The sequence below is a fragment of the Miscanthus floridulus genome, chromosome 3 (genome assembly GCF_019320115.1).
Source record: "Miscanthus floridulus cultivar M001 chromosome 3, ASM1932011v1, whole genome shotgun sequence".
Taxonomy (NCBI): Eukaryota; Viridiplantae; Streptophyta; class Magnoliopsida; order Poales; family Poaceae; genus Miscanthus; species Miscanthus floridulus.
This window is the reverse complement of record NC_089582.1, coordinates 123522361-123594449: the sequence shown is the minus strand read 5'-3', so window position 1 is coordinate 123594449 and position 72089 is coordinate 123522361. Positions and strand designations below refer to the sequence as shown.

Below are 72089 nucleotides of genomic sequence, written 5' to 3'. Positions count from 1 at the left end.
ACCACATTTCATGCAAGTAGCAAGGGCCCAGCGCCTGTATCTGATGAACCATGTGAATCATGAGATGTGGCATTATATAAAAAAACAGGAGGTAAACACATCTCCAGTTGGTTTTGTGTCTCCACCACAAATTCATGTAAGTCACTTAGCTCTTGCTTGCCAATCGTCTTTTGTGAGATCTTCGAAAAGAAGTAGCACATGCGGGTGATGGCCATTTTCAAGAACTTTGGCTTTATAACCCTGATTGCAATAGGTAGAAACACTGTTAGCATCATATGGCAATCGTGAGCCTTGTAGTGTGTTATTGACAAGTCCTTCATCGACACTAGCTTCTTCACATTTGCTGAAAACCCAGTCAGGACTTTGACCCCCTTAGGAAAGTGCATATAGCTCTCTTCTCGTCTGGTGTTAGGTTGAAGCACGCCACGGGCAGAGTGTATTTTCCATTAGCCTCAGGTATCGGGTAAAGCTGTGGCATCACGTTTAGCTGCACCATGTCTTTCCATGCTTTCAGACCATCATTTGACTTGCCTGTGTCCATCAAGGTAGCAATGAGACTCTCAAAGACATTCTTCTGCACGTGCATAGCATCAATGGCATGGAGGACCTCCAAGTCTGGCCAATAAGGCAGATACTAAAAGAAGATCGATTGTTTCTTGAAAGATACGCCTTCGATAAGATGTGTGCTTCTATCTCTATTCGTCCCATCTAGATTCTTCTTTCCATAGACGATGCGTATGTTTTTCACCATTTTGTACATGTATTCTCCGTTATGACGTCTCTCCGGAGGGGGTTCAATCTCCGGGGCGTTGTCATAAAATCTAAAGAACAATTTGCTATGGTACTTGTGACTTGTCTTTAAGAAGCGTCAGTTCCTTAGGTAAACTATCTTCTTGGATGCATCCAGATACACCCATGTAGTACCATCCAAGCAAACCAACCATCTCATCTTCCCTTTGATCTGACCAGACAAAGCAAATAGCGCGGGGTAATCATTAGTAGTAACAAATATTATTGCTCTACATATGAAGTCCTCCTTTCAGAACGCATCGTACATCTGCTCCTCATGCCTCCATAGCCTCTCCATTTCTTGCATCAAAGGCTCGAGGAACATGTCTATATCAATGCCTAGTTGTTTAGGGCCAGAAATAAGAATAGTGAGGAGAATGTACTTTCTCTTCTGACACAACCATGTTGGGATGTTGTACATGGTCAAGATCACTGGCCATGTGTTGTGGTCGCTCATCCTCTCATTGAAGGGATTCATTCCATCGGTGCTCAAGCCAAACCGTACATTCCTTGGGTCATCGTTGAATTCTTTGTGCTTCTCATCAAACCTTTGCCACTGACTACAATCAGTCGGGTGTGCAATCTTATCATCATCCACCTTGCGCTCATCATCCCACCATGTCATGAGTGCGGCTTCTTTAGGGTTTAGGAAGATACGTCTCAAGCGGTCGGTCACTGGCAGGTACCACATTACCAAGGCAAGAATTCTTCTCTGCTTTGCATCGTTGCCTAATAGAGTGTCCTCTAGGGGCTAAGATTCTTGTACCACCTTTTTTGCACCCTTCTTATTCCTCTTTTTCCCCGTGGAGGCTTCGTCCCCACCATAAAGGTCATTGTTCTTGTACCGGCTAGCCCCACACCGAGGACATTTATCCAATGACTTGAACGTTTCGCCATGAAAAAGTATACAGTGGTTGGGGCATGCATGGATTTTTTCAACCCCCATTGTCAATGGACTTATGACCTTCTTCGCTTGGTATGTGTTGGCGAGAACTGAGTTTGGTTGTAGCAACACCCATGACAGGAGACGCAATAGATCATTGAAACTATAGTCTGGCCAGCCGTACTTAGCCTTCAGGATGAGCAGCTCAAGCACAAAACATAGCAATGTCCAATGTGTCGGACAGTCTTTTTCAACACCATACATAGTCTCCTTCGATGCTTTTGTCACCCTTTCTAAATTTTCTAGACCTTTCGAGCTATTTAGTAAAATCTCTGGACCAAGGGCTTGAATCATGTCCTCCAAACCATGTTTATCCCCGACACGTTGAAAGGTCCTAATATGGCTAGAGGGGGGTGAATAGCCTATTTAAAAATCTACAAATCAACTAGAGCAATTTGATTAGTATGACAAATAGTGTAATGCAAACTTGCTCTAGCTCTACAAGGGTTGCAAGCCACCTATCCAATAATTCTAGTTGCAATAATTACTTAGACACCCAAACTTGCTATGTAACTACTCACTAAAAGCTCTCAATCTTGCTACTCTAAAGAGCTCAACTAGATGAATGTAAATAATAAAGCAATCTCTCAATTCTAATTGCACTAAAGAGCTTGTATCAACTAGTTTGCAAGAATGTAAATAAGTGAGTAGGGTGATTATACCGCCGTGTAGGGGATGAACCAATCACAAGATGAAGATTAAGCCAATCACCGGGAGAATGCAAATAACAAGAGACAATTGATTTTTCTCTCAAGGTTCACGTGCTTGTCAACATGCTAGTCCCCGTTGTGTCGACCAACACTTGGTGGTTCGGTGGCTAAGAGGTGTTTCACAAGCCTTGTCCACACGATTGGACACCGCAAGAACCTACCCACAAGTGAGGTAACTCAATGACACAAGCAATTTACTAGAGTTACCTTTTGGCACTCCGCCGGAGAAGGTACAACTCCCCTCACAATCACCGAAGGCGGCCACGAACAATCACCAACTCATGCCGATCCTCCACTGCGGCACCGAGCCGTCTAGGTGGTGGCAACCACCAAGAGTAACAAGCAAAATCTACAGCGCAACACGAATACCAAGTGCCTCTAGATGCAATCACTCAAGCAATGCACTTGGATTCTCTCCCAATCTCACAAAGATGATGGATCAATGATTGAGATGAGTGGAAGTGCTTTGGCTAAGCTCACAAGGTTGCTATGTCAATGAAAATGTGCAAGAGAGTGAGCTTGAGCCGGCCATGAGGCTTAAATAGAAGCCCCTATGAAATAGAGCCGTTGGGCTCCTCACTGCACTGAACACGGGCCGACCGGACGCTCTGGTCATATTGACCGGACGCTGGACCTCAGCATCCGGTCGTGCGATGTGTGCCACGTGTCTTCGGCTTCAAACATCGATCGCTCGATTTCAACGGTCAAGTAATGACTGAACGCGTCAATTAGAAAGTGATCGGACATTGGATCTCAGCGTTCGGTCGTTTCCAGTAAGGTTCCAAACGCGACATTTCACGACCGGACGTGTCCGGTCATGCCTGACCGGACTCACCCAGTGTCCGGTCACACAACGTCTCCTCTGTGCGTCTCACGTCAGCGTACGTCAGCACTGACCAGACGCACCCTGCCAGCGTCCGGTCACAAAGTGACCCAGCGTCCAGTCATAAGACCGAAATGCGCACCCTCTGCTGCCACTGACCGGACGCACCGGTCCAACCGAGGCCAGCGTCCGGTCACTTGCAGTGACCTCCAACTTTTCTATCTAGGGCGCCGGTGGAGTTTCTTACCCTTGCACCTAAACTTCACCACCCTTGATCAAATGTGCCAACCACCAAGTGTATCACCTTGTGCACATGTGTTAGCGTATTTTCACAACTATTTTCAAGGATGTTAGCACTCCACTAGATCCTAAATGCATATGCAATGAATTAGAGCATCTAGTGGCACTTTGATAACCGCATTTCAATACGAGTTTCACCCCTCTTAATAGTATGGCTATCTAACCTAAATGTGATCACATTCGCTAAGTGTCTTGATCACCGAAACAAAATGGCTCCTACTATTTATACCTTTGCCTTGAGCCTTTTGTTTTTCTCTTTCTTCTTTTCCAAGTTCAAGCATTTGATCATCACCATGCCATCATCATCGTCATGATCTTCTCCATTGCTTCATCACTTGGAGTAGTGCTACCTATCTCATAATCACTTTGATAAACTAGGTTAGCACTTAGGATTTCATCAATTAACCAAAACCAAACTAGTGCTTTCACACGTGCTCCACCATCATTATTGGCACCACCTTCATCGTTACCATCCCAACCACCAGCATCACCACCTTGTTCATTGCCAAACTTGAAATCCATTCGTGCATCAAGCTTTGCTGAATATTGGGACAGGGATTCTATGGTTTTGTCGTCGTATTCCTCCTCATCCTCGTCGTTAACAATAACCGTTTCACCATGATGAATCCACACTGTGTAGTCCTCAACAAATTCTCGCATAATCAAATGTGATCTGATGATAGTCACATCTGTCCATGCCATACGGTTCTTACAATCTTTACAGGGACAAATAATTGTATCATTATTCTCTTTCAATGTCGTTGCATGCTTCTTTGCGGCTTCAATAAATTTATCCACCTCTTCACGGAAACCTACCTTAACCTTAACGAACCATACATCTAAGAGGTCTTGTACTCCATCTTTTACAACAACAACAAAACAAACATTAAAGGACTACTTATTCAGATATATATAAAAATGAATCAAATTAATAATTACTTGAGAATAATTGTATATACTTCAGATATATATATGAATATAAATCTAATATAATTATATGAAGCATACAAGCATACCATGGTAGAAGAAAATTAATTAATGGCCCATTTATCCATAAATAATTAAAATACATATTTATTAATTACAATAAACAATTTCAAAGACAACAATTAGCAACAATTTTACTTTACCCAATATCTTTCATACAAACCCTAGTCCAATTTTATTAAACATAAATTAATAAAAAAAACAAATCCTAGATCTAGATCTACATGCACATGAAACATGCATAAAACTAACTAATTGTTCACTGAAATCAAGAAACATGGACCAAATAAGGGTATGATCTTGTTTCCCTCCTAAATTTAGCCTACTACATTTAAAACTTGGGTCTAATTTGCTTCATAAGTAGCTCAAGCACCATAGAAGAGAGAGAAAAACAAAAACTTTAATTACTCACTAACCAACCATTAAAACTTTAAAAAAGTATAGAATAGCATTTTCTTACCTTCTACAACATCTCCACCCACCTTTCTTTCACGGATTGGAGTGAGTGACCTGAGGAGGAAGAAGGTGCTGCAGCTGTTTTATATGTGGATCATTTGTAGGGGCGGATAGTGATTGAGCCGCCCCTACAAATATCAGGTAATAATACGCGGCCATTTGTAGGGGCGGCTCAATCACTAGCCGCCCCTACAAATTAAAACACCGGGGGCGGCTGGTGAGTGAACCGCCCCTATAAATCAGACCTATTTGTAGGGGCGGGTATCACCAGCCGCCCCTGCTGTTTCATTTGTAGGGGTGGCTGGTGTCTGGGCTCCCGAGCACGTCACTATAGGGACGACTCCATCACCAGCCGCCCCTACAAAAATTTGTCCTGTTGCTAAAAATCGTTTTTTACATAGTGATTTTCACCATGGTGCATTGGCACCAACTGGGAAAAATTAATCAACGTGGCGGCGCACCTGCAAATGACCATGGTACACTTTGGTATACCTAATACAATACAAATGATTCTGTGTCAAATGAAAAACTATACATGCATGCATGGCGTCAGAACTTGCAGTTATAAAAACTAATTAATAGCTAATTTGAGGTGGTGATAAACTCAATTGTTGGAAAATATTGTTAAATGGAGTATTATAAACATACTATGTGTTATGGTCTGAAATCGTTGTGCTGTAATCATTATTCATGAAAAAAAATAAACTGTATGCATATATATGGATAAAAATGTGGTCCAAGACACTCTAGATTTTGCAACCGAAGCAAACGGGCAGCCTCTGCCCAGTTTCAATCATGCATGGGGCATGGCCACGCGCGCTGCCTGCCTCTTGTTTACTCTGTATGTGCTGACACTCTGACCACCTATGTCATTATGTATGTTTGATTTTTAGAGAAAACTTATCCCATTTGGATAATGTATGTCATTATATATATATATATATATATATGGAGAGTATATTCAATAGCCAGCTATAAAATAAGTTATTCTGTAGCCACCTCCATTTACAATAATTTTATATACTAATATATATATATATATATATATATATATATATATATATATATATATATATATATATATATATAGGGAGAGGCTATTCAGTAGCCGGCTACAAAATAAGTTATTCTGTAGCCACCTCCATTTACTATAATTTTATATACTAATTTACCATAATGTCAATACATATTTACGATAGTTGGGTTACTATAACACATGGGGATATTTACCATAACGTTATATTAAACCACTTAGTAAGGAGTTACTATAATCTCGTAAATTAACATAGTAATTATCATAACTCAAAGTGGCTACAGAATAAGTTATTCTGTAGCCAGCTACAGGATAGTAGTTCTATATATATATATATATATATATATATATATATATATATATATATATATATATATATATATACACACACACACGGCACACACGGTAAGGCTATTCTGCAGCTGACCACAGAATAACTTATTCTATGGTCATCTTGATTTACGATAATATTTGTACCAATTTACGATAATGACAATACACATTTAGGTTACATGGGTTACTATAATTCAAGATGATACTTACCATAATGCTATAGTAAATCACTTATGAGGGAGTTACCGTAAACTCGTAAATTAGTATAGTAATTATCGTAACTCAAAGTGGCCACAGAATAACTTATTCTACGGCCAGCTATATATATCTGGCTACAAAATAACTTATTCTGTAGCCACTTTGAGTTACGATAATTACTATGTTAATTTATGAGATTATAGTAACTTCTTACTAAGTGGTTTACTATAACGTTATGGTAAATATCCATATATGTTATAATAACCTAACTATCGTAAATATGTATTGATATTATCGTAAATTAGTATATAAAATTATCGTAAATAGAGGTGGCTACAGAATAACTTATTTTATAGCTAGCTACTGAATATATATATATATATATATATATATATATATATATATATATATATATATATATATATATATATATATATATATATATATATATATATATCATACAGGAATTTACATTACTCTTGTAGAGAACCATCAAATTTTATGTACCCATAGGAAATGCGGTCAAAAAGCTTCTTTATATATAAAACCTGTTTTTTTATTTCTAATACATGATGCTAATACTACATTTGCACAATGCTTCCTTCTAGCTAGCATGCCTATGCGATATACGAGTATGTAGTCACGTCATGCATGGTATAGCTAACAATATAATGCATGTGACCAATGAAAAAGGAGATAAAGATAGGGAACAAACCGTCCAAAAATATAAATATTTATTGGTTTATTAAAAACAAAGGATTTTTTGCAATATTATTTATGTATGGACTGCATTGAGCCAGAAGCTGACTGTGGCTTAAGCGTGTGTTGTTCCAGAAAAATCCTAGCGAAGCAAAAAACATGTCACGAATCATGACAGCTCTAACATTTTGTTCATGTTTTAAACCAGCTGCTTTCTAAGAAATCATTAGATCTTGGCAGCTACCTCGTCGCCATGGCCAACTAGACCTTCCCAAAATAATGGTCAGCTATCCTTGTATTCATATAGAGATCACTTACTACATTGTCCAGTAAGCCTTCTCCATTTTGCACACAAATGTTACCGTGGTTTTCTAGACCTGTTTAGTTAACTGCATTAACATAATATCTTTTGGTGCCTGGAGCATTGATCGATAAGGCTATGTTCGGCTGGTCTATAAATCGTTTGTGCTGATTTGTACGACTAATTTATTGGAAGAGAAAAATATTGTACCATGGCACCCTCTCTGCACAGAAGCTCCGGTGGACCGACTCCTGGGGACTTCTCTTCTTCACTACTGCTTTTTCTAAGCAAATGTTTGGGTTTTTTTTTTAAAAAGAAAGTCACTTAGAAGTACTAGTCAGGACGAATATATCAATATTGATGTATTTTTCATGTGATAAACCTTAACACTCTCGCATCGTCATCAGTTTATTGGGAACGCGGGAGCTGAGTGTTTCACATTTGGAAGTACAACCACGGTTCCTCAAGAAAGGTTAACATCATCAGCAGGACCGGTGGTCTGGCAAAAATAAGCTTGTATGTCTAGCTTAATTAAGTAAGCAAGTAATGAAGCAATGCACACCTATTTATCAGCAATCCCAATGATCATATCTAAGGCTGGATAACAAGCTGGCTCGGCTCGGCTCGTTCTGGCTCGTTAAGATAACGAGCTAGCTCGGCTCGACTCGTTATCCTAATGAGCCAGAAAGCCAGCTCGGCTCGGCTCGGCTCGTTAAAAGCTCGAGCTGGCTCGTTAAGCTCGCGAGCCAGGTATAAAAATACACAAAATATAATATTTGTATTTATCTAAAGTTTGAGAATAATAATAATATAAAAGAAATGCATCTAGACCAGTTACTAGTCAATTTATATGATCTAGACCAGTTGCCAGTCAATTGTAAAGTGCAAGCAACACATGAAGTAATACAAAAACTAATATAAGTTTTGATACTTTTTTTCCTGAAAACTTGGCTAAAACTAATATAAGTTTTGATACTTTTTTTCCTGAAAACTTGGCTCGTTCAGCTCGCGAGCGGCTCACGACCGGGCTCGAGTTGGCTCGTTATAGCTAACGAGCTAAAATCTTAGCTCGGCTCGGGTCGTTATCATAACGAGCCGAGCCGAGCCGAGTCAAGCCAGCTACGAGCTGAACGAGCTAACGACCTCGAGTGCCTTAATCATCTCCAAGCAAATGCAGCAGCAGCCCCGGCCCACATGCACAACCCCACTATATCTGGGCATCGGGCCGGCCCGGCCCGGCACGGCACGATGGCTATCGGGCCAAGGAGGCACGCCGTGCCCTGCGGGCCGTGCCTCATCGGCCTGTGGGCCTGGCCTTCGGCCCAGGCACGGGCCTGTAGGCCATTTTTCATGTCGTGCTGGCCCGTGAGGCACGGCAAAAATAGCAGGCCGTGCCAGCCCACAGCCCATTAAATCTAAAACACCTCCAAATAAACATCTCAATCCATTTTTTCAACCATGAACACATAAGTATGAATTTTGACCAACACAATTTTTTCACACTTAGCCATTTAGGACACTTAGGCAATAAACCGCAGCAACAGCAAGATGAAGACAACAGATTTAAATATCAAAAAGAGCTATTTTGTGCAATGCTGCCTCATTAAAAACCTACCTAGGTAAAACTCACCCTTGTGAGAAACCCTAGGCAGGAAAAACGAGTGTAGCCAGCTCCAAAGGTCTTAATCTTACATAGTTATTACAGACCATTGTTCAAATGTTCAAATGAAAACTAAGCAAGTGAGTGAGGGACACATCCACTCTCAACTCACACAAAAGTACTCCAACACTCCCAGCCAACCAATGCCACTCTCAGCCACTAGATGCATCATCTTCACCTTCTGGTTCATCCAGAAACAGATTCTCGAATGCATCTTCAATTTCCTTGGTATCAGCAGCTTCATGTTGTTCCCTCTTCTCTCCTAGCTCCCAGTCCTTCAACAAGGTCAGCATCTCAACATGTTCTGGTTTCAAGCTCCGGCGCCGTTCTTCTAGGATCCTCCCTGCTAAGCTGAAACAAGAATCTAAAGAACAAGTGGAAACAGGAACTGACATGATATCTCTGGCCATAATAGCCAGGATGGGATAGGTTAGTTTGTGGTCCTTCCACCATAGAAGAATGTCAAAACTATCCTCATAAGCAGTTATGCAGTCGCTGTCCAAATAGCTTGAAAGTTCAGAAGCAGTAGAGTGAGAAGAAGAACAGGCAGTGCCACTGGAAGGACTAGGCAGACCTGATCCTCCAAAAATTACCCCCAAGCCTGTTTTCTCTTACCAGTGGGTGGGGTAGGACCAGCAACCCTTTGTGACCTGGTTGCACCAAACTTTCTCAAATATTTCTCAAACATTTTATGCAACTCAGTTTTCAAATCAGCATAGTAAGTAGTGTAATCAGTACCAGTATATTCAGTAAGTAAATGGAGGACCCTTTGCATACCTCTGAGCTTAGCTCTAGGGTCAAGAATGAATGCAAATGAGTATAAGAGAGGAATGTCCTTCCAATACTTAAGAAATTTATGCTGCATAGGGTACACAAAGGGTCTAAGATTAACATCCCTTTCACATGCATGCAAATGGGTCATCGGGTGCAGCGTTGATGCACAAGACTGTAACCAGGTGCAGAATCACAACCAAGATAACCAGCAAACATGGGTGTCAAAGTTTCCATAGCCTTAGCATTAGAAGATGCATTATCTAAAGTGATAGAAAAGATTTTATCAACCAAGCCATACTCCTCAACAACAGATGCAATGGAAGCAGAAATGTTTTCACCAGAATGCTTAACTTGAATCAACCTAAGACCAACAATCTTCTTTTGCAATTCCCAATCAGCATTCACATAGTGAGCAACAACAGATATGTAATCCTCTTTAGCATTACCAGACCATATGTCAGAAGTCAAAGCAACAGATGCAGAAGCATGCACATAGTTCCTAATCATAGCACGACGTTCAGCAAATAACTTATCCAGATCTCTAGTGGTGGTTCTTCTAGATGATCTAACAAATCTTGGGTTATGAGAATTTTTAATATATTCCTCAAATGCATCAGTGTCACCAAAACCAAGAGGAAGATCAAGCCTAGCAATCAATCTACACAGTTCGGTTCTAGCAACAGCAGGATCATAGTTCCAATTATGCAAAGACCCATCAGCATTAAAAGCTAGTCGAGACTGAACCCTAGAAGCATTATCAAGTTTCTGTTTGCAAGATTTTTGGTGCCTAAGAATGTGACCAGTACCAGCAGCAGATCTAGCACTCAACATAGTTCTACACATCTTACATATAGCTCTAACACGCACATCGACACCATTAATCTTCTCATAAACCTCATCAAAGTCACCCCAGCACTTAGACTTGCGCTTACCAAGTCCAGAAACAGCACCAGAGGAAGGAGTACGAGTACCATTACCATCAGCATTACCATTAACACCAGTGCTGTTGGAGTGGGTGTTGGAGTCCACCGTCCCTGTCCCCGTTGCCCCTGCATCGACGGCATCGACGTCGATCGCCGGCTGTGTCCCGCGGGTGGCGTCATCAAACACCGCAAAGGGGTCACGGTCGTCGTCGTCATGCTCCGGGGACAGCCCAACCGCGACCAAGTCATCGTCGCCAGTCACAGGGAACATGGCATCGTCGCCCTGCGGGTCACACGCCATGGGGCCCTCGGCCGCGGACGGCTGAACTCCAGCACCGTTCCTCAACGGTGCGCGGCTACGGCTTGGCCGCGGTGCCATTGCCCGTCGTCCGTCTATGCCAAGGCTAGTTGACGACGAGGCATCGGCAGCAGACCTGCAAAGAAAAAGAACACGAAAAGAAGAAAAGGATGAGAAAATGATCCCAAAAACAGAATCAAAACACTGAGAAACGTATAGATCTAGGGGCTAGGGTTAGGGTTACGAATGCGGATGGACTTGCCTGCGCAACCGAAGCCCGGCGCCGGAGAAGATGAGGGCCACACAAGGGCAAGACGGGATTAAGAAGGACGGCGAGCGACGGCGGAAGAGAGACGGGGAGGCGGACTCACATGTTCATCGACAAACAGAGGAGAAGGAGTAAAAAGGAAGACGGAGAGGGACTGAGGGAGCAGGGAACTCAGGGAGAGGTGATGGAGCGGCGGCGATATCACCGGATCCAAGGACGACGGTCGCACCGGCGGCGAAGATGGATCGATGAGAGGAGGCGAGTGGCGACGAGCGAGAGCGACGAGCGACCGAGCGGGTGTCGAGTGCGGCGGCGGTTGGGAGGGGAATGGGGTTAGGGTTAGGGTGGGGGTGGGGGCCGGGGGGGTCGCGGTTTATATATGGGGAGGAGGGGGAGTTCTTGGGCCGCCGGCCGCCGGCCTGCTTGCCGTTGGGCCGCTACGGGCCTACCGTTATTTTGCGGGCCGTGCTGTGCCGGCCTGTGGGCCTAGGGTGCGGCCCAAGCACGGCCTGCACCCCGTGCCGTGCCAGCCCGGGCCCATTGACCTTCGGGCCGGGCCTAAATAGCGGGCTCCGTGCCGGGCTCACGGGCTTTGTGCCCAGATATAAACCCCACAGTGTGTGCTGATTGTCACAGAACGGAGGCACCCCCAAACACCTATTTATACCCCACTAGCTAGCTAGCTCTCACACACAGCTCACCAGCAGCCACATAGCAGAACACAAATAAACCTGTTGGTAGCTAGCCAATTCGACCAAGTGCAGTGTAGTGCAGCCACCAGCAGCTTATTGCTCCAACACATATGCACGTGCCGCACACGCAAACTAAACTAGCTAACCACCACCAGCACAGGCGGCGCATCGATCGTGTGATTCGTGTCTCAGCATTTCTTCCATGATGATGGGCTCACGCTCACTCAAGCTGACGGAGATCGTCTCCAAGAAGTGGGGCGTCGGCGGCGGCAGCAAGGTCGCCTCCCCGAGCGCGGCGGCGTGCCCGCGAGGCCACTTCGCGGCCTACACCCGGGAGGGCCGCCGCTTCTTCATCCCCATCGCCTACCTCGCCAGCGACACCTTCCGGGAGCTGCTCAGCATGGCCGAGGAGGAGTTCGGCGAGCCCGGCGACCGCCCCATCGTGCTGCCCTGCTCCGCCGACCGCCTCGAGCAGATCCTCGACGCCTTCCGCAGCGGCGGCAGCTGCGGGAAGAAGAAGAGCGCCGGCGCCGGCAGGATCAGCAAGATCTGGTAGCACGTAATACGAATGCGGTTGCTTTGCTGCACTCTGCTGCTAGCTAACTGTCGTCGTTGCTAGCAGCTGCCTCTGCCTGCAGGCTGATCGATCGATGAGCCTGGATGCATGACTGTGAGATTATTAGTAGTAGCTTCGATCCATTGATGATTTTTCACTGGCGCTCAACGAGTCCTGCTGATGATCAGCCTAGCTAGCTAGGTGTTGAGATCGATTCGTTAGTTATTAATTAAATGATTTTTTTTTTTTTTTTTTGCTGCTCTCCTAGGGTGATCTACATGCCAATGCAATGTGTGTGTTATCAGGAGACCAGCTGTGGCGTGGGCGCGTGGCAGGCAGTACTATGGCCAACCTGCCATGATGTAACATCTCTGTAGACTGTACCGTCTCATTTGTTGATTTTTCCTTTCCCTCTCTCTCTCTCTTCTTCTCATTGAGAATTCATTTTTTTCATTGTTATGAATGAATAGTATGTACTCCCTCCGTCCCTAAATAACTATCGTTTTTTTCCATGCCGTAAGTTTGACTAGATTTGTAGAAAATACGTACAACATTTATATCTCCAAATAATATTATGAAAATAGATTCAACGGTCTATCTAATGATATTAATTATGTACCATAAATATTAATATTTTTTATATAAAATTAGTCAAAGTTATTTTTTGGGAAACAAGAACGACAGTTATTTAGAGACGGCAAGAGTACATGTTGTTGGTTATTATTTTGGTTAAGCTGTGCGACGAGTCATGCCATGCATGAGTTGTTGGATGGTCGACGTTAAGTACGTGCATTGTAACATCAATTAATGTGTCGTAGTTCGTTTTGGTGCAAATGTATCCTGATGAATTCATTTTCTGCTCAAAGAGTGCTAATAATTCTTTACTCTACAGTGATCAGTCACTGTACCACGAAGATATCATGCTACATTGGTATATTCCATATATAGTGCAAACATATCACTGAATCTGGAATGTTGCCTATGCACGTACGTGTCACTATCTGAACTACATCCTAAAATACTAAAAATGTTTGCGTACACGCGTATAGTACCATGCAAGATAATATATATGTGAAGTGTTGGAATTTAAGTGGATACACGTCAGTTGGGGTTCAGGTGAAACATTGCCTTCATGGTGGAGCAAGGCACATGGGAGCTGCATGTTTCTCTATATGTCAATATTAATGCCTAACATGGCTCAACAACTAACCTATGCGAATCAAAAAGAAAACCAAAGTATGACAGACTACTCTCTTTAGGTGTACTTAGTGACTATTTGCTAAAGTGAATTGAAGTCATGGTGTAGTGAACATGGCCCTTATGTTATGGCCTTTGTGGTTTGAGTGATTGAAATACCAAACATGACCAATTGGACTAACAGTATGTTTTGTGTCAAGATTTGTTAATTTCATTCACTGTACTGTACCAATGAGCATTGGATTGGATCAAACAAAAACCGCTACAGGTACATCATATCATCGGCCACCAACAAGTTGCGAGTTAGGCAGATGATCGACCGGACATGTTCGTTTGAACTTATCAGCCTGGCTTACCAGTCATGGTACAGTGTTTTTCTCTCACAATAAATGAGCGAAGAATACTTTTCAGTCTGATTTTTCAGCGAAACGAACATAGTGGCATACTGACATGGCCATAGTTATAAACCACACAAGTGGAAATCCATTTGCATGCATTGGTTTCGAGCAGGGTGTAGACAAGCTTGGATTTGCATATATACTATTGTTACTGTATATGTTCAGGCCGCGAGGTCATGAAAGGTGACACTGACACACTGTCCTGTCATTTTTTGGACGGGAAACTTAAAAGCCCCGTTCGCTGGTACGAAACTTGACTGAAACTGGCTAAAAAATACTATTCCAGCTAAATTGTTGTACTGTTCCGGCTAAAAAAAAGAAGCCGAATAAAACGAATATGGAGTAAACCGAACAGAAAAAAAAAAGAAAAGAAAGAAAATGATGGGTCTGTGCATGCCGGGAGGTGGCGTTTCCATCGGCAGGCAGGGTGTAGGTGTAGGTGTAGGTGTAGGGTGTAGGTGTTGGGTGGGGACGACGACGGGAGTAGCAGAGCAGGTAGCAGCAACGGTTGCATGGCGCCGCATGTGCTCGCTCTCTGTCTCCATATGTCACGCAAATCTATCCATGGAAATAGAAATGTAGCGTGTATCTTCTTATTCAGTTGCCACCTTTTCAAACCTTAATTGGTAGTAGTAATTTACAATAGCTAGCTAGCAATCCGACTAAAGCTATACATACATGTCCGAGGATACAGTGACTAGTAGCTCTACTCAGGGCGTGTTCTTTTCTCTAGTTCTAGAATTAGAGACTAAAACAGGAACTAAAATGGTGTTCGTTTGAATAGACTAGAAGAGATTAAAGGGCTGGATAAAGATTAAAATATCCTTCTTCTTTGTTAGGATAGAGGCCATGGAGCATTAGCGGAACCAAGATGAGCACCTCGGGGGGGGGGGGGGGGGTAGAGATTTAGAACAAATGTCAAAGATTAGCGGTGAAATCACGTTTTTTCTACAGTAAATATAAAAGAAAATCACTCTCACAGGGGGGCTGCTGCCCCCCTAGCCCCCCCCCCCCCCCCCCCCCCCCGTGGATCCGCCAATGCCATGGAGAGGGAGCTCACCGGGGATAGGGAGCTCGCCGGGCAGAGGGAGCGCCCGCCGGAGCTCGCCACCTCGTGGTGCTGGGGGTGCGGCGGGGCGGACGGGTCGGGTCGGCCTCACTCGCCGGGGAGAGGGAGCTCGCCGGGCAGAGGGAGCACCCGTCGGAGCTCGCCAGCTCGCGGCGCTAGTGGCGCGGCAGGGCGGACGAGTCGGGGCGGCCTCGCTCGCCGGCGCTGGTGCCAGGCCGTGGCGCAGCGGACGCGCGGGGCGAACTCCGGCCAGGCCAGCACGCGAGGACGGGTCGTGGCGGGGCGACACATCGGGCAAGAGAAGAGAACGAGGGAGGAGAGAGAGAAAGAAGGGGGGACCAGCAACAAATGAGGGGCATTGGATGTCAATTTGGCCCCTTTAGTTCCAATAAGTCTCACCTCAAGGTACTTATGTATTTTAGTCTCTAGTCTATATTTTAGTCTCTAGTGTTTGGTTCAAAGGGACTAAAATTTAGTCTTTAGTCTCTCCTCTCATGGAAACAAACAGGCCCTTAGTTGCCATCATTATATTAGACCTTAAATAATCACTCTGGTGTTCATTCAGTTCAGTCCTTGTGTACAGTGATTAGCTTAGCCACCAAATATGCCTAGCGCAGGGGGGGAAAGAAAAGGGTTGCTTTCGTTCCGTCAATTCCCCTTAATCGTGAACAATCATTACACCGCATCGCCACAAATCAAGAAACAATTTTCTGTCCACACAAGACGACACAATTTCGATTCCATCCTCGGAAAACAAGAACCAAATGCTGATGGTGAAATATGGAGCAAATAAACAGGGACGATTTTCCTGATGCGGACGTCCATGTCAGCCGCACCGAAACATAAAACATAATTCATGGTATCTAGCAAACATGTCCTGTCAGCTCAGACGGTGTTTGGATCTCATGAGCTAAAATTTAGCTCTAGATTTTGGATGCCAAATAAGAGGACTAAACATGAGATAATTATAAGCTAAGAAGAGCTAATGGGCTTTCATGTTCAATTAACCCATTATCACAAGATGTGCTAACTTTTATCCTGAGATTCAAACACCCCTTATATCTTTGTTATGCAGGTTCAGATACACTGGCAGGAATGCTGGAAACATTGGCAGTCTGTTGCCTGCTATAGATTTTTAAGAGCATTTTATTGGATCAGGGCACTATTGGGATCATGAAGAGAACAAAACCACAAATTCAAGTGAACAAGGGGAAGGAACAGAGAGCAAGCTCCATCATCATGGTTGCAGCTGACAGTTACCTTTCGAAAGAAAGAAAAAAAGTAACAGATCGAATCCTGTATTTCACTGTATCTAGTGTGTTCATCCAGACAAGCCAGTAGCGCAACAGATTCTCAATGAGAAATCCAAACCCAGGATGAGGCATGAAGGACTGACTCAAAGCAATCCCCTTATCCAATTACTATTGAAAACCTTTCCTACACCATCATGTGTAAAACGTCATTGTTTGTAGTGCTGGTGTCCATTTATTTCTCATATTGAGAATGTGTTCCACTGGTAAAATGCTCTGCAGGGTGCTCAAACTTATATACTAATAAGGAAGCAAATGATAAAAAGAAGCATGGTCGATTCACAAATGCACTAAAACAATCTTACTTGCAATCTTTGTACGAATTAGAGCATCTCCCTCAAGACAGACAGACAAAAATGCATTCCTGAAGCCTGAACGGGACAGCAATCAGTATTTTCACTTCTTGAACATGATCAAAAGGAAATTTAACAAACTCGTAAAGGCTGCTGATCTCTGGTCTGGGTGTGGGTGTGCAGGGACCAGGGGGACTCAATTGTTCTGTAACAAATATTCACAACGGCATGACACTGTACTAGGCAATTTGCAAAATATGGATGTAGTAGTATTTGTTTGGCAAAGAGTATAGCTCATTAAAAATGTACAAGTATGTCACAACTAATGGACAAGTAATTCCACATCCACAACCGAAATATTTGATATGTTTTCTGAGATGCATGCAAACACCCATAGCAGTCAGGATGAACATTTCTAAAGTTCTATCACAATCAGATTCAGTGAGGAAACACTCTATGCTGCATCTGATAAAGGGAGATGTGAATCATCGACAACGGCAATGTTATCACCCCTTCAACCAAACCTGCACATGCATAGTAACCTAAAAAAAATGCAGAACAGAAGGAATAAACAACAGGAAGAACAGCAGCAACTTTGAGTATAAATGCAGCGGGGTAAGATTTATTTGCATTCCACGATAAAAGAAGACCATCACCAGATAAAGCAAAACATTAAGTCTTGTGTTTGGACTGCTTCCCTCGACTAATATTAGCTAATTTTTGCTTCTGGCACACACCATAACAAAATAATGCCGCAATGAGAATAGTAATAACGGCAAAAGTTCAAAACTTCTTTCTCTTCTGGTTTTGAGACTCGCCCAGATTCTTACAACATCCATCAAAAGTTCAAAACCTCTTTCTCTTCTTGTTTTGAGACTCACCCCCCTTGTTAAAGCTTCTGAAATCATTAGTGGTCTCAGCAGTGTTTTGCTTCTTCAGCCCTTTACGACCACCATGCCCAAACTTGGAATCCCTTGTCCTCCTGTTCTTTCCTTCTTTACCTCGCTTAGCAAGACCACCAGACCTGTCACCAGGAGAAACACCAGGCCTCTTTTTCTTTGATTGTTTAAATCCTTCTTCTCCTTCAAAATTAAGGTCTGGCACATCATCATTTCCCTTGGTGAATCCGCCTTGTTGCCTCTGCTTCCTCCACTTCTTGACTGACTCAATCTGCTCCTTCTTCTGCTTAGCCCTCTCCTTCTTCTTCTCAGCCTGAACCTCCTTTGCTTTCTTCCTGGACTCTCTAGCCTTCCTCCGCTCCTCAGCCTCCTCGATCCTCTTCTTCTCCGACAACAACCTCCCCTTGATCTTGTGCATGTGCGCATCAGTCTTCACCATCTCAGCATAGTAATCTGTTGGTCTAAGGAACCGGACCTTCATCGACTGCAGCTTCTCAAAGGCCTGCCTTGTGCCATCCAAAGCTTGGGTGTAAAATGCAAGTTCGCGAGCAAGATCATCGTTGACATCAACTTTCTCCCCCTGATCATGCTCAATAGTGAGCTTGTGCATCCAGTCCACATTCTTGGGCCAGGCTATGTCTTCAAGTTTTTCAAGAACAGCCTCCTTGTTGTATATAGCTTTGTCTGAAGGCTTAGCCTGAGCTTCTTCACCTGAATCATCTTCTGAGTCCGATTCTTCAACATCAGAATCAACATCATCCATGATTTCTTCATCATGGGCCAAGGCCTCTTCATTTGCAAGGGCCACCATTTTTACTATTACCAAAGAAAATGAGCTAATATTAATTAACAGAACCAAAATAACGGTGATACAAAAAAAAATATAGTATGAAAGGCAGAGGTGAAGCTAAATTTCCACAAAGCCCCCATCTTAGTTTGAACTGCCTGAAACTAAAACAAAATGCTACACACGGCAAGCATAACAAAAGTACAGAACAAATACCTAAATTCATATGGGACTTGAACCACACAGTTGAATACAGCTAAACTGGAAGAACATAGGGGTCAAGGTATCACAGGATAAATAAACTAAAAGGCAACTAAAGAATACAAATAACTAGTCAACTCCCACCTACGACATGGTCCTCAGAAGTATGACACATAGTTGTGTACAGGTTATGCATTTGTGCTCTAGTTCAAATTCTTCAGGTATAACCCAACAAATTACATATGGATCTCCAGCAAGTTCGACATGATGCAAATTAACAAAGCAGTATAAATAATGCAGCACCACAAATCTACATAAGAAAGCTTTGACACGATATGCAAAAAGATGGAATTGAACTTTGTCTAACTGTGGACTTTTATTCCAGCACCATAGAGATACCCTGATGCCTTTACACAATCTACTTAGGAGGACGCAGTGGCTACATCTGCAGAACTCGGATAAAACAACGCAACAACCGGAGGAAATCAGTTAACACGACCAAACTGCTGGGGCTAAAATGTCTGCTGCAGAGATAATATGCATGCACCTAGCCACACTTTGGTGGATTACAGATGCAACACATCCAGGAGAGCATTAGTAAATGGGCATGGACGTACACATGTATACCCGATAATTTTTGCAAAATGTTAGAAGTTCGTAGGCATCAAAGAGCCAAATAGATAGCTTGAGGTTAGAGTTTGGGAACACGGTTTCGCACAGCATGCAGGGAAGAGAAGGGTGGGAATACCTGGTGGGCGCTCTTCGCCGGCGAGAAGGTCGGCACCTGGCGTAGGGCGGCGGTGGCGGCGGCGGTAGCCCACCCAGTCGTCGCAGACAGAGCGCGCGTACGGCGGCAAAAAAAAAGGAGAGGCGGAGGCTGATGGCAACTAGGGTTACTTCACAGTTGTAGTTGGGCCTTTAATGGGCTTCTCCTTCCAAGCTGAGACGCGTATTGCGCAGCGGGTTCGGTTGTGAACGGGGCCCGAAAATCATCCCATAATACTCGACATTCCAGGCGGGATTAGGATTTTTTGTTTTTTTGAGGATGGGCGGACCGACATGGGTGTACACATGATAAAAAATCGTAAGTTAGTGGCCATAATACATGTATACATTATACACTTTGTGATTACATCAGATCCGAATACAAATAACCAAAATAGCTCAAGCTGGGTTCGGGTTCTCAGTTTTGCACAGCAGCAAAAGAAGAGAAGGGGCGGGCATACCTGATGTGGTGGGTTCACGTCGCCTGGAAAGGGCAGCTGGAGGTATGACGGCGGCCGTCGCCGTAGTTGCTGTGCACTCGCCCCCACGAGGTGAACCGGGGGAACTGAACGAAAGCAGGAGAGCAGCTCCATTCTTCCCGGCTGTTTGCAGCTTGCTTCTTCTCGCGCTAGTGGGCCGGTTTCTCTCTCTCTCTTTGCCTGCAGGTCCACGCGCATAACTAGGCTCGTTTATTAGAGAAAGGGTAATGCTCTCGACTGAGCGTCCTTATGGCTGAATAGGTGGACCCACCTGCCCCCGCGCCTTGCACCACGCGCCGCTTACACCTTGCACTGCGCTCCGCCTATAGATGGCAACGGGTACAGATTACCCGCGTGCCCACAGGTAAAAACCCGGTATGGTGAGGGTACGGGTGCAACTTGTGCCCGCGGGTGTGGGCGCTTGTTTGTAGTTGAACCCAATGGCTAAAAATTCGTGGGCATAGAAAACTTGTACCCGTGCCCGCTTCACCCGCAAACCCGCTACAACCTCGTGACATGTAGGTCCCCTCTTACTATATATAAAGGAAGCAACTTAGCTTTATGATTTCCTCCCTCGTATCTATTTATATATAAGAGAACCATTTTTATGTTGGTATAATGCTAGGTAGTTCTGATTTCCAAACTTAAATTACTTTCTATAATCTATGCATGTATTATTGTTCTGGGGGTTTGTGGGTGTACCCATGGGTGACGGGTGTGGGTGTAGACGTCTACCCGTGGCGGGTTGCGGGCGCGGGTGTGGGTTTGTTATTCAACCCGCGAGTGTGGGTCTGTCTTATGCCTACGGGTAATGTGCTCGTTGCCATCGGAGCTCCGCCACACCTCGCGCCTCCCACCTGGACTCGCGCTGCACACAGCCGAGGTTCATGGACCATGGGCGACGTCCGCGCCGGCGTCGAGCTCCACATCAACGAGCCTTCATTGGGCGGCAGCAAGTAGATGAGCACAAGTTAGAACCGTATGTTTTATGTGTTTCAGATATATGTTGCATATGTTTTATTTAGATGTTGCAAAAGTAGATCAGGTGTTGCATATATTGCAATGTCTATACACATGTTGCAAGTGTATGTTTTAAATATTTCAACTGTTTTCAAATGTATGTTGCAAGTAGTTTATCTGGATGCTGCATATGTTGCACTGGCTATACACGTACGCTGCAAGTGTATGTTTTCAAATGTTTTAGCTATTTTAAACGTATGTTGCAAGTGTTTTATCTAGATTGCATATGTTGCAGTGGGCATAAACGTATGTTGCAAGTGTATGTTTCTAATGTTTCAGCTGTTTTAAATGTATGTTGCAAGTGTTTTATATGGATGTTGCATATGTTGCAGTGGCCATACACATATGTTGCAATAGTATGTTCTAAATATTTTATTTGTTTTTAGACGTATGTTGCAGCAAATGCTTCATGTTGTAAGTGTTCCATGAGCAGGCGTGGGAAGTGGGTGCAGACAAAGGTGGTCCCAATGTGCGCAGGAAGCGAAGCGAACGCGGCAGTAGACGCATGCCTACCGTAGCAACAGGCGGGGTCGGGCCGACGGGCGCGGCAACAGTAGTAGCGCATGGCCAGGTGGCATGAGCTGCATGCAACCATGCATACGAGTGGTCAAGCGAGAGAGCCCTGCAGCCTATGGACATGCGAAATAACAACAGGAATCGAGGGGGGCTAGCGACCGCCGAACTGATTGATGGGACAAAAGGGCGGGCAGCAGGCGCGGGCGTCCTCTTAGGGTAACTTTCCTTTGGTCTTTTTTAAATCAGTGTTCTAGTTCATTTTGATAAATATTTTTATTTCACATAAATCTCTTCTCTGTCTAATATTAAAGAGCGAAGCGTTTCTTCCAACCCACTTTCTTGTCTCACTTTTTTACTTGTCAAACTGCCCTCGCACCCACCATATCCCGTATGTGATTCGGATTCATAAGTCATGCTCATATAAGTCAAAGCAACCCGCTTCCAGCAATGATACGGAGCCCAATTCCAATATGTATCTGTATTCTTACAAGTTAGAACAACCGGTGTCCAACAATGGTACAGAGTTCATTACAAGACATATTAAGTGTTGTGTAACGCACATGCACACTTGCTAGTATATCATAAGTGATGAGTACATATGTCCCAGTTACCCTCAACGACCAAGAAGCAAGGGCATAGCTGCTAGGAAGCAAGGGTGTAGGCGTGTAGCTGCCCTAAAGTCCCTGTATGACTACGCTCAATCAGAAGGTGACTTCAAGGCAATACTAATACTTGAGAAAACACACACACACACCCAACCTCTGTTGGTCCCTCAATTTGAGAGTTCTAAGTGCATCCGTATTTACGCCAGGATCACGCACAAATCACAAGAATGATACGCAGACATATAATAAAATGTTCCGAGCTTTTATTGATATCTAGAAATAAGGTCTTACAACAGTGGCCCAAGGGGCATGGTCATAAGCTACATATCTAGCGGGTGACTACGACTGTGAAACGGCATTATTGGTGGTCTCTAGAGCGGGATTATTATACAACGAAGCAGTGTCCTATTCCACAGGCAACTTTAGCGTGGCCAAAACCCTAGCCTCAATGTCATACTCCTACGAACGTATCTCCTTGCGGGAATCCTAATCTTCGTGGTATATTTCCTTGTCAAAGTCATAGTCTTCTTCCGTGCTGAGATCTATGTGTCAACAACGGGTGAGTACATACGTACTTAGCAAGCCCTAACCATAGGGTGGACATAGAGGTGTAGTGGTGATTATAATTAAGGGGTGGTGTAGGGTCGAGATGGCTGACTTGAGGTAGGGTGAGTAGTCATTTCTAAAATTAATCGCGTCGGTGAAAGGTCCTAATATGGCTAGAGGGGGGTGAATAGCCTATTTAAAAATCTACAAATCAACTAGAGCAATTTGATTAGTATGACAAATAGCGAAATGCAAACTTGCTCTAGCTCTACAAAGGTTGCAAGCCACCTATCCAATAATTCTAGTTGCAATAATTACTAGGCACACAACTTGCAATGTTACTACTCACTAAGAGCTCTCAATCTTGCTACTCTAAAGAGCTCCACTAGATGAACTTAAAATAACAAAGCAAGCTCTCAATTCTAATTACACTAAAGAGCTTGCCACAACTAGTTTGCAATAATATAAATGAGTGAGTAGGGTGATTATACCGCCATGTAGAGAAGTAAACCAATCACAAGATGAATACTAAATCAATCACCGGGAGAATATCAAAGGGCAAGAGACAACCAATTTTTCTCCCGAGGTTCACGTGCTTGCCGGCGCGCTAGTCCCCGTTGTGTCGACCAACACTTGGTGGTTCGGCGACTAAGAGGTGTTGCACGAACCTCATCCACACAATTGGACACCGTAAGAACCTACCCACAAGTGAGGTAACTCAATGACACGAGCAATCCACTAGAGTTACCTTTTGGCTCTCCGCCGGGGAAGGCACAAGACCCCTCACAATCACCACGATTGGAGCTAGAGACAATCACCAACCTCCGCTCAACGATCCTCACTACTCCAAGCCGTCTAGGTGGCGGCAACCACCAAGAGTAACAAGTGAATCCCGCAGCAAAACATGAATACTAAGTGCCACTAGATGCAATCACTCAAGCAATGCGCTTGGATTCTCTCCCAATCTCACAATGATGATGAAACAATGATGGAGATGAGTGGGAGGGCTTTGGCTAAGCTCACAAGGTTGCTATGTCAATGCAAATGGCCAAGAGAGTGAGCTTGACCCAGCCATGGGGCTTAAATAGAAGCCCCCACAAAATAGAGCTGTTGTACCCCTTCACTGGGCATAACACGGGGTGACCGGACGCTTCGGTTAGTTCGACCGAACGTAGGACCCCAGCATCTGGTCGCCCAATGCTTGCCATGTGTCATCGGCTTCAAACGCCGATCGCCCAATCTCAACGGTCAAGTGATGACCAGACGCGTCAGTTAGAAAGTGACCGGACATAGGACCCCAGCGTCCGGTCGTTACCAGTAAGGTTCCAAACGTGAAATTTCACGACTGGACGCGTCCGGTCATGCTCGACCGGACTCACCCAGTGTCTGGTCACTCAACGTTTCCTCTATGCACCTCATGTCAGCGTACGTCAGCACTGACTAGACTTAGACCATGAGCGTCCGGTCAGTTTACACGCCAGTGTCCGGTCACAAGACCGAGACCGTGTGCTTACTGCTGTCACTGACCAGACTCTTAACCCAGCGTCTAGTCACTACACCACCAGCGTCCGGTCACTCTGTGAACCCTTGTCTTTTCTGTATAGGGCATCGGTGGCACCGTCAGATTGTCCGCACTCTATGGGCGGACACTCCACTGGTGAAGTTTCCAACCCTTGCTCAAATGTGCCAACCACCAAGTGTATCACCTTGTGCACATGTGTTAGCATATTTTCACAAATACTTTCAAGGGTGTTAGCACTCCACTAGATCCTAAATGCATATGCAATGAGTTAGAGCATCTAGTGGCACTTTGATAACCGCATTTCAATACGAGTTTCACCCCTCTTAATAGAATGACTATCTAACCTAAATATGATCACACTCGCTAAGTGTCTTGATCACGAAAATAAAATGGCTCCTACTATTTATACCTTTGCCTTGAGCCTTTTGTTTTTCTCTTTCTTCTTTTCCAAGTTCAAGCATTTGATCATCACCATGCCATCACCATCGTCATAATCTTCGCCATTGCTTCATCACTTGGAGTAGTGCTACCTATCTCATAATTACTTTGATAAACTAGGTTAGCACTTAGGGTTTCATCAATTAACCAAAACCAAACTAGAGCTTTCAGTCGGCTAACCGAAACAAATACAGAATTAAAATTATCGGTCTAGCCAAGATTACACCCCTCTATCTAAGTTCACAATCACCTTATAAAGATCCTAATTAGGCAACAAAGGTATTGGGCTAGCTAGAGCTCACCTAACCAATCTATCTTGCAAGGTTACACAAACCTATGCAACTAGTACTTCACACAACCGAGGGAGCTCCTACATAATCTAGTAAGCAAAAGCACAAAGCCACCTAAGCTCACTAGCAATGCTCAATAACAAGGCTACACAAGTCAAATTAGAGAGTGCAAATTACTTAGCTACACAAACTAAGCAATGTGACTAACAAGGTTACTCAAACCAATTAGTCATGCAAGGGATCTACTTTTATGCTACACAAGCAAGAATATAACTAGCAAGCTACACAAGCTAACTAATTACAAGAGCAACTATACAAGAACAATGTATATGAATGTAAATACAAGCTCGTGTGAAGGGGATGCAAACCAACAGAAAGATAAGGATGACACAGTGATTTTATCCCAAGGTTCACGTGCTTGCCAACACGCTAGTCCCCGTTGTGTCGACCGCTCACTTGGTGGTTCAGCGGCTAATTAGCATCACCCGCCAAGCCCACACATCGGACACCACAAGAACCTACCCCGAAAGTGAGGGTAGCTCAATAACACGCTCAACTAGAGTTGCTCTTCACGGTTCCCGGGGGGTGAGCACAATCCCCATCACAAATCCTCCTTCAAAGCACCGCACAATCTTCTCGCATGCTTCAATGGAGTCATAAGCCACCAAGCCATCTAGGAGGTGGCAACCTCCAAGAGTAATAAGCACCATTGGCTTGTAACTCGATCACCTAGTGCCACTCGATACAACCTCATGATGCAATCACACTAGAATCGCACTCACACTCAATCGGATGATCACTATCAAGCGTATGTGAGTTAGAGGGCTTTCAAGCACCACCACATAAGCCACCAAGGCTCTAGTGTGCTCAGCAATCGGCCAAAGGCCGGCCAGCACTTCTATTTATAGCCCTAAGGGCGAAACTAGTCGTTACCCCTTCACTAGGCATTTTTCAGGCTAACCGAACGCGCCGATCGTGCTACGCCGTCCACGTGTTGCTCTACGTTCAACCAGAGCCGCCCGGTCTCAACTTCATGTGCCAATAGTTAAGTGAAGACCAGATGCACCAGAGGCTGACTGGACACACCCACACTGCATTAGGTCCCATGCACATGCTCGCCACCGAACTGATGACCGGACGCGCCGCTGCCAGCGGTCGATCATTTCTAGAGAGCTCTCGAGGAGGCAAAAACATGACCGGATGCATCAGATTAGCCATGACTAGACTCAGTGCCTGCGTCCGGTCCTTTTCCGCCTGCCATGCGTCACTGCCGCTCCTCGCACCAAGATGTCAGCGTACGTCAGCACCGATTGGACGCAGCCTTAGCGTGTCAGGTCACCTCTTTGCGCCAGCGTCCGGTCATAAGACCAAGACCACGTCCTCTCTGGAACTCATGACTGGATGCGTAGGTCAAAGCGGGGCATGCGTCCGGTCACCTCCAGTGACCTATTTTTGCCTCCATTTCTTCGCCGAGTTGATTCACTTCAACTCCAAGTTCTTTCTCCATTGCAAATGTGCCAACACCACCGAGTGTACACCACCATGTGTATGTGTGTTAGCTTTTCACAAACATTTTTAAGGAGTTAGCCACTCAACTTGCCATGCCACTCGATCCTAGCAATGATGCAAAGTTAGATCACTCGAGTGGCACTAGATGACCGATATGCAAACAAGTTTGCCCCTCTTGATAGTACGGCCATCTATCCTAAACCCGGTCATAAACTTCTCTACTCACCTATGATCGGTGAAATGAAATGTCTTATAGGTTATACCTTTGCCTTGCGCATTCCATTCCATCTCCTCCAATATTGATGCAACACATACACCAACCTTGATCAACAAAATGGTATGATCCACTTCATATCATCACGTGACCTTGTTGGTTCATCGATCTTGACCTCACTTGCTTTTCACCGTTGCCTTCGTCCATCAGCGCCAAGTCTTGTTTAAGCTTCACCGCCATGCGGTCCATTGCTCTAAAGCCTCCAACTTGCCCTTCACACTTGCAACAGGTCCATCAAGCCAAGTCTTGTCTTGATCTTTTCCACCTTAGTCACATGACTCAATGTCATGTCCCATATGGAATGAGCTCTTTCATCACATGTGTGAGCCTTGCAACAAATCCAGGTCATCTTCACCATCATGACATGAGTTGCTTACACAAGTGTACCTATGGACTAATCACATGTGTATCTCACATTTAAACACATTAGTCCACCTAGGTTGTCACTCAATTACCAAAACCAAATAAGGACCTTTCAATCTTCCCCTTTTTGGTAATTGATGAAAACTCGACAAAGATATGAAAATTAAGCTCATTTCAAGCTAGCACTTCACGCAAGTGTAAATTGGTAACTTGATTAGGATTTTATACTACTTATCTAACATTTAAGCTCTATGTCAAGATTTGGATAGGCACCATAAAACCTGACTTGGTAGTGATAACTCCCCCTACATGTGTGCTCAAATGGTTTGGTTTCAAGTTTGCACGCATGCATAAATATGAAATTTGTGGGAGTGTTACCACTACTAAGTGATACTAAAGTGTATAGAATAACCTTTGAAGCGTGATACCAATCGGAGTTGTACTTTTAACACCATCCTTAGCCTCATGAGTAGCTAGACAACAAAAAACACTAGAAACCCTATGAGATCAACATTATAAGCAAGGTTCTAGTTTTTGCTTGAAAAACACAAGTCTAGCTACCATCCTATGCATGCTAGTTATCAAATCATCAATCAAGTTCTATAACTATCATACAACACACAAGCATGCATATCAAATTTAAAAACTTATGCAATGCAAGCAAGCACATGAATATGCACATATCAAATGCAACCAATCAAAGTTCATGAGCTTGCTTCCCCTATTTGTGTGCTTCTCTTGTTCAAGAATTTTGATCCTTCTTTATTATTCAATGTTACTCCCTCTTTGTCCATATCCATGTCTAACTTCTACTTGTTTGTCTTAATTTCTCCCAAATCTTTCATATCTTTGTACAATCTCTCCCCCTTTGTCATCAATTTCCATAAAATGTGTGCTTCCCATTGATGCAATGTCTTGCAGTGGGGTAGATGGTTGACATTTGAATCTTTATTTTTGATGGACACCACTTGTATAGCTCTTTAGACACCATGTGTAGGATCTTGTGACATTGATACCAATTGTAGTGGGACTCCTCCCTCTATGTCCAAGCATGGGTCATTCACTTGATAATCTTGAACTCTTCTAGATGAGGAAAACATTCTTCATTTGATGATCACTTAAAGTTGAGGATCACTTGTGGAACCACCTTTTTGTATGGTTGATACCATGTGTAGAGATGTGATACCACTTGTATGATTTATTTATCAATAAAAACCATTTCTTGAACATTTACTATCTCCATGAGTACCACTAGTAGGATATCACTTGTAAGTTGATCTAGACACCACTTGTGAATTTTTTATGAAATACTTGAGTCTAGATACCACTTGAAACAAACAAACTAGATATCCATTTGCATTGTTGTCCTGTGCTTGTACTCTTGTTACTTATCATGAGCTTCTAAGTTAACTTGAACTAAATTGATTTGCCTAAGCTTCCAAGTCTGGTTTGAACCAACGACAAGCTTCTTCACACCTCTTACAAGGGTTATCTTGCCAATGTTATACTTGTCACTTGTTAGCAATCCAAATTAAATCTAGTACTTGGGTTCACTAGCTCATGAACAAACTCATACACTACCACTAGGTTCAACTAATCATTCAAGCAATAGTAGTAGGCTATGAATTTTAAATTTTCATTTGTTATGCATGATCCTATGAAGTATGAACTATATGCACTATCCGCATACTAGTAAGGGATGAAATGATCATGCACATTACAATGATACCTTTGCTTATGTTGGAGTAGAGGATAGTCACATAGATTCTAATTTATTACTCCAATAGCAATGTGAAGTCCAATTTATAAGCTTGGTGAAGACCAATCATCAATAATGAAATCCATTCTTCACCCATATAAAAATAAAACCATTTATGATCAAATGCACTATCTTATTGTGATTTGCTTGCTTCATCTTTTGATCAATGCTTGCATGAGAGCACTTCTTGTGAGAATACCACTTGAATTGCCATGACTAACTCTCATTTGGGTGTTGCTTGCTTTTCTTGATCAACCATTTTGATTGCTTCAACTAAGCATCTCAAATATCCTTCAGATCACCACTTCCATATTAGCCTTCTAAGTACCACACTTGGTTTACCTACACATAGGTGGCAAGCCCTACACTAGGGAGAAGTGACCTCTCTCCAAAGAATCATTCTTGATACTCACTTGAAATGACTTGATTGATTGATCCAAATGATAGACTTAACTTGATGAGTAACCTTAATTTCTTCTTTAAGTCCTTTTATTTCTACTTGTTTCAATCCTTTTCTTTCTACCAAATGATCTTCAACAAGCACTAGAACTTAAACTTCATCTTCATCTTGAGCTTGGTCTTGATCTTCATTTCTGAGTAACAAGTATGTGCCAAGTACACTCCATAATCAAATGGCCTTGTTCTCACTGCTTGTCCTGCTTCTAGATCCATTCAAAACCAAACTTAGGTGCCTCAAACACTTATAAACATGATTCTAACTTGAGGACCTTTTGTAGGGTCAAGATGGTGGACTAGAGGGGGGTGAATAGTCCTTTCTAAAATTAATTGTGTCGGCTAACCAAAATAAGTGTGGAATTATAACTATCGGTCTAGCCAAGACTACACCCCTCTATCTATGTTCTCTAACCCCTTCCAAAGATATTGATTAAGCAACAAAGATGTCAGGCTAGCTAGAGCTCGCCTAACCAGTTCTAGAAGCAAGGTCATACAAACCTATGCCACTAGTACTTTAAGCAACAAGGGAGTTCCTATACAAACTAGTAAGCAAAAGCACACAACTATCTAAGCTTACTAGCAATGGTCAATAACAAGGCAACCAATGCCAAATTAGGGAGCGCAAATACTTAGCTACACAAACTAAGCAATGTGACTAACAAGGTTACACAAACCAAATTAGCCACGCAAGGGAGCTACTTCTATGCTACACAAGCAAGAAGGTAACTAGTAAGCTACACAAGCTAACTAATTACAAGAGCAACTACACAAGCACAATGTATATAAAAGTAATTACAAGCTTGTGTAACAAGGATGCAAACCAATGGGAAGAACAAGGTTGACATGGTGATTTTTCTCCTGAGGTTCACGTGTTTGCCAACACACTAGTCCCCGTTGTGTCGACCGCTCACTTGGTGGTTCGGTGGCTGATTGGCATCACCCGCCAAGCCTGCACGTCGGGCACCGCAAGAACCTACCCCAAAAGTGAGGGTAGCTCAATGACACGCTCAACTAGAGTTGCACTTCATGGCTCTTGCGGGGCGAGCACAATGCCCCTCACAAAGCTCTTCTCTGGAGCACCGCGCAAGATTCTTGCAGGCTTCGACAGAGACCACCACCAAGCTATCTAGGAGGTGGCAACCTCCAATAGTAACAAGCACCACTGGCTTGCAACTCGATCATCTAGTGCCACTCGATGCAACCTCATGATGCAATCGCACTAGAATCGCTCTCTCACACAATCGGATAATCACTATCAAGCATATGTGAGATGGAGGACTCCCAAGCACTCACAAGCATGGAAACAAAGTCCCCTGAGGTGCTCAGCACCAGCCATGGCTGAGACCACCTTCTATTTATAGCCCCATGGGCTAAACGCACCGTGCTAGCGTCCGGTCACTTTCAGCACCAGTGTCCGGTCGAAGACCGACGCCTGCACGCTCTCTGCTGCCACTGATCGAACGCAGGACCTCAGTGTCCAGTCACCACATGACCAGCATCCGGTCCACTCTGTGAGACCCTATCTTTTCTATATAGGGTGCTGGTGGCACTATCGGACTATCCGCACTCTTCGGGCGGACACTCCGCCGATGGAGTTCAAACCCTTGCCTCCGTTCCTTCGCTGAGTTGATCCACATCAACTCCAACTTCATCTCCCTTGTAAATGTGCCAACACTACCAAGTGTATACCGCTATGTATATGTGTGTTAGCATTTTCATAATCATTTTTCAAAGGATTAGCCACTCAACTTGCCACGCCACTCGATCCTAGCGACGATGCAAAGTTAGATCACTCGAGTGGCACTAGATGACCGATATGCAAACAAGTTTGCCCCTCTTGATAGTACGGCCATCTATCCTAAATCCGATCACAAACTTCTCTACACACCTATGACCGGTGAAATGAAATACCCTAGGTTATACCTTTGCCTTGCGCATTCCATTCCATCTCCTCCAATGTTGATGCAACACATGCACCAACATAATCAATAATGATATGATCCACTTCATATCATCATGTGATCATATTGGTTCATCGATCTTGACTTCACTTGCTTTTCACCGTTACCTTCGTCCATCGGTGCCAAGTCTTGCTCAAGCTTCACCGCCACGTGGTCCATCGCTCCAAAGCCTCTGACTTGCCCTTCACGCTTGCAACCAGTCCGTCAAGCCAAGTCTTGTCTTGATCTTCTCCACCTTGATCACATGACTCAATGTCATGTCTCATGTGCAATGAGCTCCTTCATCATCACATGTGTGAGCTTTGCAACATCTCCAAGCTATTTTCACCTTCATGGCATATGTTGCTCATACATATGTACATGTGGACTAATCACATGTGTATCTCACATAAACACAATTAGTCCACCCTAGGTTGTCACTCAATTACCAAAACCACACAAGGACCTTTTAATCTCCCCCTTTTTGGTAATTGATGACAACTCTACAAAGATATGGAAATTAAGCTCTTTTAGATTCATGTTGCTTGCCCAAGCAATTTTACCATGTGAAAATGATTTTTGGACAAGTACCACAAACCCGAGATAGTAGTATTAGCTCCCCCTACATATGTGCTAGAGTATTTGATTTGAAGCTCGCACATATGCATAGATTTAAAATTGTGGGAGAGTAATTACTACTAAATGATGCTAAGGTGTATAGAATAAACCTTTGAAGCATGTACCAATCGGTGTTTCACCTTTAAGTTCATCCTTAGCACCATGGTTAGCTAGATATCACTTGGAAATAAAAGCACTAGATATCTTATGAGATCAACATTAAAAGCAAGGTACTAGCATTACTTGAAAAGCATACCAAGTGTCTAGCTATCATCCTATGCATGCTAGTTATCAAATCATCATTCAAGTTCTACAACTAGCATACACCACACAAGCATGCATATTGAATTTGAAAGCTTATGCAATGCAAGCAAGCACATGAATATGCACATATCAAATGCAATCAATCAAAGTTCATAAGCTTACTCCCCCTACTTGTGTGCTTCTCTTGTCCAAGAACTTTGATCCATCTCTTTTTTCAATGTTGCTCCCTCTTTGTCCATGTCCATGGCCAACCTCTACTTCTTTGAGCTTTTATATCTTATCTCTCCTCCTTGTACAATCTCAATCTCAAAGCTTTCATATCTTTATACAATCTCTCCTCCTTTGTCATCAATTTCCATAAAAGATAAGCTTCTCATTGATGCAAAGGTATATATTTGGGGTAGATGGTTGAGGCTTGAATCTTGTATTTTTTATGGATATCACTTGATTATTGGAATGCCACCACTTATAGATACCACTTGTAACTTGTACCTCTTGTATCTTGTGTAGGGCTTCTTGAGATGCCACACATAAGATTTTTTATCTTGAGATCAATTTGTGGGACACCTCCCCCTATGTGATAGCATGGGTCATCCATTTGATACACTTGAGCTCTTGTAGGTGAAGGATGCATTCTTCATTTGATGATCACTTAAAGTTGAGGATCACTTGTGGAACCATCATCTTGCATGATTGATACCATGTGTAGATATGATATCACTTGAAAGAATTTTCTAGTATGGAACCACTTGTTGGATTCATCAATAAAAACCATTTCTTGAACCTTTGCTATCTTTAGAAGTACCACTTATAGGATATCACTTGTCAGTTGATCTAGACATCATTTATGAATTCTTGATGAAATACTTGGGTCTAGATACTATTTGAAACAAACAAACTAGATATTCATTTGCATTGTTGTCTTGTGCTTGTACTCTTATCACTATCAGGAGCTTCTATGGTTGACTTGAATTAAATTGATTTGCCTAAGCTTTCAAGTCTGGTTTGAACCAATGACAAGCTTCTTCATACCTCTTGCAAGGGTTATCTTGCCAATGTTGTACTTGTCACTTGTTAGCAATCCAAATTAAGTCAAGTAATTGGGTTCACTAGCTCATGAACAAATTCATATACTAACCACTAGATCAAGTAATCATTCAAGCAATAGTGGTAGGCTATGAATTTAAACATTTTATTTGTTATGCATGATCCTATGAAGCATGTACTATATGCACTAACCGCATACTAGTAAGGGATGAAATGATCATGCACATTACAATGATACCTTTGCTATGTTGGAGTAGAGGATAGTCACATAGATTCCAATTTATTACTCCAATAGCAATATGAAGTCCAATTATAAGCTTGGTGAAGACCAATAGATACCATGTTGAATTCCATTCTTTACCCATATGAAATGAATACCACTTATGATCAAGTGCACTTTCTTGTTGTGGTTGGCTTGCTTCATCTTTTGATCAATGCTTGCATGAGAGCATCAACGTGAGAATACTACTTGAAATATCATGACTAGCTCTCTTTTGGGTGTTGCTTTCTTTTCTTGATCAATTCTTTTGATTGCTTTGACTAAGCATTTCAAATGTCCCTCGAATCACCACTTCCATGTTAGCCTTCCAAGTACCACACTTGGTTTACCTATTCATAGGTGGCAAGCTCCTACACTAGGGAGAAGTGACCTCTCTCCAAAAACCATTCTTGACACTCACTTGAAATAACTTGATTGATTGATCCAAGTGATGGACTTAACTTGATGAGTAATCTTGATTCCTTCTTTAAGTCCTTTTCTTTCTACCAAATTATTTCCAATAGTCACTAGAACTTAAATTTCATCTTTATCTTAAGTTTGATCTTGATCTTTCAATTTTAGTACCAAAGGTGTGCAAAGTACACTCCATAATCAAATGGCCTTGTACTTTTTTTGTTATGCTTCTAGATCATCTCAAAACCAAACTTAGGTGCCTCAATTACTTATCAATATGTTTCCAACTTGAGGACCTTTCAATCAAAGTGACTCTAGATCAATCCAACATTTATCACTTTTCTGGCAGATTTTGTACCCTTCAAAGAAATAAGCATATCTCCCAAAGTACAAATCTAAATACCATGAAATTTGGTGGAGATGTGCTTCACTTAGTTATCTAGCAGCTTGGTTAGCTCATGATCATCCAACTAGCAAGCTTCAACTCAATTATTTGCAAGTCATCAAATATATCCAATGAATCACCAACAACTTGAATTATAGCACTTGTATGTTGATAGCACTTGGACTTCACTCAATTTTCACTTGGCATTAGATTTGGATGCGCACTAGGCTTCATATCTTGACTTAACATATGATGATCAATATGAGATCAATTGAATCAAGTCTCCAATACCGATGGTACCTACAATCTATCATCCACTTTTTGATGGTACCCAAACAAGTTTGGGTCCTCTCAAGATAGGAGCAACATACTTAGGCATAGCCTTAGTATGAATAGTGGGATGTCTTGCAATAGCAATCATAGAGGTACCATTTCCATCCTTCCTAAGCATAGAATCATCATCAATTGAAATAGGCTTAGGAGTTTTACCTAGGGGACATGAATGTGCCATGTGTCCTCTTTCCTGACATGAGTAGCACTTTCTCTTTGATTGAGCCTTCTCTTCCTTGCTCATATGGTGCTTCTCATTGCCTTGCCTCTCATGGATTACTTGAGCCTTCTTCTCAAGCTTGGTAGGACACTTAGAGGCAAAGTGTCCCATACTTCCATACTTGAAGCACTTGATGTGAGCATAATCTTTCTTCTCATCTTTATTCTTGCTCATCATCTTGGCATCTTGAGTTTGCATTGGATGCCTTGCCTTTTCACCCCTTCTTGTTTTCTTCTTCTTTATCATCAAATCACCACTATCTTCATGGTTGATCTTAATTTGCTCTTGGGGTGTCTTCTCTTGCTCAACTTGTGGCTTTGGTTGAGGCTCTTTTAGTTGCTTCACCAATTGCTTGGTTGGGCACATTGAGGTAAGGTGACCCCAAGTGCGGCACTTGAAGCACTTCACATGCCTTAGCCTCTCTTCTTCTTTCTTCAACTTGAGCTTTTCTTCATTGGGGCAACCATTTGTAAGATGTCCCACTTCATGGCACTTGAAGCACATGAAATGAGAGAGCTTCTCTTGTTCTTGCTTTTTCATCTCTCTTTCATATCTTCTCTTACCCCATCTTTTGCCCTTGATCTTGCTCTTGTTGAAGCCAATGCCACTTATGTCATTGCAGCTTTCTTGATGATTTTTGCTAGTCCTGAAGCCGACTCTACTCTTGTCATCAAAGTTTCTTTGAGTGTTCAACATATGCTCAAAGGTGACTTGAGAGTTGTAGCACCTCTCTAACTTGTTGCTCAATTTCCTCACTTGTTCATTGAGCTCATTATTCTCCTTCAAAAGGTTAGTCTCATAAGACATAGAAGTAGAACAAGTATCTATATGCGAAGAATATGGCATATCTAATAAATCATCACAAGAGGTGGATACATGCTTCTTACCTACATCATAAGGGTTAGCAATAATTTGTGATTGATCAATTGATCCATGTGATGAGCTCTCACTATTTTTAAGTTTCTTTGTTAACACTTTAATGAGAGAAGCATATTGTTCTAATAATTCATCATAAGATGCAAGTAGTATCTCATAATTCAATTTTAGCTCATCATGTGAAGATTTGAAAGCATCAAGTAATTTCTTATGTTCTTCATAAGAGTTCTTTATAAATGAGTTTTCGTTTTCCAATTTTAATGTTTTAGCTTTCTCATTTTCTAAAGACATGGTCATGCTAGCAAGTCTACTAACAAGTTCATCATATGAATCAATATGATCAACCACATTATCATTTGATACCTTGGTGTCACCTTGTGACATGAAGCAATGTGGTGAAGTAGGAGAGCTTGTAGTAGTAATGTCATCTGGGCATGATCCATCATCATAACCATCAAGTGTGCATGGGGTAGCATCATCATTTGCAACACTTGTGACATCATCATCAACCTTGTCAAGTGAACTTGTAGTGGATCATCATCATCATCACTTGACCATGAGGTGGAGCAATCTTTCACAATCACCAAATTGTGATCATGCTCGACACACTCATGCGCCTTCTTCTTGGGCTCATCCTCCTTGAATTTGCCATCATCCCATATAGAGGAATCACCGAAGGTGTCCTTAATGGACTCCCATATAGTTTACTTGTTTTATCAAATCAAAACTCAATGCATCCATTAGAAAACAACAAGCATATGCATCAAGTTTATAGAGAACTCTTTGAGCTTTGGTGAGATTTCTATGGTCCAAGACATGAGTCAGACCACTAGTGACAATCCACCAAAACTTAGGTCCCTTTGCACGAAAATGATCAAGCATGTGATTTTTCCAAAGTACAAAGTTTGTGCCATAAAAAATGTGTCTCATAAACATCTAGCCCACTAAACATCATCCTCTTGGGTTGGTGAAGACCACAAATGAGAGACCTAGCTCTGATACCATTTGTAGGGTCGAGATGGCGGACTAGAGGGGGGTAAATAGTCCTTTCTAAAATTAATTGTGTCGGCTAACCAAAACAAGTGCAAAATTATAACTCTCGGTCTAGCCAAGACTACACCCCTCTATCTATGTTCTCTAGCACCTTCCAAAGATATCGATTAAGCAACAAAGGTGCCAGGCTAACTAGAGCTCGCCTAACCAATTCTAGAAGCAAGGTAACATAAACCTATGCCACTAGTACTTTAAGCAACAAGGGAGTTCCTATACAAACTAGTAAGCAAAAGCACATAGCTATCTAAGCTTACTAGCAATGCTCAATAACAAAGTAACCAATGCCAAATTAGGGAGCGCAAATACTTAGCTACACAAACTAAGCAATGTGACTAATAAAGTTACACAAACCAAATTAGCCACGCAAGGGAGCTACTTTTATACTACACAAGCAAGAAGGTAACTAGTAAGCTACACAAGCTAACTAATTACAAGAGCAACTACATAAGCACAATGTATATAAAAGTAATTACAAGCTTGTGTAACGAGGATGCAAACCAATGGGAAGAACAAGGTTGACATGGTGATTTTTCTCCCGAGGTTCACGTGTTTGCCAACGCGCTAGTCCTCGTTGTGTCGACCGCTCACTTGGTGGTTCGGCGGTTGATTGGCATCACCCGCCAAGCCCGCACGTCGGGCACCGCAAGAACCTACCCCAAAAGTGAGGGTACCTCAATGACACGCTCGACTAGAGTTGCTCTTCGTGGCTCCCGTGGGGCGAGCATAATGCCCCTCACAAAGCTCTTCTCCGGAGCACCGCACAAGCTTCTTGCAGGCTTCGACAGAGACCACCACTAAGCCATCTAGAAGGTGGCAACCTTCATGAGTAACAAGCACCAGCGGCTTGCAACTCGATCACCTAGTGCTACTCGATGCAACCTCACGATGCAATCGCACTAGAATCGCTCTCTCACACAATCGGATGATCACTATCAAGCATATGTGAGATGGAGGGCTCCCAAGCACTCACAAGCATGGACACAAAGTCTCCTGAGGTGCTCAACACTAGCTATGGCTGAGACAACCTTCTATTTATAGCCCCACGGGCTAAACTAGCCGTTACCCCTTCACTGGGCGTTTTTTGGGTTGACCGGACGCTCCGGTCAGATCGACCGGACACAGGACCTCAGCGTCCGATCGCCCGATGCTTGACATGTGTCATTAGCTTCAAACGCTATTCTCCTGATCTCAATGGTCAAGTGATGACCGAATGCAGTAGCTCAAACTAACCGGACGCAGCAACCCTAGGATTCGGTCGTTTCTAGTAAGGTACCAGTCGCGACCGGACGCGTCTAGTCGGTCATGATCGGACGCAGCATCAGCGTCTGGTCCTTCTCCAACTTTTCTTCGTTGCCTATGTCATCGTACATCAGCCTGACCGGACGCACCGTGCCAGCGTCCGGTCACTTTCAGCGCCAATGTCCGGTCGAAGACCAACGCCTGCACGCTCTCTACTGCCACTAACCAGACGCAGGACCTCAGCGTCTGGTCACCACGTGACCAGCGTCCGGTCCACTCTGTGAGACCCTGTCTTTTCTATATAGGGCGTTGGTGGCACTATCGGACTGTCCGCACTCTACGGGCAGACACTCCGCCGGTGGAATTCAAACCCTTGCCTCTGTTCCTTCACCGAGTTGATCCACATCAACTCCAACTTCATCTCCCTTGTAAATGTGCCAACACTACCAAGTGTACACCGCTATGTATATGTGTGTTAGCATTTTCACAATCATTTTTCAAAGGATTAGCCACTCAACTTGCCACGCCACTCAATCCTAGCGACGATGCAAAGTTAGATCACTCGAGTGGCACTAGATGACCGATATGCAAATAAGTTTGCCCCTCTTAATAGTACGGCCATCTATCCTAAACCCGGTCATAAACTTCTCTACACACCTATGACCGGTGAAATAAAATGCCCTAGGTTATACCTTTGCCTTGTGTATTCCATTCCATCTCCAATGTTGATGCAACACATGCACCAACATGATCAACAATGATATGATCCACTTCATATCATCATGTGATCATATTGGTTCATCGATTTTGACTTCACTTGCTTTTCACCGTTGCCTTCGTCCATCGGCACCAAGTCTTGCTCAAGCTTCACTGCCATGCGGTCCATCGCTCCAAAGCCTCCGACTTGCCCTTCACGCTTGCAACCGGTCCATCAAGCCAAGTCTTGTCTTGATCTTCTCCACCTTGATCACATGACTCAATGTCATGTCTCATGTGCAATGAGCTCCTTCATCATCACATGTGTGAGCTTTGCAACATCTCCAAGCTATTTTCACCTTTATGGCATATGTTGCTCACACATATGTACCTGTGGACTAATCACCTATGTATCTCACATAAACACAATTAGTCCACCGTAGGTTGTCACTTAATTACCAAAACCATACAAGGACCTTTCACCTTTCAATCAAAGTGACTCTTGATCAATTCAATAGATATCACTTTTCTGGCAGATTCTATACTCTTTCAAAGAAAATTCTATATCTCTCAATTCACATATCCAAATACTACGAAATTTGGTGGAGATGTCGTTCACTAAGTCATCTAACATATGTAAAAATTTGAGCTTCATTTGACTTCTCAATTGCTACCAGATTCAACTCTTTCACCACTGCTATATGCTGAAAACTGCTGCACTGTAGCTGACAAGATCCACTTCAAAACCAAAGCAATTCTCATCCAAATCTCTTGAAATTTGCACAAAATCTTATACCAAAAGTCTAGAGCATGCATACCAAATTTTAAGCTAATCCAATAAGATTTGTCACTCAAACTCAGACTTGATCATAGCTAGCTCAGTTTTTCAATTCAGGACAGATTTCAACACATTGAGCTATTCTTTAACAAATTGAACCAAACTTGAAACTAACTTGTTTGAATACTCTCATAAGACATATATCCATCCAATCCACTTACTAAAGGTCATCTTATGAATTTATTCAACTCAAATCAATCCAAAATTGATGACTAATCAATTAGTCCATTCAATCATCTCATAGCAAGCAACAAATGCATATATATATCCAATTCAATCAACTCATATGCACCCAAATGAATGAGATCAACTAGAAATATACCTTGGTAGTTCACGGTCATTCAATTAGCAATCTTCAACTCAAATAATTGCAAGCCATGAAATATTCTAATAAATCATCCACAACTTGAACATGACACTTGTATGTTGTAGCACATTTGGCCTTCACTAATTCTTGGCTTGGTATTGGGATATGATTGCATTAAGCTTTGATACTTGACTCAGCATATGATGAGCAATAAGAATTCCATTGAATCAAGCCTCCAATGCCATGGTACCTACAAACAATCATCCACTTTTTTATGGTACCCAAATAAGTTTGGGTCCTCCCAAATTAGGAGCAACATACTTAGGCATAGCCTTAGTATGAGTAGCGGGATGTTTTGCAATTACAACCAATGAGGTACCATTGTCATCCTTCCTAAGTATAGAATCATCAATTGTAATGGGCTTAGGAGTATTACCTAGGGGACATGAATATGCCATGTGTCCCCTTTCTTGGCATAAGTAGCACTTTCTCTTTAATTGAACCTTCTCTTCCTTGCTCATGTGTGTAACGCCCTAGAGTCCAAACGGCTCAGATCCACTCTACACGTTGAGCAAACCACACCTACCACCATCCCACTTACGCTTCGTCCTCACTTCACGTAAAAGGATTAACCCGAGGATGGTGGGATAGACTCTAGAAGCCTTATATGTTGGTCTGTCCCACCTTTAACAACCATGGTGGGACTAAACTCTCCATAATATCTCATTAACTTGCATATGGGCCACTATGGGCCAAATTCCAAACTGGGCCAGATGTCACATACACCTCCCTCAAAGGAATCGATGTTCTTGTCGGCCCAACACACCCACAACTGGGCAAACGATGACCAGAAACGTTCCCTCTTAGCACATGCAACCGTGCGCCTAGTGTCAGCACATGTGCCATGCCGTGCGCCCCATAAGGCCTACACACGCAATGAACCCCATGTTCGCACCCCTGGCCTGCACACGCCCGTGGCCATGAAGGTCAGCTCTGATACCATTTGTAACGCCCTAGAGTCCAAATGGCTTAGATCCACTCTACATGTTGAGCAAACCACACCTACCACCACCCCACTTACGCTTTTATCCTCGCTTCACGTAAAAGGATTAATCCGGGGATGGTAGGATAGACTCTAGAAGCCTTATATGTTAGTCTATCCCACCTTTAGCAACCAAGGTGGGACTAAACTCTCCATAATATCTCATTAACTTGCATATGGGCCACTATGGACCAAATTCCAAACTGGGCCGGATGTCACAATGTGGTGCTTCTCCTTGTCTTGCTTCTTCTTGTTTGCTTGAGCCTTTTTCTCAAGCTTGTTTGGATAACCCGAAGCTAGGTGGCCCAATTCATCACAACTATGGCACTTGATGTGAGCAACTTTCTTCATTTTCTCTTCTCTATTTTTACTCACTTTCTTTACGTCTTGATTCATCCTTGGACGCATTGCTCTTTCTCTTGCTTTTCCACCCCTTCTTGTTTTCTTCTTCATCATCATCAAGTCACTACCATATTCATGGTTGATCTTTATTTGCTCTTAGAGTGTCTTCTCTTGCTCATCTTGTGGCTTTGGTTGAGACTTCACTTGTTGCTTTACCAATTGCTTGGTTGGGCACATAGAGGTGAGATGACCCCATGTGAGGCACATGAAGCACTTGACATGCTTTAGCCTCTCTTCTTCTTTCTTCAACTTGAGCTTCTCTTCATTGGGGCAACCATTTGCGAGATGACCCACTTCATGGCATTTAAAGCACATGAAATGAGATAGCTTCTCTTTCCCTTACTTCTTCATCTTTCTTTCTCTTTCTTTCCCCCTTCGTCATGCTCTTGTTAAATCCAATGCCACTCATGTCACCATAGCTTCTTTTGTTGTTCAACATATGCTCAAAGGTGACTTTGGAGTTATAGCACCTCTTTAGCTTGTTGCTCAAATTCTTCACTTCACTTTTGAGCTCATTGTTCTCTTTCAAAAGATTAGTCTCGCAAGACATAGAAGTAGAACAAACATCTAATTGTGATGAACATGGCATAGATAATAAATCATCACAAGAGGTGGATATATGCTTCTTCCCTACATCACAAAGGTTAGCAATAATATGTGATTGATCATTTGACCCATGTGATGAGCTCTCACTAGTTTTAGATTTTTCATTTGAAAGCTCTTTGGTGAGAAAAGCATGGTCTTGTACCAAGTTATCATGAGCAACACTAAGTTCCTCATGTGCCAATTTTAGCTCCTCATGTGAACAAGTAATAACATAAAGTAGATGCTTTTGTTGTTCACATGTTTTCTTTAGAAAAGAGTTTTCATTTTTCAATTTTTTGATTTTAGCCATCTCTTTTTCTAAAGCTTTGATCATGCTACCAAATCTATCTAGAAGCTCCTCATATGAATCAAGATCAGTCACATTTACATTAGATACCTTGTTGTCACCTTGTGACATGTCATAATGTGATGTAGTGGATGAGCTTGTAGCCACATCACTCTCATAGCCGGAGCATGATCCATCATCATCACCATTAAATGTGCATGGAGTAGTATCATTATTTGCAACACTTGAGGTATCATCATCATCCTTGTCAAGTGATCTTGTGGTAGAATCATCATCATTATCACTTGACCATGAGGTGGAGCAATCTTCCACAATCACTGAATTGTGGTTATGCTCAACATCCTCATGAGCCTCCTCCTTGGGCTCAACATCATCGGAGATCGTACCATACTTCTTACTGAGATGAATTCAAATCTCATGGGCGATCTTCATGTTTATGATCTCACAAAATATGCAATCATCCAAAGATCTATATATGATATTAGTAGCTTGGATGTCGAGATCTAGGCATTTCTCTTATGCTTGAGTTAGATTCTCTTCATCCAACATATGAGAAAAGCCTACATCTACCATCCACCATATTTGAGGGCAAATAAACTTAAAATTGCATATCATCCAATTTTTACACCGTGCAAAGTGTGTGCCATAAAAAATGTATGGACAATCAATATCTAGCCCATAAGTCGCCATCCTCTCGGGTCAGTGAAAACCACAAATAAGAGACCTAGCTCTGATACCACATGTAGGGTCGAAATGGCAGACTAGAGGGGGTGAATAGTCCTTTCTAAAATTAATCACGCTGGCTAACCGAAACAAATGCGGAATTAAAACTATCGGTCTAGCCAAGACTACACCCCTCTATCTAAGTTCACAAGCACCTTATAAAGATCCTAATTAGGCAAAAAAGGTGTCAGGCTAGCTAGAGCTCACCTAACCAATTTAGCTTGCAAGGTCATATAAACCTATGCAACTAGTACTTCACACAACCGAGGGAGCTCCTACACAATCTAGTAAGCAAAAGCACAAAGCCACCTAAGCTCACTAGCAATGTTCAATAATAAGGCTACACAAGTTAAATTAGAGAGTGCAAATTACTTAGCTACATAAACTAAGCAATGTGACTAACAAGGTTATTCAAACCAATTAGTCACGCAAGGGATCTACTTTTATGCTACACAAGCAAGAATGTGACCGGACACGCCGCTGCCAGCGTTCGATCATTTCTAGAGAGCTCCCGAGGAGGCAGAAACATGACCAGACACATCAGGTTAGCCATGGCTGGACTCAGTGCCTGTGTTCGATCCTTCTCTATCTGCCACACGTCACTGCCGCTCTTTACGCCAAGACGTCAGTGTACATCACCACCGATCGGACACAGCCTCAGCGCGTCAGGTCACCTCTTTGCGCCAGCGTTTAGTCACAAGACTGAGACCATGCCCTCTCTAGAACTCATGATAGGATGCGCAAGTCCATGCGAGACCTGCGTCCAGTCACCTCAAGTGACCTGTTTTTGTCTCTGTTTCTTCGTCGAGTTGATCCACTTCAACTCCAAGTTCTTTCTCCTTTGCAAATGTGCCAACACCACCAAGTGTACACCATCATGTGTATGTGTGTTAGGTTTTCACAAACATTTTTAAGGAGTTAGCCACTCAACTTGCCATGCCACTCAATCCTAGCAACGATGCAAAGTTAGATCACTCGAGTGGCACTAGATGACCGATATGCAAACAAGTTTACCCCTCTTGATAGTGCGGCCATCTATCCTAAATCAGGTCATAAACTTCTCTACTCACCTATGACCGGTGAAATGAAATGCCTTATAGGTTATACCTTTGCCTTATGCATTCCATTCCATCTCCTCCAATATTGATGCAACACATACACCAACCTTGATCAACAAAATGGTATGATCCACTTCATATCATCACATGACCTTGTTGGTTCATCGATCTTGACCTCACTTGCTTTTCACCATTGCCTCCGTCCATCAACGCCAAGTCTTGTTCAAGCTTCACCGCCATGCGGTCCATCGCTCCAAAGCCTCCAACTTGCCCTTCATGCTTGCAACCGGTCCATCAAGCCAAGTTTTGTCTTGATCTTTTCCACCTTAGTCATATGACTCAATGTCATGTCCCATATGCAATGAGCTCTTTCATCACATGTGTGAACCTTGCAACAAATCCAAGTCATCTTCACCGTCATGGCATGAGTTGCTTACACAAGTGTACCTATGAACTAATCACCTGTGTATCTCACATTTAAACACATTAGTCCACCTAGGTTGTCACTCAATTACCAAAACCAAACAAGGACCTTTCAGTTGGTCCCTAGCGGAGTATTACCATTCCCGCTAGTACCTCGGATTAGCATTAATTCCATTACCAGTTTCATTACACATAAAAGTAAAACTAATCCATAGTATCCCATCCTAGCATTTGCCTATTCCAAGGACGTGGCTATTCGAATAGGTTTAAGTGACTCTATAGAGGTGTATAAATTTCCCCACACTGATAGGTGCAATCCTCATCCATGATCAGTGGATGAAAATGGACCTAATGATACCTCAGTACCTGAATGTACGTGACCTTAGATGTCCATATAACTCTACTATGGCTTCTCAGGGGTTGGAAACACAAAACCGAGAAGATACCAAATCCCCCCCAACGTGATGATATCCAAATCATCACAAAGAAAACATGGCTCGAATACAGGCCCAGAAAATCAAGGGCTCGAACACAGCCAAAAACCAAATGCTTAATGTGGAAGATCACATAGCATCCACGCCAACCGGACCACAGAAGAAAACATATCCCCTATGTTAGCTCCTGATATTCCGCCACCTACACCGGCCTTCTAGTAGAAATTATACTTCTATCTAACAGGGTGTGAGATCAAGTCTACCCATATAGACATGTGGTTGTACATAATAACTCACTAGGCGAGAGGGGTTATGAACCGGTCCTTATGTGACTGAGGCGAGTATCTTCCACAGGAATCCTCTCCAGGCATCCCTGCCATGGTAAACTACCTCCATAGTTTACCACCACTTGCCCCATGTCGGGGTTTAGGCTTAGGTTTAGTAAATTTTAGGTTACATTATTATCCCTAAATCTATTCATGGTGTGGAGCTCATAAAATAACAAGATAACCATTTATCTTAATTCAACAATAATCATATCACAACGACCGAGCTCATATTCTAGGGTAATAATCTTATAGTCATGTTTTATCATTCCAGTGGTTTAAAGCAAGATGGTAGGGAGGGGAGCTAGGACTTGCCTTCGTCATTGTCATCTTCCAGCACATCTACGAAATTTGGGTCCTCGTCCTCCTGACGATTACCGTCGTCTGTCGGGCGTATCGATCAAAATAAGACTACCGCTAACCACAGAAGAAAAGGCCAAAGCAAACATAGAACAATATGGTGGTACTAGGTGCAAATGATAGGGTTGAATTTTAGATGAATTTTAGAGGTGGTTTCATGTGAAAAGGAGTTAGAGTTTAAAAGTTATAAATTTTATAAGCTTATTCTATAGCTATTTTACTAGGTGGAATTTTATATGCATTTTCTGGTGCATTAAAATATGTGCAAACTATATGATTAAATTCCCTAATGCATCTAGTTTATTTATGAATTTTCTGGGAATTTTTCTAAGTTAGAAAATAGGTTTTTAACACTTTGTGTACACTAGCCGGGTGCACCTAGCAATTTCCACTGTGTACCCAGCGTTGTGCATGGTGTGTGTGTGTATGACAGGTGGGCCACCTTGCCTACGTCAGTGGAGACAGTGGCAGCGGCATTATGGCCATGGGCCCACGTGTCAGAGAGAAGAAGGGGAGAGGGAGGTAACAGACGGCAACGTCGATGCCGTTTCGCCCCGGTCCCACCCAACAGAGAGAGAAGAAGGGGGAAGAGGGGGATGGCGGCCGGATGGAGTCCACTGGCACCTAATCGGAACAGGGGAGAGGAGCTCGTGCTCGCCGGAGTGAGCCACGCCGGCGACGTTGGGCCCCGGGGGAGGTGTCAAAGGGGTGGACGGTGCTCGGGGAGGCTCACCGCGGTCGGTGGTGGGGTCAATGACGGCAGTGAGTGCCTGAGGTGGCTCGCCGAAGCCGGTGTGGTGGCGGCGAGTGGTGAAGGGGCTCCTAACTAACCTATACTACCTAATCAACTACATGTGCGTGTGCGCGGGGATGTAGGGAGTGCAGTGGAGGTGGCATGAGGACCAACCAAGCCTCGCCGACGGCTAGCCGGCGGCCATGGCTGCTCACATGGTGCACATGGACAGCGCATCACAGAGGCCTAGACTATTAACTAGCTACGACAAAAGGAAGAGGAGAAGCTCGGGGACTTACCGGTCACTCCAATCGGCCAAGGAAGCAGCAGAGAAGAAAAAGAGGGGAGGTGGCGCTAATGGCGCCGGTGAACTCCCGAATCGGGGAAAATCGGAAGAGAGCGGAGAGGAAGAGGGGAGAGGTGGAATGGAGGGGGAGATGGTGTGTTCCCACCCTCGGCGGAGCGGATGGTGGAGAGGGCGAGGCGAGAGCGTCGCCGGCCGGGCCTATTTATAAGCCGGCTAGGTCAGTGTCCCGACGGCGAGATATTTTCCCCGACCGTTCTTATCCACCACGTGTGCTCCCGGTTGACCTCGTCGGGTCACTTCGCCATAGCTGGAGTTTGCCCACGCGCACGTTGAAGTGCCTTGGCGGCTACTCCGGCAGCTCGGCGCGGTGGCGACCATGGCGTCGCCGTTGACGAGTTCACAGTGAGGGAATAGAGGGGAGAGGAGGAGAAAAGGGGCGCCATGGGATCCCATGGTCGCGTCGTGTCGCCGTTTACCTCCGCTGGCACCCGGGTGGAGCCGGCGGGGCGTTGACGCGCGACTGTGCCGCGTACGGCTGGTGGCCACAAGGTGGACGACGAAGCTGACGGGTGGGACCCGGGCGTCAGCGAGGGAGAGGGAGGGGCGCGGTGTTGCTGGGCCAGGCGCTGGTGGGTCGGCCCATGCGGAAGAAGGGAAGGGGAGAGGGGGAGGGAGAAGAGGAGGAGATGGGCTGCTGCTGCAGGCCGAGTGAGAGGGAGAGGGAGAGATTGAGCCCAAGTGGTTTTTTCTATTTTCCTTTCCCTTTTCTATTTTCGTGATTATATATATGCATATGTTTATATGATTTGAATTTAAATTTAAATGCAAGAGTATGCAAAAATGTACCACCATAAGTTCAACGAGCAAGCAATCACTCAAGCACACCAAGTTTCACACATCAAGTTTTGTTTCCTATGTTAATTTATTTTGTAAATATTATCTATGTTGGGTATATATTCTAGTTTCTAGGCAAAGTTTTTAAAAAAATTCAATTTTTTAGTGATTTTTAAACTAGATCAAAATTTTAGGACGTTACAACCTCACCTCAGGCTTGGAGTGCAGGGCCCGGCGAGTACAGTTTTCCACATCACCAGCGACCTTCTCGGCGATGCTGCTATCGTGTACATCTCATATCCGGTCGACGAACACGTGTCCCCCGTTTATATTTTTAATACATATTTAATTAAAGTTGTTTCTCAGGAAATAAAAACAACAGATATTTAGACGGTGTATATTATAATACTCATGAACATAAAATTAACAATATACAAAAGTGTTGTCAAATGTGATTCTAGTGATACTAAATTTACATGGCTTAATTCACAGATACTTATTCTATATTGGTTAAAGTTTTCCATTTGAATCTTATTTGCCTGTGCAACTTAATAAAAAAAAGAAGAGAGTACAAAATACAGATGCAGCCCAAATGTAAACGTGGATATGCCCCTCTAAGCTTTTAAAAGTGGAAAGGCCTTTAAGCGTTAGCCAAAATTTAAAAAAAAAAAGTTGTAAGAAAACCTCTCGGAATGAACATAGTAAACTATTCTGGCCGTATTCTGAAGCCATCACTCGACTACGAATAGAAAATGCAAAGGGCGTGCAACACTACACAAAACTGGCGCATCAACAGCCTCGTCTCCTCCCGGAGTGAGATCGACCTGGATGCCTCTTGTGATGCACAGAACTCTGAACCACCTGGCAATGAAGCGTGTGAAAAAAATCATAGAACAAAGTAAAATAAAAAAAATGGGGGAAACCCACGTAGTTCTTTGTGTGAACACACACCTCCTTTATAGAGTTCAGTATATCCACAATCTCTGCAAAGGTTGGTCTTAGAGCAGGATCTTTCTGCCAGCATCTCTGAAGGAGTTCAGCGAGCATAGGATGAGTATCAGCAGCAACAGTAGGCCTCAGATCCTGCATGCAGAGTTATCGGGTCTGGCAGATTAGGATTCAAAACAGGAACTCGGCAGCAGTTTCACAAGGAGCAATTCACTTCCACCAAGCACCAGAAAAGATTCCAGGACTTCAAATGGATCTACAATTCAGCGTTCGCCTTTTTATTTGGAACCTTTTCCTTTCAGCAAATTGATGTAGTATGATAACAGCAAGATGTGCTACTGTTCTTATTTTGTGACAAACCACAGTAACTGATGTGTTAAACTATGATACCTTTTGAACAACGGCAACTGCTGCCTGAAGAGGTGTCATGTCTTCGTATGGAAGCTGAAAAGAAAAGGCCAACTCAACAATTAGCAAAACCACATTTCTGCTCTACCATTAAGCCGGTGAAACAGAATGATGGTAAGACAAAATAACCTTTGCAGTCAGCAGCTCCCAAAGAACTATCCCAAAACTGAAAACATCCGCTCTATGATCATACGGCAAGTGCTCAATGACCTGCACATATATATATATATATATATATATATATATATATTTAGTAAAACAAGGTGCTGCATAAACAAAAGCTAGTTTTGACTCTTATGTGACACAAATCTGAAGTGCACTGTGAAGATACCACCTAAGGAGCTCATTAACCCCCAACATACCAATAAATTATCTGTTATGTATTACTGAAGGTAAACTAAAAATAAATGATAAACATTTGCTGGACTGCCTTCAGTTTGACAGGCCACTAGTTTACTCTAAAGCTAAGATAAGCAGTTTGATCCCACAAAAGGATCTTGGATTTTTTTTCAAAGTACTTTCTGGTAATAATAAGAATTTTCTTTATGGTACTTTAGCTTAAATACAGGAACAGTAATACCCACGGCAGACCAAGTAAACAAATCATATTCAGGCATGCTAGAATTGTTGGCTTGGTGAAGTAGCATTGACGTAGAACGCGCAGAATAAAGAAAAATAGTCATGTCACAATAGCTGAGGCATCGCAAGCTGCTCAAAGAAAATTTTAATCTTGATTTCTTGAAAAGTGACATTGGGAACTAAGCAAACTTTTAGGTATAACACTATGAGGCCCCAACAAATTTGCTGCTTCAAGCAAACTATCAAGGTGGTCTAGGGGGATAAATTCTCGCATTTTGGGCATTCTGTCTACAGTCTGCACGACTAGTATGTAATCCGCTTGATATGAAACCACATTTAAACACTGAAACGAATTTCACATACGCTGCTTTTAATGCTAAGAGTTTCTCAATGTTTAATATCAGGCAATTTGGCAAAATCAACCTCAGGGGCCATCCATCTGTAGGTTCCTGTTTCTGCGGTCATAACTCCTGACTGGTCTTTAACCCTTGCAACCCCAAAGTCTGCAACCTTGACAACCTGCAAGATTATATCATTCAAATGGCACAATAATCTGAGCAAACACATGCTTATTTATTTGAAACATATATAGTGCCCAAGGGCAAGCAAACATAACAAGTTCAACATGATCATGATTCATTCTCAAAAACAAATGTCATAGTTCACAGATACAACGGGTCCATTGATTGGTTCGAGAAAAGACTGAGTGACTGACGATGCATGCACGCCTATGTTGAAGCAATTGCAGACTTGCAGTATAATTAGACAGACAGGTGTGCACAAAAATAGGACTGCTGGAGGGTGGAGCAGGTGGGGGGCGTACCCAGTGCAGAGAGCTCCCGCTCTGTGCGGGGTCTGGGAAGGGTGGAGGCGTGGAGCAGGTGGCTTCAGAACAATTTCTTATAGGCATGAGCTCCGGTGAAGCTGTTGATTTGTGGTACCATATGCAATTGGCCATGGAGGTTGACCGTATTTTTATTCAATTTCACAGCGGTCTAAGCTAGTGCAGAATTATCTTCAAGATGTCAGGATATCAGGAGTTCAGGACCAAAATAACCTTTGCATCTAAAGCTAAGATTCCACTATCCTGAGAAGTGGGTATGGTAGTAAACTTCTATTTTCCCGAGAAAGATGCTGTAACAAAGGTTAATACTACGATGTGCAGTTAAGTACCTGATCATCCATAAGAAGATTTGCAGTCTTCAAGTCCCTATGAACAATATTAATCTGATGCAAGTAATTCATTCCCTTGGACACATCAGATGCAATTCTAATCACATCCGGGAGCTGAAAATTTCCTCGTCTATTGTAAAGGAAGTCAAAAATACTGCCTCCATGCATGAATTCTGGCAATAACAAAAAGAAAAGGAATAAACAGCTAATACGAGTGATGCTCCAAAGTAGAAATGCAAGAGAATCTACGCGGCACTGTGGAGATAGGAGGTATTACTATGTGTCAGGACTGTATACCTGTAACGATACACAAAACAGGAGGTCTCGTGCATGCACCGATAAATTGCACAACATTTTTGTGACGAACCTTTCTGTGAAATTAGGATTAAACATGGTTGGAGAAGGTGACTGAATATATCAATAAGAGTGACAGCATGCAAAATCAATTTTGAAAAGAGAGCTGGAGCATAATGATTATCTCAAGTTCAGTAAGTGTCTGATCATCAAGACTAAAAATAACAGGCTAATGCTATTCAAGGTTTTGATACACTGTTATTAAGTTGTAATCGAACATGATGTCAAACAATAAATCATTCCTTAAACCCATGGTCAGTAAACTCAAATTGCAGAACTATGAAACAAAAAAATCTTAAATTAGCATCATGTTACTTCCCATACGCAAAGTCATTACATCAAATTCAATTTGCCTGGGCAGTCATAAATAAATGATGGAACATCATTCTAAAATGCTGTATTGTGAAGTGAATATTACACCATTTTCTCAGTCCAAGCATAAGTAAAGTTCATCACTCACTTCATTATATATACTTCCTGTGCAAACTCACGCAGCATATCAATGCTAACCCGCTCAGGCTTGAGTACTTTGATAGCTACATCTTGACTACAGTACGTCCCATGGTATCTGATGGCACATCAAATAAGTCAGTTACATATAAATAAGAGTTACTACTTCAATTTGCTTCTTGAACATACAGATCACCAAATGATCCAGACGCTAATTTTTGTTCAAATTTGAGAAGCCTGGGATCGACTTCCCAAACATCAGCTGCATCAGCTGGTATCTGGACAAAGTCAGATGAAGGAGAAACCTCCAATGGTTGGTGATCCATCCTAGCAGACATTGACGGTACCAACGGCCATGCTCTGTACTGCATTAGCATTTAAAAAAAGGACTAAGAAGGTGACCATAATGCACAGAAAGTCTTTGGGTGATAAACGACATGAGCAGCATCAGGTACAGTGGTGCTGATGCTGTCTTATTCAAGCTGCTCTTCAAGGTTAATGGCACTAAATTTACCACTTGTTAATTTTGACAGAAACAATTCTTACTGTTTAGCAACACTAAAAAGTGCAACCACTACTTTTAAGGACAATATAAGTATTAAAATAGTAAGAGAAAGGTAACAAATTGTAAACATGAAGTTATACCTACAATACACTAATTCTGTTGTACAAAAGCAACTAACACGAGACTTATCATATGATATAAATATAAATCTGAAGAGCTTGATTATATTCCAGTTAAAGCATTAGTCTGTCACATCTTACCTTTATTTTATCAACGCCTTCCCTCAATGCGCTTCGGAGAATGTCAGCCTGGACATTGTTGGAAGAGGATGAAACAGAAGCAAACAAACATTAAAAGGACAAACATATATACATTTTCAAATTCAAGCCGGCACTGCAGTTACAAAGTTTGCTACAACTCTGAAACCTTCTTACAGTGACAAAGCTCGAGGTCAGTATTAGGCTAATTAGGCTAACTATGTGGCTTAAGATGACCAACATACTCTTCCAGCATCTACCATCCATATTGGTGCCCACTGTTGTGTGCGATCCAGTGATTTCTGGTAGCTATATGGATCTGGAAGCAACTACTAAAATCATGCATCTTCAAATCAATATTTTCGAAATGATCACCACCCTAAAATTTGTAAAACATTCAATTTCTGCAAAGAATTCTGAGATTAGTTCATCAAGAAACAACATTGAATTGTTTCAATGAAACGGAATGGAGGACTGTCAAGAGGAGTGTTTGGCAGAAGGGTGAGTCAAGTGGAAAGATGATTCTGTTTAGGCAATAAACCAGGATCTACCTACCACTGTCCAGCTTTCATCTATATTGTGCGGAGGATAACAAAATAACTAATTACTAACAGCAACCAAAAATATGTTCCTTTGCACATCCTGAGCTCATGCACAACTGCACATGCAAAAGGTCATAACTCTAACTGCCCCCAACACAAGAACAAGATGTATGCTTCAGCTACAAAATCTGCCTTTTCCCATTCACCGCCTCTGTTGAATCTGCCAGCACTCCTGTGTTGCTGTTTTTTCTTTTGCTCTTCATCTCTTTGCTAACTAAAAGGATACATGCCTTTGGTTAAAAAGGAAAAGGAAAGCCAATGAAGATACCGCTCGTTACAATTACAAGAGACAAGATCCCCTTAGTAAAACCCACCCTAATCCAAGGTACCTAGTAGCCAGTGATAACCATGAAAAATTATGACAGCTATCATTCAAAAAAAATTATGACAGCTAAAAAGGAAATGCTAATTTTTCAAAATAAACTAAAGGCCCTGAAGCATTAAGTTAACTGAATAGGCAAGCATTTTTATCGCTTTCATTGTGCCTATAGGCATGCTGTCAGTCTGTCACACAAACTATGACAGGTACTGGTTGTGGCACATCATGTAAGACTTAAAAAGGTGTTAGAATAAGCCGAGAAAAGATACTTTAATGAGCTGGAATCATCATCACTTGAATTTTTATATTTTTTAGTGTCACTGTTCAATCATGTGTAGACACATGTCAAATTATAGTAGAATAGTTTTAGAATATGCAAAAATCAAGACTGGTGAAATAATAGGAATAACATATAATATGATGGATAAGTCTGGCTGCTATGGTCTTTGTGGGGCTGTTGTGGTCTTTGTGTTTTTAGGACAGCATCTTAGACTAGCATCTTAGCATCTAAGACAACATCTTAGATTAGCATCTTGGCATATGCTTGGCTGGCTAGCAGCCTATAAATATGTATCCCCAACCCCTTGGGTTGGCATGGCATTGAGAAGTAAACCAGAAAATTGTCCCAACTCCTAGTGTCATCCTCTCTCGATGAGAGTAAAAATTCTGCTACTTCCAAGAGTGAGAATTCAGCGACTTAACAAGTGGTATCAGACCCGTATTATCCTGTAGCCTGAGCATCTCCTGCTCATCTCCTCTCCCAGCCACACAACAGCCCCAGCTGCGAACAGCAGCTCCGGCCGCTCCTGCTCACTCCTCCCCCGCGCAGCAGCTCGTCTGAAGCAGCCCTCTCCCCACGCAGCAGCCCCCCGGTAGCGCGTCATGTCCGCAGGGCAGTCTCAGCGCTCGGTCGCCTCGAGCACGCGGCGTCGGCAGGAGGCCGAACTTGCCGCGGCAGAGGAACGCGAGCGAGCGGCGGCAGAGACCGCTGCGGCGGCGGCAAAGGCATCGAGGCTGGCAGCGGCGGAGCTAGCAGCAGCCAAAGCGGAGGCGGAAGCAGCGGCGGCGGCGAATGCAGCGGCGGCGGAGGTCGAGGCTCTGCGCGGCAGCATCGGCAGCTCCATTTCCGCTGATGACACTGCCGACGCGGACCTCGAGCTGCTAGAGAGGGAGGCAGCGCGAGCGAGGGCGGCGCAGTGGGCAGCCGTGCACGCCCACGAGCGTGGCGGCAGCCCAGACAGGCGCGGACGCGCTGGCGACGCTCCTGGAGGAGGCGCACACGGTGGTGGCGCTCCTGGGGCAGCCGCGCACGCCTACGAGCGCGGCGGCAGCCCAGACAGGTGCGGACGCGCTGGCGGCGCTCCTGGAGGAGGCGCACACGGCAACGGTGGCGGACGGGTCGATGGAGAGCGCGGCCTTCACAGGCAGCGTGGCTCTCTCTCCCCGGATCGGTACCGACGGGTCGATGGAGAGCGCGGCCTTCACAGGCAGCGTGGCTCTCTCTCCCCGGATTGGTAACGTGGTTACCACGGGCTCCAGGCTGTTGTCAGGGACGTCGGTCCCGGCAGTGGGTGGCCTACCCTCACCAAGACCAACTACGTCGAGTGGGTTGCGGTGATGAGGGTAAAGCTCCAGGTGCGGCACATGTGGGAGGCAGTCCGATACGGCGACGTCGACTACGACCTAGATCGACGGGCGCTGGATGCCCTCATCGCTGCAGTCCCGCCCGAGATGCAGTTCTCGCTTACCAATAAGCGAACTACCAAGGAGGCTTGGGACGCCATCGCTGCGGCACGCATCGGCAGCGACCACGCCCACAAGTCCACACTGCAGGCACTTCGCAAGGAGTGGGAGAACCTGGCCTTCAAGCCAGGTGAGGACGTCAATGACTTTGCTCTCCGTCTCAACACTCTGTTGCAGAAGATGGTGCAGTTTGGCGATGACACCTACGGCGAGGAGAGAGCTGTCGAAAAACTCTTTCGCTGTGTCCCCGAGAAGTACAAGCAGATGGCTCGCTCGATCGAGTCCCTGCTGGATCTCTCCACGATGTCGATCGAGGAGGCGATAGGTCGCCTCAAGGTCGTCGACAGCGATGAGCCACAGTCTCTCTCGGGGCCCATCACCACTGGCGGGAAGCTCCTTCTCACTCAGGAGCAGTGGCTTGCCAGCCAAGGTGATCGGAAGAAGGGGGAGCCTTCTTCCACGACAGGCGGCCGCAAGCGTGGCAAGCCACGCAAGGCGCGCAGAGACGCCCAGGCCGGGGCGCGAGGACGTGCCGAGGGCGGCGCCGCCGGCAGGCACAAACCGGCACGAGACGACGCATGCCGCAACTACGGCCAGCTCGGCCATTGGGCCAAGGACTGCCGACAGCCACGACGCGGCCAGGCCCACGTCGCACAGGCGGAGGAGGAGCCAGCTCTGTTCATGGCACATGCAAGCATTGAGCTACCTCCAGCGGCACCGGCCGCAGCGGCTCTCCTCCACCTCGACGAGCCAAAAACACACGCCCTCCTCGGCGACAGCTCCGGCAACGACAAGACTGACGGGTGGTGCCTCGACACCGGCGCCACCCATCACATGACCGGTCGACGGGAGTTCTTCACCGAGCTTGACTCTAGCGTCCGAGGCTCCGTCAAGTTTGGGGATGCCTCCGGCGTGGAGATCAAGGGTGTCGGCTCCGTCATCTTCACCACCGTGTCTGGTGAGCACAGGCTGCTCACCGGAGTCTACTACATCCCCGCGTTGAGGAACTCCATCATCAGCTTGGGACAGCTGGATGAGAACAGTTCGCGCGTGGTTGTTGAGGACGGAGTCATGAGGATTTGGGATCGTCGTCGTTGCCTTCTTGCCAAGGTATCCAGAAGCGCAAATCGACTCTACGTCCTTAACGTGCAGGTGGCACAACCCCTCTGTCTCGCTGCTCATCGGGACGACGAGGCGTGGCAGTGGCACGAGCGTTTCGGGCACCTTCACTTTGAGGCCCTAAAGCGGCTCAGTGCCACGGAGATGGTGCGAGGCCTGCCGTGCCTTGACCATGTGGAGCAGCTCTGCGACGTCTGCGTGTTGACGAAGCAGAGGCGACTCCCCTTTGCACAGCGGGCTAGCTTTCGAGCCAAGGAGAGGCTCAAGCTTGTGCACGGAGACTTATGTGGCCCGGTGACACCGGCCACACCGGGAGGACGACGCTACTTCCTGCTGCTCGTCGACGACCTCTCCCGCTACATGTGGGTGATGGTCCTCGGCACGCGCAGGCTGCTGCGGAGGCGGAGTGTGGCCACAAGCTGCGCGTGCTGCACACCGACAACGGCAGCGAATTCACGGCGGCTGAATTCGCGTTGTACTGCGCTGACGAGGGCATTCAGCGCCACTACTCCGCGCCGTACAGCCCGCAGCAGAACGGCGTCGTCGAGCGGCGCAACCAGACGGTTATGGGGATGGCTCGGGCCCTCCTCAAGCAGAGGGGGATGCCGGCTGTCTTCTGAGGAGAGGCGGTGGTGACGGCCGTCTACATCCTCAACCGCTCGCCTACCAAGGCGCTCAACGGCAGGACGCCGTACGAGGCTTGGCATGGGCGCAAGCCGGCGGTCTCCCACTTGCGGGTCTTCGGTTGCCTCGCGTTCGCCAAGGAGCTTGGCCACATCAGCAAGCTCGACGACAGGAGCACTCCGGGAGTGTTCATCGGCTACGCGGAGGGCTCGAAGGCCTACCGCATCCTCGACCCGAAGACACAGCGTGTGCGCACGGCGCACGACGTTGTGTTCGACGAAGGGCGAGGATGGGCGTGGGACAAGGCGGTGGACGACGGCTCGGCTCCGACGTACGACGACTTCTCTGTCGAGTACGTCCACTTCGAGGGAACTGGGGGAGTAGGCGGCTCTTCTTTGGCGAGCGCGTCTACCCCAGTCCCCGAGCCTCCACCGACCCCGGCGCCTGCTACTCCGACAGCACCACGCTCTCTAGCCAGGACCTCAGCTGCGATGAGTTCTTCGCCGGCTCCACCACAGCCGGCAACGCCACGCACTCCAGCACCGACAGGCACCACTCCGGGCACGTCTACTCCACCACCAGCTCGTGTCGAGCACGGCCCGGTTGAGCTCGCTTCTCCGCTCTCTCACGACGAGGAGCGCGTCGACGCGTACCACGACGGTGAGCCGTTGCGGTACCATACGATGGAGAACCTTCTCGGCGACCAGCCGGTGCCGGGACCGGTGCCTCACGACCTGGAGGCGCAGTTGCACCTTGCGTGTGACGACGGCGAGCCTCGGTCGTTTGCAGAGGCCGAGAGACACGCGGCATGGCGCGCCGCGATGCAGTTGGAGATGGATGCGGTTGAGAAGAACCGCACCTGGGAGCTTGCTGACCTTCCTCGTGGTCATCGCGCGATCACCCTTAAGTGGGTGTACAAGCGGAAGAGGGATGAAGCCGGTGCCATCGTCAAGCACAAGGCTCGCTTGGTGGCACGAGGTTTCGTGCAGCAGGAGGGGGTCGACTTCGACGACGCCTTTGCTCCTGTGGCACGGATAGAGTCCGTGCGACTCCTCCTTGCGCTAGCTGTCCAGGAGGGCTGGCGTGTTCACATGGACGTCAAGTCGGTGTTCCTTAACGGCGACTTGAAGGAGGAGGTCTACGTGCACCAGCCGCCGGGATTTGCGATCCCCGGCAAGGAGGGCAAGGTGCTCCGCCTGCGCAAGGCCCTCTATGGCTTGCGGCAGGCACCGAGGGCGTGGAATGCCAAGCTGGATTCCACGCTAAAGGGGATGGGCTTCGAGCAAAGCCCGCACGAGGCGGCCATCTACCGACGGGGCAGTGGAGGTAATGCTCTGCTGGTGGGTGTCTAGGTCGACGACTTGGTGATCACCGGCACCAAGGATGCGGAGGTGGCGGCATTCAAGGAAGAGATGAAGGCCACCTTCCAGATGAGTGACCTGGGGCCTCTCTCCTTCTACCTGGGAATCGAGGTGCACCAGGATGACTCCGGGATCACGCTTCGACAGACCGCCTACGCCAAGCGCGTCGTTGAGCTAGCTGGGCTCACCGACTGCAACCCAGCTCTCACTCCGATGGAGAGGCTGAAGCTGAGCCGCGACAGCACGGCGGAGGAGGTGGACGCTACGCAGTACCGGCGTCTTGTGGAGAGCCTTCGCTACCTCGCCCACACACGGCCGGACCTGGCATTCTCCGTCGGCTACGTTAGTCGGTTCATGCAGCAACCGACAACGGAGCACCAGCAGGTTGTGAAGAGGATCATCCGCTACGTTGCGGGGACTCTCGACCACGGCCTCTACTACCCTAGGTGCCCTGGGGCGGCACACTTCGTCGGGTACAGCGACAGCGACCACGCCGACGACATTGACACCAGCAAGAGCACGAGCAGGATCCTCTTCTTCCTCGGCAAGTGCCTCGTTAGCTGGCAGTCGGTCAAGCAGCAAGTGGTGGCCCTGTCCAGCTGCGAGGCCGAGTACATAGCGGCCTCCACCGCTTCGACTCAGGCGCTCTGGCTCACTCGACTGCTTGGTGATCTCCTCGGCAGAGACACTAGAGCGGTGGAGCTCAGGGTGGACAGCAAGTCCGCTCTGGCCCTGGCAAAGAACCCCGTCTTCCATGAACGCAACAAACACATCTGGGTGAGGTACCACTTCATCCGAGGCTGTCTTGAGGAAGGGAGCATCAAGGCGAGCTACATCAACACCAAGGACCAGCTTGCGGACCTGCTCACCAAGCCCCTTGGGAGGATCAAGTTCCTTGAGCTCTGCTCCAGAACCGGGATGGTTCAACTTTCCCACAAGACGACGCACAAGACTTAGGGAGAGAATGATGGATAAGTCTGGCTGCTATGGTCTTTGTGGGGCTGTTGTGGTCTTTGTGTTTTTAGGACAGCATAGAACAGCATCTTAGACTAGAGGACAGCATCTAGGACAGCATCTTAGACTAGCATCTAGAGGACAGCATCTTAGCATCTAGGACAGCATCTTAGACTAGCATCTTGACATATGCTTGGCTGGCTAGCAGCCTATAAATATGTATCCCCAACCCCTTGGGTTGGCATGGCATTGAGAAGTAAACCAGAAAATTGTCCCAACTCCTAATGTCATCCTCTCTCGATGAGAGTAAGAATTCTGCTACTTCCAAGAGTGAGAATTCAGCGACTAACATAATATGCTATCTGATTCTGAGCCCAATTGTATCTGGAGTACAGTACCAAAAGTTTGCATCATCACACAAAGAACAGATTCAGACCCCAAAATTTGTTTATATCTACGCAAAATCAGTACATTGGTAGCATTGCAGCTTCAGTTCACATGACCTCGTCTTAAAGGATTTGCAGTAGGTTTATGTGGCTCTGTCAAACAATGATTGATCAATTTTTATCCACCAGAAATGCTGAATTACCTCATACTTCCAGCCATCAACAACAAAGATGTCCAAGGAATAGCCGTCACTCGTCGAATATGCATGTGCTTCTTGGATATTAAGACCAAGCTCCCCAAGAAGAGAGGTTAACTGAATAAAACAAAAGATATATACATTTTATAGCTGTCTCAAAACAAGAAAGTAACCAAGAGTAAAACAAAGTGGAATCTTTAAGAACAGAAAACAGAACCACCTGATCAAGTGTATAGCCTTAGTTTATAAACAGTTCTTTAAAAAAAGAGTAGGTTAGCAGTTTAGCACCCTACTGAAACTATACTACAAGTAAAGGATCTACAGCATCCAAAGAATAAGGAACAGATACAAGACAAAACAAGATTTGAAACATGTAGATATAAGACAAAACAAGATTTGAAACATGTAGATGCTACATCAAAGCAGAATTTTAAGGGAAAAAAGAAATGAAATTGGCTGAATATGTCAAGCAAAAGTATGCAGAACAGATGAGGAATCACAGGAAAACTATTGTATAAACAGGCCACAGACTGGCTGTAGCTTAGATATGCAGGAGATATCTCACAATCAAACACATTAAGGCCCTGTTTGGCAGAGCCCAGCTCCAAGAAATCTGTGGATGATTTGGTACTAGGTATTTCTAGCTCTATAAATTTGTGGAGCTGTGGATACACCTGAATTGTTGGATTCATTTTCTTTCTATTAAAAAAAAAAAAAGAGTTTCAAGGTTCTTAATCTTAGTATACAAACTCCAGATCTAAAGGTGAAACTTGGAGCTGGAGATGTGCCAGATGGGGCCTAAGTAAAGCATCACTCGTGTTAGCAGCTCCGTTGCTGATTGAGGTTTCCACAACTTTTGAGGCCATACAATAACTTACATCAAGTGACCACATGAGAATGCAATCAAATCAAAATGCTATTCAGTTCCCAGACAAGATGTTGGTGGTTTACCTGACTAAGAAGCTTTGGCTTATCGTCACATGCAAATATAATTTCATGCAAAGGCCTGTAACAGTATTATGCATCAGAAAATATTGTCCCTTAATTTATCATTGACAAAACATACTAATACCTACATAAGCCCCGTAAATGCAACACCTCTAATGAAACACAGAGTAAAAAAATAAAAATAAAAACTGCAGAAGTGTTAAACTATACCATAAGAAGCATTAAAAAATTATTCCAAGGACACAAGCTAACAAGCTTGCAACTTGCAAGTGGACTGTATAATATGAAAGAAGACTAGACCAGATCACCTTTGATCTCTTGATGTGAATACTGAGCACTGGGGATCTTGTTCTTCTTGCTTAAAGGAAGTTGCGGACTCAAATCCAGTGCTTTCCTCCAGAGTAACAACCTAAAACTAAATCATTGTCAACATAGAGGTGCAGTTCATTTAGTTGAGTTAAATAACATAATGAAATATACTAGAGTATATATGCTAAAAAGTTCACATTATCAATATCTATCTATTTATACGAAAAGGATGAGTTTCCAAGGATTACAACTATCCAGCTTAAGAGATTCACTGGCTCAACCTCAAATTCAAAGTTCTCCCCCACCGTAAGATAATGCTATTACCATCAAATACAGTAAAAACTAATAAATCCCTGACCAAGTCTTATAACGTTTCAATTTCAAACTACAGTACTACGGAAACATGTACTTCACATCTCCACAGACACATCAACTAAGTTGAGTAAGAACTAAGAAAAGAGTCTGCAATTGTGCATGTTATCTCCCTCAGTTTCTTGATAAAAACACACAAAAAAAATAGCAAACTATGAATGTGTGATCTACTTTGAGAACATTAGAATCAGATAAACAAATGCCAAAACAAGATAAATAAAAAGAAATATATGAGATATCATCTATCACCTCATCTTTGAATAAGCGCGTACTGTACTTTTTTATTCTAAAACTGATTAGTATCCAGCCCTTCATGCATATTCATTTCACAAGAGACAAGACAAGAGAAGCTTAAACTGGGCACACTTTTATTGCAAAAGCAGTTATTACACATAAAATGAAAAGACATAGCTGCCACCAAAGACCATTGCAAAAGACTGAGTATGTAACCATGCTATGCAATGGAATAAAGTAGAAAGCAGCCTTTATGAAGTTCGTTTTGACAATGGCGCACTGTAACATAATAACTAACAGTATGTGCAGCAAAAGAGAAAGGGAAGGTGATTGTGCGTACCCAGTGCAGAGAGCTCCCGCTCTGTGCGGGGTCTGGGGAAGGGTGTCAGCAATTGTGTGAATTTGAGAGCTTAAACTAGATAGGAGTTATTTCAAGAATGTTTCAAGGAAGAGCTTATGGTTATTTTGTAGAAATAGATTGGGAGAATAATGGCCACTAATTGATGCCTAGTCAGTATGAATAAATAAAGTAGATATATGATGCATGAATTAATCACCTGTGAAGGACGAACATCAAAGACCAGACCATTCATAGGTTCATGGGCTTGCTCGAGCAATTTCTTGTGCAGTAAGACATCTTCAACACGCTCTACGTTGACATCCAAAGCATATCTGTTCATTCCACGAAGTCAACCATGACTAGTATTAGATTTCAGTGGCATGCAATTATTTAAATCAGTGCTAGTTCTTGCTACAAGGAGCTACAACAAGATGTGCATATACAAGTATACAATAATGCTACAGTTCTCTTGCAAATGGCCTTGATTTTTCATGTTCTTGCAGCGCTGTGATAAACAGGCCAAGACATGCTAAAGAAGCAAATGGCATCGTGACAAGTAAAGAAGAAAACAAGAAATAACATATCACAAATTTGAAATGGTAATTATCAAGAGGAATAGTGGAATACCCAAGCAACCACTGTTTGATGTTTACAGACACAGCCTCCGGTTAACAAAAGGTATACAAAAATGTGTACAGTTTTCATTCACATGCGAAGGAGAAATCTCCACGAGTAGATAGTGTGTGCCGACTAATGCAACGAACAATGTAAATTTTAGCAATACGTCAAAGACATATAAAATAGACTACTTCTAAGCATTGCGCCGTCGATCCAACCAGACTGGCATTGTGTGTTCCTTCTCGAAGAGGAATTAAACTAGTATTCACGAGATTAAAGTGAAAAGAGAAAAGAAACAGCAAGTTGTTGTACTACAAGGAGTTGTACTGCTACTGCATGTACTGTCTAGTTGGGTTGTCCTAATCTAGATCTAGTAATGGGAACATTAGCACTAGTTAAGCTTGCATGTTAACCAAGAAGATTAGCATATATTAATACCGAGAAAGAGAAACCGGTTAGCTGCTTTATGTTTGCATCTTGATCCGTGCGAATTTACGTATAACCAACAAAGATGCCATGGCCAGTGGTGGGCCGACAAGCGCCACGGCGAACGCGAACACAAATCCTATCGACGACAAAAAGGCAGCAGGCTTAGCTTTAGCTACAGCGGCGACGAGCAGCTGCGGCGCGGATCGGGTCCTGTACGATCGACTGGACCCCAGCCACAACAAAGGAAGAAAATCGAGCGAGGACAAGATAGATCAACTTAGCATGCGATCCAACAGTAGAGGATCCTACGCATCAAGTGCGACGCGTCGAAATTTCGCAGAGGTGCTAGCAAGCAGACTAGCGAACACAACACATCCTACATGCAGGAGGGAGAGAGGAGAGAGTTTTGGACCTGGCGGGAAGGCCTTGGAAATGGGCCCAGAGCTCGTCCTCCAACCCGGGGCGAGCAGCACCGTAGCCGCCGGCGCCAGCGCGGATGCGGCGGAGCACCTCGGCGTAGGCCTCCGCCTTGCGGCGCCTCCCGGCCGTGCCGCCAGCGGAGGGAGGGGGCGGGGGCGAGGCGCCGCGGCTGCCGCAGGACTCGGCGGCCATGGGGCGGTCGGCTAGGGTTCGCGGCGGGGAGCCGGGGCAGCGGCGTGTGCTGGCGCTCCAGCTGCCATGGGCGGCGTCTCCGTCGTGGGCTGCGGCGCTTTATACGAGGACAGAGGAGGATGGGGGAGGTGGTGCTGAGTCATGACATGAGATGAGACGGGGAGACGGGAAGTTGCTCGCCTGGGCCAGGATTCGATGCTCCACTTCTCGCAATTCAGGCCCTTTCTTTCTCCGAATTTTTGTTGCACGGAACAGGGACGAACACAATTACACAAATGGAAAACTACCCAAATATATGCTACTTAAACTGCCTCCAATAAGGGAGCCCTAAACACGACACCCAGTCCAGATTTTGGGTTGTGCGCGGGAAAGAGTCACGCACCCATAACTCAGCCCTCTCTAGTAGTGACGCAAAAGCAGAGCCCTATCCCGAAGCGGAGGACGACCACACGGTCGAGGACGCCGTTGAGCTGCCTACCTCGCCCGCTGCGGCGGCGACCCATATCCCGAAGCGGAGGACGACCGCCCGGCCCAGGACGCCGCCGAGCTGCGGTCCCATGCGCCTCCTCCCCGGTCCTCATCCCTCCGCGGCGGAGAAGAAGTACTTGGTGGTCGACGACGGGGGATCCGAGTCCGACGGCGAAGTACTTGGCGGTCGACGACGGGGGATCCGAGTCCGACGGCGAAGTACTCCGCGCAGCTCTTCCAGCCTCACAAGCTGTGTCGCGTGCCACTCTAGCAGCGCTGCCTCCGCCGCCACGGCCGGCACCGGCACTTCCTCCGACGCGGCGGCGAGCGGGCCACCTCGGCGGTGTGGAGGCGTGCGCGGGTGAGAGGCGGAGGCATGCGCGGGTGGGCCACCATCGGAGATTTGCGTAGCGAGGAGAGATGCGATGTTTTTTTGCGTATCGTTTGGGCTGGTACGCAAAATGGGTCATCTGTTTGGGTCACCCGTTCGAGGGTGTTTTTGGGTAGGCAAAGCACTGTGAGGGACATATTTTGGGTTTGGATCTCCCTGTTGGAAACAGTCTTAGATTTCGAGATAACGTTTGGTTAGAAGCCAAAATGGGTGAGATGGCCTGTCTCTGATACCTGTGATGGGATGACTTAATTTTTTGTTTGGTTGAGAAGGGATAGAATCAACCTATTTTTTTGTTTGGTTTGAGAGCACTAAGTGGCGTAAGAGATGCGGTCGACGTGCTAGTCCTTTTTTTCCTTCCTCTTTCCTTCCTTAAGGATGCATACAGGAGCTCACCCACGCACTCGCCAGCGGTAGGGCGGGGCGGGGCGGGGCGGAGCTCACCCGCACGGCGGCGGGGCGAGGCTCGCTCGCCCGCTTCTTCCTCGACTTCAGCAACTCCGGTGAGTCCCTGATTCTTCCTTCTTCCTCAACTATGGCAAGCATCCGCTGCTCTTCTTGTTCTTCGCATGTGCGCGTGCGACAATCGTCCCACCGGCGACGGTCCTGTCTGCTCATTTTTTAGGGGTGAAGCGAGCCCGAATCTTGCAAGAATATTCGCACAAGGGATGCCCTTGCCCCCGGAGACCTCCGAACCAAATAGTCCTAGAGTTAGGGCCGTCCTATCCTGCCCTGCCCATCCTCGAAACCAAACAAACCCTAGGGGCTAAGGGCAGCCACAACGTGAGACACAAAAGTCCTATAGTAGTCTATAGTTGTAGATACTCATATACATATGGCCTACCCATAAGAAATGGAAAAACTATCTCTCTTGCTACGCATATATAGAGCTTAAGTAACAGCCAAGGATCGAGGAAGTAGGCACGTGGAACATGCGCAATCGGAAAGAGAGACAACACCATCAAATGCCAGGAAGAGGGCTGCTACCGTGGCCACTGGAGAATGACAGGAAGAGGAGGCGCTATCCTAGCTACCCGAGAAGGCTAGAAAAGAACAACTGGAGGCCCGGAGAAGGCCAGCAAAAGAGCAAAGGAGGTGGCTTAGGGCGCTGGAAAGAAGGGATCCTCCCGCTGAGATCCAGGGAGAGGGGCTCCGATCCACTATGACTGCTATGGAAAAGGGGCATCGAGCACACTGTCGCCTTGTTGATGCGGACGAGTGTGATATGAAGAGGAGTGAGCTTAGATTTTTCTATTTTGGTGTGGGGCCATCTTATAGACTACTCTAGTCTTTAGCATTGTGGGCTTGGACACAACAACTGATACCCGCTTATATGGGGCCCAGCTATATGGACTTCATCCATATTTATTGCACATGCCCTAAGGCCGATCTCAGTGGAAGGTTTCATGCCCTAGTTTTCAAGACTATCAAGTCTTGGAAACTGGTAATGAAATAGGCTCTCTTAATGCACAGTTTCATTTTATCATGTCAAAGGTTAGCTAGTAGTGAGAAATGTTTTAGGTCGTCAATAGAATTGTTGTCGAACGCCATAGAAAGAGAAACACCAAAAACTTGATTTCTCCTAATTCTAATTCAATTTTAAAGAGTCCAACGAGCTAGCCAAACGGTTCTATGAAGCGATTCTAGTTCATCAAAGAAACATTTCTGAATGAATTCTAGATCCAAAATGTTTATACGAGAATCTAAAACCCTACCAAACGTGCCCTTAATTCTTGCATTGAGCTATGATCGACATGTGAACTGTGTAGCCATTTGATATTGCGATAAGTATTAGTGTATTAGAACATGGTCACATGGGCAAATAAACATGATTTACCATACATGTCCATCTCTTATGTTTGAAATTTCACATCGACAAATAATAAACATTGTAAATGAAAACTGCACCAATGCTTTTCTCGTAGCTAACACCACAAGATCGGAAGAAACGAAACAATCAGCCTGGGTTTCATCCCATTTTTCAAGGCCGTAGAAACAACCAGTGGCGAAGCTACGTGCATTGTTGTGGAACAAAAAAAATTAATACTAGTGAATAGGGTTAGATTTTCACCGTAGTTATGACTTAAGTCTACGCATGTACAAGGCAGCTGCATCTGCTCAGATTTGCTCTAGCTTTGCCATTGGAAACAACGTTGGCAACTTTCATCCCTACGAAACTGTGTCCCTCCCTTTTCATTAAAGCTATATTGAATCACTATTTTTTCTAATGTGTTAACCTATTTAATACCGATGAAATTCCTATTACACTTTCATCCCACATGACACTCGGATTTTAATATAAGATTTTTATGACATATATAAGATGTTTTTTTACATACGCCCACCTATACTCGACTCTTTTAGAAAAATCACCGTTACGTGCCATGCTAGTTGTGCCAAGCCTTTTGTTCTAGGGCTTTAACTGTATATACTTGTTCAACGTTTTGCAGTCAAGGATATTTGCAGCAAGACCAACATGTTTGCGTTTGATCTCTTTCTAACCATCAAATGTAGTATATCATCACTACACCCTCCGGTCATCTTTTAGAGCTTCTCTAAGAGTCTTTCTAAAGAATTTACTCTCTAAATTATTATTTGGAAAAAGTAAAAAATCGCTTTCTATATATCTTATTCGCACTATAGAGAGTCATCCTCGCTCTTCATCTTTAGTTAGCGAGAAATTCGGTCTATATTTGAAAATCCAATTAATAAAGAGGTTATTGAATGGTTTTTTTTACTAAAATCTCTATTCCTATATATTAGAAGAAAAAAATAGTCTCTTAGAATTGTTCTCAGGCGTGCCGCGCCTGTGGCGGCATCAACTTCCAAGTCTGATCGAGACGTACTATCAGGGGAGTCGTTGCGTGGAATCTATGAGCATATGCCTTCGTAGAAGGCTAGAAGCCTGTACAGGTTGCTACAAGTTTTTGTAACTTCAAATTCAACTTCAACATTACATGTTCGTGCGGTATGTACGTAGCAGCAGGTAGCGTATGCCCTCTACTCCTCTTATAAATTAAAAAAAAAACATAGCTGTAAGACATGGTACGGTAAAAGAGCACTAGACCCCTTTAAACATAAAACAATCACAAAAATCAATTTGTTTTCATAGATAAATGAAGGAAAGGAAAAACCCACATTCCAAAAAAAAAGACCTTAAAGTTTAAAGGGAAAGAACGAGTTTAAAGGCACAAGTAAAGTATATACAACTACGACACAACTAGCAGAATTACTAGTACAATATATATCAAGGAAAAAAAGGAAAAGAACGAGTTTATAGGCATACGAATTAGTGACTTTCAAAAGGTTGGAGCTGCAAAAGTGCCAGCACGTGCTCCGGCTCTAACTTTCATTTCCTCGGCTTTAAAGAACAGTTACTTTCAAAGTTTCCAGGAAAACTGTTTATTTCTGAAAATAACCAAATAATATCATTTATGGTGCTAGTATTTGTTATTTAGTATTTTGGATGAAACTTTAATCCTATAGATAAGGAAAAGCATTCTTACTAGTATTTCGGAAATTGTAGAGCACCATACACAAGAGGAGAAGATGAAAATGTATCGCCTTCTGTTCTAAATTATAGATTATTTTGATTTTTAGTAGGTAAATAGCCACCTAGACATACGATATATCTAGATATATAAATAGTGTATCTAGAAAAGCTAAAACGACTTAAAAATTGAAACGAGAGTAGTAATTAACAAATAACAACAAGATATAAACTTCATTTCAGAAAGCACCGCAGTGCTATTGTTCCCCTCGTTTGTTTTTGACTCTCATCATCAAAAAGCAAAATGTGTAGATATACTACGTGGACGAGATCTATTACTTACTTTGTCTTTTCGTTGGACCGAAGCCGCAGGTGGGGGCTTTCCAAGCAGTGCGGCAATATCCTATCCCAATTTCTAATACAGGATATCTTTCCAGACAGGTTCAGCGCGTGGATCTGGACAGCAACCTGGACATCGCCGCCACCAGGCTAAGCTAAAATAATGCTCCGCGTATGTCCTTCGGCCTCGTGGTGATCTTATCCACACATGACAGAACGTTCTTTAACATTAGTTTCCCCACTATGCCTCTATTTATAAAATAAAAAGATGAATGATCAAAGTGTAACGAAGAATGTCTTGTTATGTTAGAAAAACGCCAAAAAAAATACTTTACAAATTAATAAAAAATGGATAGTTTTTTTTTATTGAGGCTGAGCTATTTTCAACTCTTCGTGCATTTCTAATAACTGAGATACAACCTCCGTTAATTAATTTGGCGTGGACAGGAGAAATGGGTTTATATGCATTTTTCTATCGTCCTCTTCTTCCATGTAGTGCATGTCATTTCCGGTATCAAAGCTAGGTAGGCCTTTGGTGCAACTCCTACTTGGTCTGGCTCCGTAATTGTACAACCATCGTACCAAGGTGGAGTCAAAGTTGGTGAAGATAGAAGTCATGGCTTTGTCTTTATCATAGTTTATCTTTCACATTAGGACTCAAAATGGCTCTGCGCTATACATAGTGATTGTCAAGAGGAGCCGGAGTCACCGAGAGCTATACCAAACAAGATGTAAATAGGGACAATAATCTACAAGGCCAACATGTCACCAATTATGTCCAACTAAACCTACACTCTATATACACATTACAATAAACTTAGGTTGTATTAAGGAAAACACACCCATTTTGAAAGTTGAGAGTTGAATTTTATCCAACTACTCCATTCTAAATTATAAGACTTTTTTTACTTTTCTAGATACACAGTTTTTGTTATGCATTTATATATACACTATGTCTAGATTATATAGCAAAAACAGTATATAAAAAAACTAAAATGTCTTATAGTTTGAATTGAAGGAAGTATATCAGCGTTGTAATCAAAGCTTCGATTGTAGGCAAGGGGGCAAATCTACACGCTAGAACGTCTTATAATTTGAAATAGAGTAAGTATGAGTTAAAGGTTGGGCTATGAATGTTATTATAACCAACAAAGCTTTTGATTATATACAGCCTGTTCGGCTGGAGCGGCTGGCTAGCTAGTGCCGACCAGCCCTCTCATATGGGCACTGTTCACATGAACAGTATCTTCCAACCAGAACAGTATTTTTCTCTCACACCAAACCAGCCAGCAGTAATAATCCACGAACCAGTAGCTCCAGCCGAACAGGCTGATAGGCAGTGGGCGAATCTAGCTAGTATTGGTGGCACCTAACACCAACGACCTTTGGAGGCTTGGACAACTACTGGCATAACGCCATTATATAGTACAACAAGTAATTCTAAAGGTTTGGTAAGAATACACCTTAGTGACACCAATAGATAAATATATATCTAGATCCGCCCGTGATTGAAGGTATACATATGCAATAACCCAAGAGGTGTGAAAGAGCCAGAATCCAGTTTACATATATAGGGCGCGTTTGGTCGGGCTTCCGCCGGCTATGGCTCTTACACTGTAGCGCAACTATAGCGCGCATGAGCTGGAGCCAGAGGAGCAAAAAAAAAATGAGCTTCTCCAGCTCCGGCGCTGTCAGTGAGAGAGGAAAGAAGGAGGGAGAAAAACGGCTTCAGTAAACAGTGTCGCTACAGGAGAAAAACAAGGAAGGAGTCAGAGAAGCCGGAGCCACTCGATGCCCGGCCAAACGGGCTCATAGACGTGAAGTCAGTGATGAGCAACGGGGAAGGACCGGCGTGTATATAGTATATAGCGTCAACTTTGACGGAAGTAAGCAATTAAGAATGCTACGGCGGAGGATTAGGAGGGTTTAGGAGTCCGGGCCGTACTTTGTCGGCTTGCCATCCAGCGCTCGGCGACGAGTTTACTAATTGTACGGCAGCATACGAGGAAGAATATGCCGAGATGGATGCGTCTCTTCTCTGGTGTGAAATGAAAGAGAGTGAGGCAACAGCCACCAGACGTGATTACTTGGCACGGGCATAGGAAGTTAGGAACTGTACGTGTAGTCGCCGTCTCTTTTGTAGGGCTCGGACTTGTTCTTGAAATAGTCTGTCCGTGAAGATGAATCCGTTTCAGAAAATGCTAGACAAAAATGGCTTTAATAATATTATATAAATTTTTGTGTTAAGTTTTTGAGGAGTAAAGAAACCTATCACATGCTTTAGGTCCTGTTTAGCACATCTTCTCTGGCAGCTTCAAAAACTATTCATAGCTATTTTTTTATCAAATCAAACGGGATAAAATGAAATAACTTCTCAGGTGAAGCTTCTGCAAACCCGCTGTCATAGGAGTTGGGTGCTAGATGAAACTGAAAATATCAGCTCCTCTATTTTTCTCTCTCAGATTTACTATAAGAAATTGTTTTACCGAACAGGTTTTTTAAACAAATTCAACTTCACTAGTGTGGCTGCTTAAGAAGCCAAAGACAAAAAAAAAAAAGAGTTGCCGCTCCAGTGAAGCAGAACTCTTTGGGGTCTTAGTAAAAAAACATCTCCGGGCCCTCTAGGCTCCTTGCAAGGAACCTTTTCTAAATAACCTTTAGCAAAGAGCCACAAAAACTGGAGTTGTACCAAACACGCCGTACTATGAAGGTAATATGGTGAAAGCAGATGAGTATGAAATCGGATTCAAATGTCTTATTTATTATATTTTTTTGGATATGTATCGGATCTGAATATCTACAGATAATAATATAAAATGGATAGTTCAGATATTCATATCATTTTATTTATAAATATTCATCTAATAATTTTAGATAAATAAATTATGTAATATGATATCAAAATTTGATAGTAAGTATACTAAAGTCTTTGCATATAAACAATAACTATAAATTATCTTCACTATGTGATGCTTATTAACCACACCAAATTGAAGTATGATCCCTGCAGACTCTACGGCAGTACGACCACTCCATGTTACTATTCACTCTATTGACTAGGCCCTGTTTGTTTCGCTGAAATTTGGCTTTATGCTGATGCTTATGCTGAAATGTTGTGAGAGAAAAATATTGTTTGTTCGCTGAAAAGTACTTCTGAAGTAGTGTAGCAGAACATGAAACTGTCGCGAGCCCCACTAGCTGTGGAACGGGTTGCACTAGATCTAGTACTTCCTCTATTTTAAATTATAAGACATTTTGACTTCTTTAAATATGAAGTTTTTATTATGCATCTGTTTAGATATATAGTAACAACTGCATCTAAAATGCCAAAACGTCTTATGATATAGAAGGGAGTGAGTTTGTTTAGAAGGGACTTAGTACAAAGCTTGTACTATTGGTGTTTAAATTAACCACAATATAATGTCCATTGCAACAGAAAGAACATTATGGGGTAATACCACAACATGGAAAAAATAAGGGCTATATCTCAGGGAGTAGGCAGATAAACGATTTCAGATAACCAGTTCTCAAATTTCAGAGGTAGAAGTTCAGAGCTTTAGATGATGTTAACCACACGACGAATGTGTTTGTGCCTCTTTCATTAATCAGGCTTTTTGCTGAAAAGGCTTTCTGTTGAAAACCTATATGAGTGCATGTTGATCCTTAGAATTACAAAACATTAGGAACCAGAAACTGAACATACAAATGACAAAATGGATGGAAGTGTCAAATAGATGGGCGTAGTGTCAAATGGGAAAGTTCAAAATGTCCAAGTTCAATCGTACACATGGCGAAAACATACTTACCTCGGGGAAGAATTCAATTTCATGTAGTTTCAAAAGTGTTTACAGAACTCAAAATGGTTTTAAACTGAGATTGAAAAGTTTCAAACCCCAAATAGTTTCAAAATCTGGCTCAGAAATCTATAAACTTTTAAAACTTGTTTTGGGCCAAATCTTCCAAAAAAAAATATAGCCGACTCCGCCCCCCCCCCCCCCCCCCCCCCCCCCCCCCCGCCCACACACACACACCCCTTTTTCTCTCTCTCTCTTTTCTTATCTTCTTTCTTTCTTTTCTCGGGCCGAACCCGTTTATTTTCGT

The 72089-nt window shown here is 44.2% G+C and overlaps 3 protein-coding genes across 3 annotated transcripts; 1 reads left to right on the top strand and 2 right to left on the bottom strand.

The window, feature by feature from the left end:
• The first annotated feature begins 12165 nt into the window (after positions 1 to 12165).
• On the top strand, positions 12166 to 13074 carry LOC136546762 (auxin-induced protein 15A-like). The gene is made up of 2 exons (XM_066538734.1): positions 12166 to 12746; positions 13012 to 13074. Exon 1 carries the CDS (start codon positions 12390 to 12392, stop codon positions 12741 to 12743), a length of 354 nt encoding a protein of 117 aa, XP_066394831.1. The 5' UTR covers positions 12166 to 12389; the 3' UTR covers positions 12744 to 12746; positions 13012 to 13074.
• Positions 13075 to 17631: 4557 nt separating this feature from the next.
• Positions 17632 to 19773, bottom strand: LOC136546761 (probable rRNA-processing protein EBP2 homolog). The gene is made up of 2 exons (XM_066538733.1): positions 19646 to 19773; positions 17632 to 18725 (listed from the first exon to the last, which is right to left on the bottom strand). The coding sequence occupies exon 2, from the start codon at positions 18718 to 18720 to the stop codon at positions 17857 to 17859; it is 864 nt and encodes a 287-aa protein (XP_066394830.1). The 5' UTR covers positions 18721 to 18725; positions 19646 to 19773; the 3' UTR covers positions 17632 to 17856.
• A 28277-nt stretch (positions 19774 to 48050) lies between these two features.
• LOC136542306 (serine/threonine-protein kinase STY17-like) lies at positions 48051 to 63463 on the bottom strand. The gene is made up of 15 exons (XM_066534679.1): positions 63101 to 63463; positions 61859 to 61973; positions 60695 to 60795; positions 60390 to 60444; positions 59445 to 59555; positions 52137 to 52184; positions 51561 to 51736; positions 51382 to 51489; positions 50865 to 50938; positions 50568 to 50740; positions 49818 to 49913; positions 48945 to 49025; positions 48798 to 48851; positions 48411 to 48542; positions 48051 to 48320 (listed from the first exon to the last, which is right to left on the bottom strand). Exons 1-15 carry the CDS (start codon positions 63298 to 63300, stop codon positions 48249 to 48251), a joined length of 1596 nt encoding a protein of 531 aa, XP_066390776.1. The 5' UTR covers positions 63301 to 63463; the 3' UTR covers positions 48051 to 48248.
• Between the last annotated feature and the right edge of the window lie 8626 nt (positions 63464 to 72089).

What these genes read in the sequence shown, in the direction of transcription:
- LOC136546762 (XM_066538734.1), top strand. Translation starts at nt 12,390, where the DNA reads ATGATGATGGGCTCACGCTCACTCAAGCTGACGGAGATCGTCTCCAAG.
- LOC136546761 (XM_066538733.1), bottom strand. Translation starts at nt 18,720, where the DNA reads ATGGTGGCCCTTGCAAATGAAGAGGCCTTGGCCCATGATGAAGAAATC.
- LOC136542306 (XM_066534679.1), bottom strand. Translation starts at nt 63,300, where the DNA reads ATGGCCGCCGAGTCCTGCGGCAGCCGCGGCGCCTCGCCCCCGCCCCCT. An exon ending in AGCCAAAGCTTCTTAGTCAG is followed by an intron (nt 59,556 to 60,389) that starts GTAAACCACCAA and finishes TGTTTTATTCAG; the next exon opens with TTAACCTCTCTTCTTGGGGA. An exon ending in GGGAGCTGCTGACTGCAAAG is followed by an intron (nt 48,852 to 48,944) that starts GTTATTTTGTCT and finishes TTTTCTTTTCAG; the next exon opens with CTTCCATACGAAGACATGAC.